At 39.4% G+C, this 67,414-nt stretch overlaps 2 protein-coding genes across 3 annotated transcripts in view; one reads left to right on the plus strand and one right to left on the minus strand.

Annotated features, from left to right (window-relative positions):
• The window catches only part of PPP1R3C (protein phosphatase 1 regulatory subunit 3C), a 3,987-nt gene extending 1,655 nt beyond the window's left edge, over positions 1-2,332 (minus strand). The window contains exons 1-2 of one of the 2 annotated variants that reach the window (XM_082286613.1): positions 2,256-2,332; positions 1-869 (exon numbers count right to left, since the gene is read on the minus strand). The exon at positions 1-869 is cut by the window's left edge and continues 1,655 nt beyond it. In XM_082286613.1, the coding sequence (XP_082142739.1) occupies positions 1-868 (868 nt within the window). In that variant the 5' untranslated portion in view covers position 869; positions 2,256-2,332. Of the gene's footprint in view, positions 870-976; positions 1,108-2,255 lie in introns of those variants that run through there. The other variant, XM_082286614.1, reaches the window with a different exon arrangement.
• Positions 2,333-24,054: 21,722 nt separating this feature from the next.
• On the plus strand, positions 24,055-58,016 carry TNKS2 (tankyrase 2). The gene is made up of 27 exons (XM_082286124.1): positions 24,055-24,336; positions 29,458-29,682; positions 30,656-30,751; positions 31,396-31,432; positions 31,740-31,815; positions 33,088-33,182; positions 33,707-33,773; positions 35,428-35,614; positions 36,528-36,649; positions 37,144-37,235; positions 37,320-37,398; positions 38,352-38,523; positions 39,174-39,253; positions 40,246-40,391; positions 40,820-40,985; positions 41,273-41,492; positions 41,890-41,999; positions 42,691-42,879; positions 43,638-43,890; positions 44,511-44,587; positions 45,165-45,285; positions 46,338-46,435; positions 47,063-47,137; positions 48,153-48,258; positions 48,834-49,020; positions 50,374-50,530; positions 51,180-58,016. Exons 1-27 carry the CDS (start codon positions 24,132-24,134, stop codon positions 51,240-51,242), a joined length of 3,501 nt encoding a protein of 1,166 aa, XP_082142250.1. The 5' UTR covers positions 24,055-24,131; the 3' UTR covers positions 51,243-58,016.
• The last annotated feature ends 9,398 nt before the right edge of the window (positions 58,017-67,414 follow it).

Consider the following 67,414-nt stretch of genomic DNA (forward strand, 5'->3'; position numbering starts at 1 on the left):
TGCCTAGCAGATCAGGTTCTCTCTCTCGTGCTCTCCTTGTAGTCTGAAGATCTACAGAGTCTTCTGTGGCAGATGGTATCTGAACACCATCAGGCTTCCACTCTGCGTGTACAATCTTGTAATTCTGGCCCTGGTTATTGTCCCAGAAGGTACGTTCTCCACTTTGGTAAGAAATGCAAAACTCTATCTTCTCTTCTGAGGGAATGGCAGGAGGAAAATCAATGGTAAATGAGAAGGTATCATTTTCAAAATCACTGTAAACATTGTTCATGTACACACACTCAACATCTTTGTAGGTCTTCCATGTATCGAAAGTAATACGAACCTGAACCTTTTTTTCGAAGCTGACATTTTTTACTTTCACAGTGCCTGACAGCACCTTCTCTTGCAGGGTGCAGCTCTCCAGGCAAACCAGGTTCTTCTGCAGAAGGTTCCTGAAGTCCAGGTAGTCAGCTGAGGGCTGAGTGAAACCCAGAATCAAGTTTTTCTCCTCATGCAGTTTTAAGTCGGATGTTATGTCCTCAATGCCTAAGAGGTCAAACTGCAGATCCCACTCAGGGTGCTCTTGGAACTCAGAGAAGGTGTGGATCACTGTCAGGGACAGCCCCTTGGAGTCTGCAAACACAACGCGCTTCTTGGCTCGGGCTGGCGAGTGGTTCCAGTCGCTCTTCTGAGCTTCAGAGTCACGTTTCACATGAAGGCACGGCCGGAGAGGTTTGAGTCTGTTCACAAAGTTGTTTCTTTGGCAGTCCTCGAGGGGGCTGAGAAAGCTCTTCAGCGGTGGAGAATGGGCTATGCAAATTCGCATGGCCATATCCGCAGGCATGATGGAGCTGGGTAAGGGTCTCGGGTCCAAGATCTGTATCATTCTGAAACAAGAGGAAACACAGGATGTTACCATTTATTACATCAGATAAGAAGCTTCTCAAGAATGCATATTTGCTTCGTCTATTGTCTTAATTATTCATGGCCTCACCTCTGCACAGCTTTAAACAATGCAGCCTAAATCAAAATTGACAGTTCTACCTAAGGAACCAGGGTGAGACTAGTCAGTCATTTCTTGCGAATCCTAAACTACTTCAAATCTACTCTTCTGTCTTTATCCAAACCTCTGAAAAATAGATTTTAGTGACAGCTAATTGAACATATTTTCTTGAAAATACAAAAAATAACATTCTAGTACCAAGTAAAACAGATCCAGTTAAAGTGGAAGTGCTCATCCACTTGAACTTCCCTCTTAGAGGCCCTGAGTCAGGTCTTAAAATTCCAACAAGCTGTATCAGCTACTTCATCTCTCAGCATAGACAGCACTATATTAAGCAAGTTGCCTACCCCGTCAGAGCATCAAATGGGATTCTATGTATCTCAATGCAGAACCATCATTCTGTGGCTCTGAACAACCATTAGATGATCTTTTTAGGCGCTTGTTTGGTTGAATAAAAATACTAAAGCACCTTTAGAAGTATTTTTTACGAGCTATGAACCCAGATCTAAGTAATAGGGCTCTTTGCACTGTTAATGTCAACTGCTAAGTGAAGCAGGGGAAAAAAGTTGGAGAAGAGAGGGATATACTATCTTTTCACCTCATTAGGCTTCAAGAATTGGCTTAAAAACAACCTTTTATAATCCCCAAAGACCAGGCTGAAAGTCTACTACAAGTATTCAATAAGAATGCTACAGCTTTATTTGTGAAGTTACTCATAACCCTCCCTCTCAGATGATGGGTATCACAGATACTATGCAACGACACGGCCCACTCAAGGCCAGATAGCTTGAATATTTGTAAAAAGGGGCTTCAACTGTAGCACATCCCTGCTGACACGGACGCAGTCCTTGCTGGAAATGCAGAGTTTTGTTGAGTCACTGAAAGGCATTTGCTTTGTCACTTAAATAAATGGCTTTCTGCGTCCCAGGGTTCTCACTGGTATTCCAGAGCCCTGCCAAAAATAAAGCAGAAGCTGTGCTGGCCTCATCTTGCTTTTTTTTATTGTGGAGATATTTACCATAATAAGCAGTAGGAGGGGAGTACTCGAATCAAATTAATCAACTTTTCCTTTGCTTTATTAGGAAAAGAACTAAGGTCTCTCTGCAACTTTGGTGACCCGAGCTTTTACAGTGAAAGAAAAAAAAAAAAAAAAAAAAAGGAAAAAAAACCCACCCAACACCGACATGGCAAAGAACAGCCAAACATGCAAACCCCACGCCACAGCCGGAGCAGCCGCGGGCAGGGCGCAGCGGGGCCGGCCGGCGCTTACCTGGTGCGGTGCAGTGCAGGGGCCGCCGCTGCCGCTCCCGGGCCGCGCCCGCCGCGCCGCCGCCTTTATGGGGCCGGGCCGCGGCCCGCGGCCAAGGGGCGGCCCCGGCCGGGCGGCTCGGGGGGGCTGCGGCCGCCGACCGGGCGGACACACCCCGGGCGCCCTTTCCTTGCCCGGGCCCGGAGGTGGCCCTGCTCTGTCGTCCTTCGGGAAGGGCAGCAGCAGCTGGCGGCACGCACGGGTACGAGGAGGGCTCGCTGTAGCACGCGCCTCTTGCAGCAGCCAGGGCGCAAACGGGGATTCGCTCCACGGGCTTTCCGTGTGCGGTAGATGTTTCACATGCCGAAGTGGGGCTGCTTCAGGGCGCTGCTAAATGACCTTGCGCAGTGGAAAGAAAGTATGGAACAAAAGTGGAACAAAACCCATGTTAAATTATAGGCTTCTCAGCTTCGATGGAAAGGAGCTGGGCCCCTAGGTTGTAAGGTAAGGCTCCCAGGGCCAGAATTCCTGGAATATAACTGCCTTTGTCCTCAGTGAAAAGGTATTTTTGAACTTTTAATGTGAATGGTGTTGATAGCTTTTCACCTCCCACACCTGGTGATCTGTGCACTGTCTGAGGATGACAGGCCCTGCTATAGGTCCTACATTTTATCTACTGCCTTTTACTAGAAGAAAGGGACAAAAACTGGTGGAAGGCAGCCCCCGCAGCATCAGCCGCAGCAACACTGTGGCACTGCTGGTGTCCCGCCTCCCAGAGGCCCTGTGCTAGACGAGCCCTTGCAGAGGCTGGGGACAGCCCACAGGTGCCAGTGTGCTCTCTTCTGCGGGCTGTGAGTAATCCTACTAGAGAAGGTCCATCCCTGAGTTACTGCTCTTCAAAGATCGTGTCCTGGTTGCTAACTGACTCTCTGGGTCTTCTGTGGATCAACAGTTCCACTGTCACCTTCTTGCTGCCCAGCTGCTCTTTCCCAAGAGCAGTAGATGACTTGCAGTCAACCTGCAAGATGTGATAGGGGGTCTGTGAACTGTGATTTTCTGAGTTCACAGCTTTTACCAGTAGAAGTGACCACATACAAATGAACAGCAGGAATTCCTGTGCTCTACATGTATCAACAGTGATGAACAGACAGTATAGAATTTTTCTGTTCCTGATTTGTGAGCAAAATAAATTACAAGCTCTGCTGCTTATGTGTGAGAAGATAGGGTGTGAGCATAGCAGATGATGACAAGAACACTTCCATCTTGGATTCAAGCTACATACAAGCAGAGGGAACAAACAGTCATGAAAGGCTAGAGGCCCCTGCTGACAGATGCATGGCATAATGCATAATGAGAGTATTCACAGGACAGTAACACTTCAATTTCTTAGTTCTGCCCCTTGGTGACTGAAGTTCCTGCCTTTTGTGACAGTACATGACATTAAGTGTCACCCAGATGAAGCCTGAAGCAGTAACTGGCAATGCAGACAATGCTTTGGAAGGTCCTGCTCTGTTCCCTGGAGCCAGTTACTCAGGATGACCTTCCCTGGTCCTCCACTTCTCAAGTTGCACCCCTGCTTCTCACATTGCACCTTTCCCTTCTCTTATCTTTTGGTGACTGCTGGCTCCCTCTCAAAGGTAGATGATATTTTCTCATTGTTTGTCTAAGGAAAGTGATAGAAAACAGCATCTCTGTGTTGGAAGCTTTGCTACTAGCCTTACTAGTTGCAAGGGGTTTCTTTTTCTTTTGGAGAAGCTACAAATACTTTCAGCCCCAGCCATCTACCTGCAGTAAGCCAGGCCAGACATCCTCCATGGGTATAATGGAGGACTGGACACGTGGCTGGCACTTACCAAATGTCTTCTACTTACCCATCATAAAAAAATCAGTGAATAACTCTGCAGTTTTATGACCCTGTGCTACTTGAATCTTTGTCCACGCAGCTTCCCACACATACTGCTGTGTTATCAGGGGTCATGTGCAGCAGCTGGGGCTGCTCTATCACACTATCTGCAGGCACTAAATAAGAGCTGCTTGAAACCTGTAAAAAATAAGTCACCTCAAGGCTTTGCTACACATATTTCTATGTTGCTATGTAGTAGCTCATTGCACTGTTGGTGCTATAAAATATTTTGCTCCTGCTGTGTAAAATACCTGTTTTGCCCAGCTTGGGAAACATCATGAAAGATTGTTCAAAGTGATACCTTTGGCAAAAAAACCAGTAGTGAGATCCAGAGATGTCACAGGCAGATCATTGCCCAAGTCAGTAAATATAGACTGGATACAGTAACTTTGTGCCTAATTGGTAATCTGGAGCACATTCGTGGCCATGGACTGGTGTCCCAGTTCCTAGTTGCCAATACAAGCAGAGAGCATTGTGCAGAGCCAGCGTAACTCTTTCCTCATCCAAGGAGGCAAACTGACAGGGTTATCTGAGCTAGCACAGCAGTTTGTCCTGTCAGTGATGGTTCCCTAGCTGTGCTTTTTATAGAGGACTCAGGTTTCCAGATACTTTGGTTTGGCAGCTTAAAATGTAGATCTGTCAGTCTGTCTTACCTTTCAAATGGGGCTGCTAAAATGGGAACACCAGAGGAAAAAAATTACTGTCTTACTGTGCATTTGACAGCACTTTGTGGCATATCAGCTTTTCTGACACTTGCAGGTGCACAATGGCAGAAATATATTACTGGAAGAAGCACAGCTGATTATAAAATCAAGCCCCATCATAGGGGGCCGTACCTCCAACTGCTTCTGTAACAAGGAAACCCAAATCAATCACCCAGACTAGATCTTTGTCTTTTCCTGAAAAAGTGGCAAATTAAATGTAGTAAGTTAATTGCAACAAATTATCTATAGAAAACACAGTTTTATTATATCTACCATAGTTTCACTAAACCTTAAATGTATGTTTTTAAACACAGTTTGCAGCCTAGATGGTCCAGATGTAATGTAAGGCACAAGCTCGCTTCGCAAGGCATTTACTGAGGTTGCTCGGTGACAAACAGGCAATGGGGTTCACACTGTTCCATTCAAAGACAAATATATAGTATTAGCTCCACAATGAATGCTTTTATATGCAGATGGTCCTCTGGGTCTTGACATTCTTCATCTCACCTGAACTAACCAAGGCCTTTCAATCAGCAGTTCTGAGAACAGATAATGAGTGATTGTGCCTTCCTGTCACCTATCACACCGCAATGGGCTGCTCTGGTCATCTGTTTGCTGGCCCTTGTCATTTTATGAGAATGAAGAACTGCTTTTTTTCAGCCTCTGTTCTGAAACTGAGTAATTAAGCAAGGGTTTTGTGGTTTATTCTGACTTTATTACTTTCAGGTTCCTCTGCTTCTTTGCTATCCTCCCCCACAGCTTCAGAAGTGAAGAAAGGAAATATATTGCAGTGGAGGATATAGAAAGAGGAGCCTTTACCATTTAATTAAAACCTTTTGAAGCAAAGATAAGCAAATATTTCCTCAGAGCAAAGTTAAGTCATGACCACATTTATAGGTTAAAAAGCCCAGAGAGAAAAAAAAAAAAATCTCAATTTCACTAGCATAATAATGCATCTCTTGAGAAATTCTTGCTGTTTGCTGGGTGGGAGAGCAATGCTAGCTCAATGCAGTAACAGTATGCAATTGAGCAGGGAAGCTTTTGATTTGGTTTTGGGCTTGAAACTAAAATGAATTACTAGATCAGAGGCACTATACTGGGGTTATTAGAAAACAGAAAATGTCCACCTTATTTTGGCTGGTACATATTTTGTTCCTGCAGCATCACACAACACCTGTGAATGAGACAGATCTTTAAATAATTAAATTTAAAGAACAACTGTGTAATAGATAGGGACAATTCTCTCACACAAGGTTTACAGCAGCCTTTTTTTTCCTTGCATCAAGCTCTTTTGTTCAGTATTTGCTCTCTGCTACTAAGACTAATCTTTGTAAATGTGAATTATCTATGAAGTTGGGTTGCTTTCTTGTGACCATGAGGCAAATAGTAATTTTTCAGGTACATAGAAAGTCAGTTGAGCCTGTAAGCCTTTGAAAATTAAAAATTACTTTTAATGATTTACCTGATGAAATACACTGAGCAGAAGTCTTACTAAGTCTTACTAGAAGGTTATATTCCTTACTTGCTTCTCAAAACCGTTTGGTGAACTTTGAAAATTACTAATGGTTGGGAATATATACCAAGGAAACTAGTCCTGGGAAACTCTGTTACTGTTTTAGGGATTTCTTCAGCACCAGCACAGTCCATACAGGAAGAAATAAATTTTTGATATTTTTAGAATTTTTATTAGCCCGTTTCTCATGGCTGGGGGGGTGTTCAATCAGATCTAACATGCTACAGCCTTTGGGAACCCTTCACTGAGATACCTGTAAATTGTGGTCACTTGTTAATAGACAAATCAGAGAAAGTCTGGGAAAAAATATTGCACTGCCCCCACTGCAATACTGCCACAACCATCCCCTAGAGAGGGGCAAGCAACATGCAGCCAAATGCACACACAAAGATGGATGGGGTTTATGTTTTCTTACAGCAACAGGACATGGGTCTAACTCTTTGGGCATTGGTAGAGGGTCTAGGTCTCACTCTATTTCAGTCAGTAGTTCAAGTTCCTGCCACTCTTGGAACTTTGTAAGGTTAAATTCAAAGACATTTAAATTTAAGGCATTTCAGTTCCTTGAAACTGAAACCTTTGGACTGAATTAGAAGCTAGAAATTGATTTAAAATGTCTAATCTTGTTAAGGCTGATTAATGATAAATTAGTCAATTGTAGATGAGTCATCACTTTGAAAATGTATAGTGGAAGAGTAGTGCATTGCTTTCTGAAACAAGGGACATAGAAAAAGCAAGAAAATGTATCTCAGGCTGCTCAAATGTTTTGATATTTTGAGCAAAATTCCTTATACTGATTTTATGCAAAATGCAGCCTTTTAGAAGTATAATTGCTTAGCTAGTATGTAGTAAGATGAAATAAAGACAGTGCCACATTACTTATAAATTGCTGCAACACAGAGTAAAAAGGGAAAGAAAACTGAAAGAAGGAAGAGCATAAATGTAGGTATTCATTCTTGGAATAACCTGAACTTTCCATTGAGTTTTTTACAAGAGTGCAGAAAACAAAATACATACATATATTTTGTACATGAGTGTAAATTTGGCTTATAAATACAGACCAGTTTCGCTTTTGAGAGTGCAAAGGCTCTCCTAGATGTCTGAAATAAATGCAGTATTTCAATATTACAACATTCTTTTTCTCCATTTTTTGTGGACTTTATTTTTAACCACACACCCAAGATCGTTGAACCTTGATAATCTGTGGCCAAACATTTTATAAATATAAATCATGTTGCTGTGTGTAGATTATCAGTGTTTATTCTCTTTTTTTTTTTCCTTGGCCCAGGTGAAGGAACTACCTCTGCTGAATAGTCTTTTCCAAAGAAAACAGTAAGTGAAATGCTGCTTTGTGCAATTTGCTTAATGCTGTGTGAATAGGCAAATGTTGGTTGAGCAGACACTTCCATCAGCTATGTGGGAAGTATTCTTGTTCTTTGCAATCTCTCAAGGAAAAGTGGGATTTTTTTATCCACATGTGCACAGTTCCCTACAGACTTGCAGGAGCCACATGATTATTCAATATGATTTCCATTCCCATAACATTTATGTTGAATAAAACCTTCATTCTGAATAGGCATTGCTATATCTGACAGTGGCCCAACTAACAGCTGCAAGATGTTCACACAGTGTTTAGAAGCCCTCGAAGGGTCTGAGTAACACTGTTTTTCTTGTTCTGCCACCCAAGAGACATGATCCATTTCTGTATTTTAAGTTCTCTTACAAGGTCCTTTTTGTCTTGTGTATCACAAGGGAAGAATGGGGCTTGGAAATCAGTAGAGTGAAATTCTGTGCCAAGTTTTTCTTGGATTTTCTATGGGGGGAAAAAGCTCCCCTATGTCATAGGTCTAAGAGATGAATGAATGAATCTTTTCTATTTCAGATTTAGTTTGATTTCTAACCACTTCAGACAAAAAATTTGAGTTTCCCAGGATCTGACCTAGTTATCCCTTTTTGGGTGCAGCATACATATGTATATGATGTATATTTCCCCACTTTCACAGGGGTCAGATTTCATGCAGACATTCACTTCATTTTTAGATTTGCTGGAAAGAATGAAGCTCTTCAATCCAAGTGCTGTAACATCATCAGTTGTCTTTCATCCTGCAGTGGAAGGGGGAATAGTTATGATGCTGAGTGTAGAAAGATTTGTGGCCTAAATAACATATTTGCAATAAATTGGTTTCTTTGTGTTATTCTTAGATGCTGCTTCCCAGAACACAGATGGTTTACTGTCAAAATGTGCTTGCTCCATATATGCAATAATGCTTACAGTAAGTTTTGCAAGCTTTAAAATGGTTTTAATTGGTGAGAATAAGCTTGCATGCTTCTCTGGAGAATTGCAGTCACAGAATAATGGAGGTTGCAACGGGCCTTTTGAGGTCACATAATCCAGTCTCCTCCTCAAAGCAGGACTAGCTTCAAACTTAGATCTGGCTGCTCAGGTTGCTTGTCCAGCTGAGCTTTTAATACCTTCAAGGACAGAGAGACCACAGCTTCTCTAGAGAACTTGTGGCAGTGCTAACCACTCTTGTAATTTTTTTCTGTTTATCTGTCTAGAATTCCTTTTCTGCAACATGTGACCACTGCTTCTTTTCCTTTTGCTGTACATCTCAAGGAAAAGTCTGGCTCCATCTTCTTTCTGTTCCCTCTTAGGTAGTGGGAGGCTGCACTCTGACCCACTCTAACTTTTTTTCTGCAAGTTCAGCAAAGTCATCTCCCTCAGTCTCACTTTCTGCAGCACATTCCAGGCCACTAACCATCTTGGTGACCTTCCCCTGCACTTAAGGTGCTCAAATGCAAACCTAACCCCTACACATCCTTCCTGGCTAGTTCTTTTTAACCAAATTGTGTTAACCAGACGACTGAATGCACTTCGTTCATTGAGAAAAACACAGCTCATGCACTAACTTCATCTACTCTTCACTCTGCTGCAAAGGCAGGGATCTCACCTTGGTGACAGACCTGCATTTCCTAGTCATAATGTACACTTTAAGGGTATGAGGAGTTGACGGCTTTCATCTGAAGAGAAATCACTGAATGTGTTGGGGAGGAAAAGCAAGTCTCTTTTTATTCCAACTAGGAGAAAGGAAAAAGCTTCTCTTAACCCAGAGGTAGTTAGAAATTTTTCTTTTTAACAAAGTTCTAATGTTTAAAGGAATAAATGTTCAACAGAATGTTTCTTGGAAACATAACATTTAAAAAACATGTTAAAACCAAAGCCAACCTTTCTCTTTGCCTTCATCAAGTAGTTCTATCAAGGATCCCTTTGCAGAGAGTGAGATGGGACACAAAATAACACGTGGCATCAGTGGCATGGCATTCATGTCCTTCTCCAAGGTTAGGGAAAACCCATCCTGAAGTTCCTGATCCTTTTTTACACACCCTTATATTTCTCTGCAGTATATTTATGTATGCAAAGATGCATAGCTCTAACAGGAGAGGCTCAGAGAGACAGAGTCTAGTCAAGGCAGTTTTCAGTCTATTCATAGGACAGGAGCTGGCTGTCACCAACCCACGGCCTGGCCATATCAAATGGCTATGATGGGAGAGGAAGCTGTGGTTCTGTCCTTTGGGAGCAAGTGAGGGAATGGAGGGAAGTAAAATACACAATAAATCTTTTTCCATCCCATTTAAATTACTAACTTTTAAAATCTCTCTGTACCCCAAGGGAAAGAAAAGTTGCTCCATTGGCAGCTTTTTTCCTCAGGGCAGTGAGCATGAAAGAAAATAAACTCTAGTTCTGTATAAAACAGGTAGCACAGAAATGATGCATTCATTTTATTACTGCCATCATATAGTACACATTTGGCTTCTCCAGATAATAGCCATATTCATAATTTATACAGTCTGCGTTTGAATATCCCATGAAGAAGGTATTTAACGAGAAACTTCTCTGCTACTCATAGCACAACAATGTTGAAAGCAGGATGGGGTGTTGGTCAATGGAATGTCTCTCTTTTAGAAGTTACACCCTATTATCAGGGTTGCTAGCTTCAAAATCAGGTTATGAATGCCCTGCAGGTGTAATACCAGAAAATAAAATAGTATACCTGGCCCTTTTATGTAACACAGTGTAAGTGCAGATAGAGGAAAAGAAGTGATGATTCATTATCTGTTCATCCAAATACCAAGAATGCTGATTCACATACTACATCCTAAAGCTTCACAAGTCTAAACATATTCTACACTATTGTCAAATCATCTGTCTAGATGCTGTGCACAAGAGCTTGGCTATGCTTTCTGTAATTGATCTTGTTCTAAATCAAAAGATCTAGATCACCTTTAGAGTCATTATCATTTAATGTCTCTTCCAGTGTGTCCTACTTCTACCATCCCTTGTTATAAGTCTTGCAAGTGATATAGTATTTGTTTTGTCCTCTGTGTTTTCAAACAGCACATGGAACTTTAAAAATACGTGATGTAGTCGATAGCATACTACAGCTTTTTATTCCAGGCTTATGCTTGTGCCCTGTTTTTTATGATAGCCATATACAAAAATGAAGGCAAATTAATCCTTCTGTCGGGAAAAAGTCATTCTGTCCAAGACAGGAAGCTTCCTAGCCTCAGACATTTATGGTTTTTATTTTTACATCAGTTTACTGAAGTTAGCAAAATGTTCTTTCTACCATTTTCAGCAAAATAAGACATTAATCTCTATTTTGTTTAAACTGTATAAACCTATTAGAGTTGGATGAAAAGTTGATAAAAAACCAGCTGTTCCTAATGAAACTGCATGAGACCTACTCCAGTGTAAGCACATCAAACTGGTGTGAAGCATGAATAACATCTACCATGTAAATATAAAAAGTCCCTGCCATGATTCTCTGGCTGACATTTCTAATGATACGTTCTCAGCTAAGTCAGTAGAGATATATTCTCTTGCTTTCGTGGTTCTTTGAGGTCCTCTGTTCTTAGGATCATTTCCTTTCTTTATCCATATGAATTTGAAAGAGTAATTATGCTCCTGAAGATCTTTCCCTGAACAATGTTACCACACTCAGTGAGTAACCCTTACAATGCTAACTAATAACAAAGGTGGGAACTCCCACTTGAAACTCCTACCAGTCTTTTCGTGATGGGGCAAGATGATGCTTAGAAACACATTCAGTGGGATGTGTTCCAAGTTTAGGGACAATTATACTTTCACTGTGCATCATCCCCAGAGCCACAATAGTTTGCAGAGATTTAACAGAGCATGGGGTTCCTTTGAATCTGTGGGTTTCTGTACTTCAGTACCAGCATAATTTAATCAGATCCAGTGGCAAAAACCAACTCAAATCTGTTGTAATGCTGAAAAGAAATGCCACAAAAAACTTACCGTTTCATGAAGTGTTGCCTAACATTTACTTCATCTGTCTGTATTGTTTATGGAAGAAGGAGTGGCTCAGCAGACCAGCTGAGCAAACGTACTTTCCCTGCAGATTCGTATCGGTGTAATTTTAACAGTGGAATGATGATATTTCCATGCCTTACCAAAAGAGTTAGGTGGTCAAAGATCTGAATTACAGCAAGACTTTACAGCAGGAAGGAAACATGACTTACAGATAAACCAGACTGTATACATGCCAACAACTTGGAGCCAAACTACTGTAGAACTCTTCGAGGTGCTGCTATGTCACACAGTATTTTAATTACTACCAAAATGTATTGTGTCTCCATTGTTGATATACAGTATCAAATCTAAACCCAGTTTTCTTCCTAATTCTTCTGAGTAGATGAATTCAATAACTCACTGAGACTTCACTCTTGCAGATAATTGCCTACTCAACCACCTTAAATTTGCCTTTGCTAGCCTGGCTCAGAGGGCCAATGATAGGATGGCTGATGAAAAAAGCATGTGCATGGATTTAGACAGGGTGAGAGAGATACAACCATACATCCTGAGAAAATGCTTAGTTTGCTTGCTCTTTTTTAATCTGAAAAACAGGGCACTGATACCCTGCCAGGCAACACTTTTGAATAGGAATGTCTGGAATTACCTACTAAATTTGGTTTAACTTGGAGTAGGAGGCAGAGAGCGGGAGGAAATCATGATGGAAAAAAATGGATGTCAAGCTAGGAAAAAGTTGGGCTAGAGGCTCTGTATCTCAGAGGCTTTCTTCTGTCTCTGGGCAGAGTCCTGGAATGGCTATGACAGAGCCTTATTTTTATGGGGTCATACACTTTCTTCAAAGGGGACCCAGAAAGCAGCACTGCCAGTCCATATTGGTCCTTTTCTCCCATCATATATGTCATAGTTTAAATGTAACATGTGCCAAGAAAGAACCAAGAAAAAATAATTTAGATACATTGTCTAAATATGAAGGGAAATTTTAAGTCTTCATAAATTCTGTATTTTCACTGCAGGCAAGTGTTTTGTAGGCACATTTGAGTTTATCTAAACATCATTACTCTGATAGAAATTCAATCTTGGGTGTTATTAGAAAAAAAACCAAAAACTTTTAGTGTCCTTTAGAGTGCTAAGCACAAGGTCTCTAATTCAAAGGTGATGTTGGCCACTGCCCTTCCTTTACTGTTTCCTTCAACTTGTGCCTCAAGTGATGCAGCACAAAATTTAGGTAAAGGTGACAGCTAAAATGACACATGACATTTTAAGAGGCACGTTTTCCTGACATCCTGTTCCTCCTTCCACCTCTTTTTTTTTGTCCCTGCAGTTAGAGGAGCTGTGCTAATCATGGGTGTCTAACAGCTCCGTGTGCTAGTCTTGGGGCTGGGCTCACATATCTGCACAACAAACTCTCACACTGGAAAACTCATCCCTGGACTGAGGCAAGGCAGGTCACTTGAGGGAATATAACAGGGGACTCAATGTGCCATCCTTGCCCAGAGGACACAAGGGGAAGAGATCAGATTCATCCTTGCCTCCTCTCACTTGTAGCTAACAGAGGACAGGCAAGAATTGATTCAGTAAGTCTTCGTAAGTAATTTAGGGTCATGTTAGGGGTTTGCTGAAGACAGAGCAGGACTTAAGATGAACTCCTTTGTCCTGCAAAATTACTAAGAGCACTCTTGTTCTCAGTTGCAGCTGAGAGGTAGCTTACAAGGTGAGCAGCCTGTGAGCTCCAAAGAGGTGCCTCACACAATCAGTGATTTAGTCTTACCATATACTAACACACCAGGTGCAAAAACAAGGTTCCTATGTCACTTGGTCTGCTGCAAACACGTGCCAATTTGGCAGCACAAATGCACAACTATTAACGTGCAATTTAAAGGAAAGTGTCTACACCATATTCAGAAGAAACTTAAAAATAGGAGACTGTTAGTTTCATATAGATAAACTTGGAAGACTGACATAAGATAATAAAAAGCACATAGCAAATGAAAAGAACATTCCAATAAATCCCTGCAGGTCGCTGTGGCCCTGAACTCCTTCTGAATTTAGCCGGGAATGTCCATGCCCATGTCAAGTTGTCGTTGGTACACAACACAACCAGTTCAAGCTAAGCTTCAAACAGAAAAACAAATTCCATTATGTCTTTCATATTTTTCCTTGTTAATCACTTGATAACTTAAAGCCTTCCAATAGCTGACAGAAAATTTGCTAGTTAAGAAGTTGTTTAGAGATCCCTGAATTGAAAGATAGAATGTGAAATGAACACTAGTCAAGGTACCAAGAAATTATGGAAGGTCTTTCTCTGTGACCAGTCCCTGGAAAGGTTATTATTCTTTGGGGCTTTTTTTTTTTTTTTTGCAAACATACTTTTTCCTAAAAGAGAAGGAATATAATTTTTCCTATTAAGTAGCCACAAGGTGCAGATAATTGTCAGACACTGGTGAAAATATTTCCGCATCACCTCCCAAAATTCAAAAAATTCTTAGACTTTTTTTATATGGAGTTTTTTATTGTTTGGGATTCTTGGTTAACATTTATGTAAATAGTTTCATTTAGTAATTTTAAGTGCTGTGGTGTTTTGCAAAAGAAAAGGGTACAAAAATAGCCTGTGTGCAGAATTATAATTTAATTTGTTAGCCATATTTCTATTGCAGTTTTTAGCATTAAAAAAGCACCATATTGGCCTGAAAAATCAAGGTCTTTCACTGATTTTAAATTTCTGGTTTTAAACTTCTTGACACATAATTCACATATGTTTATGGTGGTTTCTCTTCATTGAACTTCTTTTTCCCTAAACAATGGACAGAAGGCAGGGTTTCCAAATGGTACCATGTTCTAAGATTTATCAGGGTGCTTGGCATCAGAATTAAAAAGAACAGCAGACTTTGCCATTACTCGCAATAACCACATATCCAGCTGCTTTACACAGTTCCTCCCAATATAGACACAGAGGGGCTCTATCAAGCTTTGTGACATTTTGAATTTGGAATGCCTGTCCAAAGAGTATAAAGTCACCTAAGCTTTCCCATTTGTGCTGGGAACAGCTAGAGCAGAAGCAGGGGTTTAAAAGCGGACACTGGCAGTTTGCCTGATTAAAAAAAAACAAAACAAAACAAAAACCACAAAAAAAACCCCTGCCAATGAATCTGTCTAAAGTATTTGGACAAAGTGTAACTTAGAAATTAGAAGAATCAGTAACCAGGCAATTTCAAAATACAAACACACAAATCTTGGATTCCTTGTTTCTTTGTCAAGATAAAGTATATTTCCAAAGTAAGTCAGTAACTAAAGGTTAAATCTGGTTCTTCAGGCTGCTGTCCTAAAAGAGGAGCTTCAGTGCTGTGCCAAGCTGACTTCTGTCCATACATACGGATCTCTATCTTGAGTAACAGTGTGAGCTTGGCCTGTGTGGGAACATAGCTTAGAGTTCACACATTTCTGATCAGACTAATATTAATAGCAAGGCTAGGACTACTCCATTCTGCCAATAGAGCTATTCGTGTGGTTCTAATATCACTTCACAGAACATCTGCTTCCACTTCACTCCTCTTTCATCCTTGAATCAGCTCTTACCACACCTACAGTGAACTCTTCTACCATCCCAACTGGGTAATTACCTCGATAAAAAAGACAAGATAGCTGTTTTGCAAGAGTCCACACAGCAGTGTCGTACTCCATGCCCCTCTTCCATCCATCCTGCTGCCTCACAAGTTCCTTACAGCCTGCAGCATTAGTGGCCCTGTGCACTGTGAGACACCAGCTCACACCATGTCTTAACCCAAGCTTCCAAGTCAGCATCTGCTGGACAAGGATGTTGCTTTAGAGAGCGGTCTCAGGGTGGCCATTAATGCATAATTTAGATTTAACCAGTATGGTTTCCCATAGCTTTTTTGAGCAATGTAAGTTGCATGAATCATTTCTTATTATTCTGAAGCATAATGTCTTCTGATTTCTGGTTCTTCTCTTCAGGGACTTATTAAATATTCCTTTAAAGAATTTTATGAGCTCAGCATCAAAGTACATTATAAATCTGTCCAGAAATAAATAATACAGTGCCAAGGAATGTTAGATAAGGGAATCTATAGTAGATTTATTTCTTTCTCTCCCTCTCTTCTGCCAGCGCAGAAGCAAAGCCTTCAGATTCTTCTCCTATCCTAAAGGGACTGGCAGCTGACTGGCTTAATTAGCAAAGCATTTAGGTATGTTACTGAACTTCCCATAAGCAGGTCTCTCTATGTAAGTCAAAATGGCTACTCCAAATATTCCAATACATTGCTAGACAGAACTAGGCCACATGGGGGAAAAATTACTACTTCAGCTCTTAGCCAAGGTGGGCTACATCTATAGGACTCTATGACATCTCTGCTAAAAGCAGACCAATTCTCCCCTAGAAGATGATGTTACTGTGCTGTTAGATGCAAGGGACAGTTTCTACTTCACACTCTTGATAAGGTAAATCCAACCTTCCACAGCTGCCCTCTCTGTATAACCTGAGTAGATGCCCAGTGAGAATTGCTTAGAAAAAGTACAATTTTATATTATTCCAAGTTTGTTTTGCTAAAAGCTCTTTTGGCTAAATTGGAGGATTCCTAATACCTCCTGATTTTTTCTCACTTGTAATTGCTCTGTCTTGGATAAAATGAAGACAGGCATGTATCAGTTGTTCTGGTAAATTTGCACTGTGGCCTCTCAGATCTTTGCTGCAGCACAGACTGTTTTTGGATCACTCGATGTAGCTATAAAAATGGAAACTGATATTCCTAATAGCATTATTAACTATAAAGTTATAAAGTGCCTGAGCAGAGAAGAAAACCCCTGAGCCATTTGTGCATGTGCTGTCATCAGTTCTACAGTGCTCTGCACCCTTCTGAATGCATGGCTGACTTTGCTGGTTGTGTCAAACTGACTCAAATGATAATATGTTTGCCTACAATTTAAGATCCCTAGTAACTAGCATGCATTCCATATTTTTTTTTCCAAGGAATACCATTTATCTTGGATCAAATACAAATTAGGCCAAGTTGTGTCATGTTTATCTGTTGCAGAGGACTTTTGTTTACAAGCTAAGGGGGCCACAAGAACATCTGGGTCTTATGTCATCCAAATTGCAAGGGCTGTTCTGGTCCACACTGAATAGTTTCCATGCAAGGACAGTATTGAGGAAGACAGCAGTAGCTTTGCCCCATGAGCTGTCCAGACAGCAGAAAAAGGACCATCAGTGAAATTATTTCTGAAGAAAACCGGTTAGTAACCTAATGTGAGAAAGCCATTTCACTGTTAGATGCCTATGGGACCTTCATTTGTGGGCACACATATTGTGTGCAGTGATAGCATTTCAAATGTCTTCAGGGTTTTAAGATCTTAATCATGCCTGCTTCTCCACACCAGTCGAATCTTCCATTCATCTGTTCTGTTTCCAGTCTTGAAGTTGTTCAAATCATGAGGTAGATCTGGAAGTAAAATAGGCTCCCACTGGGAGTTTTCTGGAGAAGTGAGGTAGGAGACTCAGTTAAATATTTCTCATCTTGAAGACCAAAGGGCCTGGCCAGATGAGGCAAAGAATTGAAAAGGAAAGAGAGAAGGATGACCACTCACACTCGTGGAACAATTCCAGAGAGACAGAAGCTGAGATATATTTAGTTCTAACCCCAAGTAACCTTGATGTTGAAATGACATCTTGCATAACTTCACCTTAGCAGTAATAGTTAGCATTTATATAATTATGTAAAGTAAAAAGGACCTACTTTTTAATTATAAAGAAATGTATTCAGTAACCTCTAAAATACAAAAAGGAAAACTTTTAAATCTATTTCCCAGATAGCTCCTAAAATCCTTATGACACAGAATTACCCTATACACTTTAAAAAGTTGCCATTTAATGAGGAATTTATCAGGTATTAGGCATTGGCTGTACTGGCCAAGTACACAGTGCCATGCTAAATAATCACATTCCCAAGTGAAATACAAACACCATTTACTATTTTTAGGCAGTCTCTTTACATCATTGTGTACCCATGATCTTGACAGTGACCATAAAACAACATTTCAACAATCAAGGCATCTTTGATACAAGAATAAAATCAGTAATTTTCTGGAATGAATGGGAAAATTATCTTCCATGGACAAATAAAGATATAAATTATTCCTATAAGGCTTCCTATAAACTATATAGAAAAAACATCTCAGTTGCTTATAATAATTCCAGAAAAAAAAAGTGGATCACAGAAATAATCCTAGAATAAACTACCTGAATAAAGTGCTTAAAATTTTCTTTCTCTTGCTAAAAAACACAAAATCCAGAGAAAGGCTGTGTATATACCTAAATGAATGGTATGTTCCCATGCATTTATGTCACTCGGCTACGATGGAAACCAACAATACTTAATTCGCTAATATTTTCCCATCCTTTAAATGTATAATATTGACAATAAACAAAGCCAACCAATTTACTATTCTATTTAAAAATTGCTTTACTCATGGGTTCTGTGTGTGTGTGGCAATGATGCCCAAGACATTTTACTTTTAACATGTTTGAATAAACTCCAGTGTAAAATTCAATAAGCCTTTTGTAAAGCACCAGTGAAACTGGTGCAAGATTCTTCTTCTTGCACATATTTAGTCAGGTAATACATACAAAAATAGAGATCTATGTCACAGAGTCTCAAAATGTTGCCAGATTAAGGGCTTTTAATTTACTTTTGCAATTTAGTTTGCTTTCAAGACTGTTCAAGTGTACAATTGTTTCAGAACTTTCTGACTACTCGGTGTTTTTAAACTTTTTTTAGACCCAATTCTTCATTAAATTTAAGGTATAACCAGCAGTTCTGTTGGTTTTTTTTTTTAATCTCAGGTCTGATAAAGAGATTCTGTATTCAATTGACTCATGGAACAAATTAATGAAATAGATGTCCCCTAAGTGAGGATTAGCCACTTATATGCAGTGTGGCTGTCTACTCTGGATTCAGGTAGGAAGGCAAATATCTTTACCTGGTAAATGTTTGAGTAGTATGGGATTTTTCTGTTAAAAATATCTTTAGGTGGAGATTTTAAACCTTGCTTGCAGGAACATAAGAATTGTCCTAATGGAGCACTTTTTTCATAAAAGAATATCCCTCACAAAATGTACTCTACTCTTTTTGAGACATTACTGGTTATAATGAATTTTAAGGTGTGGGAAAAATTCTCCCAAAGGAGAAATTTCTAGCTTTAATGTTGGTTTAGCTCCTGATAACTTATGCTTAGTAGGACATATACATAACTGTGTTCACTTCTCGTAATCCTCTTTTTTTTTATTTATTTATTTTTATAGGTTTTTACTGAAAATTTGTGACCATTAGAGTCTGACTCCAACAACCATTTGAACATGTTTCCTACTTTCTGTAACTCAGTTAAAGATCTGCATAAATATATTCTTCTGAGGAAGTCTTATGATTTTAATGGTTTTAGATCTGATTTTAATACCACTGTAATGACATTCCTTCTTCTCATCACAATTCCTCTTCTGAATCACTGCCATGGACTACTTTTCAGCAGGAGCCCTCCATCAGAAATACTGAATATTAACTGGATTTGACAATTATTACTTCATGGTGAAACCATAAGAACTTCTTAAATGAAGTAACTGTTTTTCTTAGGCTTAAGTAAAGAATAGCCTGTTCATTTCCCTATTTTTTGCCTGGACTGTGGAACTAGCTGTTCCAAGAAGCCATCATTTGAATTGTTGAGAAATTGCCTCTCAAAGATCTGTCCTGAAATAACAACTTGACAATCTATGTGCAACTATTTGGAGTAGCACACTACCGCTTTCTTAAAAAAATATTACATTTAGTTTCTTCTTTGCTTTCCTTCACACTGCCTGCTCTGTATGGTATTTACATACTACAGGCAACCAATTTAGGTATCCAAATTAAAAGTAGAGACTTCTTATGCTATCAGTGGAAAGAGGTACAGTGCTTCAAAGGGCAATTAGGAGTACAACACTGAGAAACCTGCCTGCTTTGTCAATTACTTGGAAGACCTGGACACTTCTGTTAAATGCCCAGGATAGATTGTGAAGATGTCTGAACCTCCACAGAACCTTTTTATTTTTTTGCTTTTAATTGGGACAGAAAAAAAAAAGTGAAATTTGATAATAAAATGTCACTTAAACAGCAATTTAAATACACAGAGAGTCTCTTGCTAGTTGTTGGTTGCTCCTCTGAAATATTCTCCCTTAAGATGATTTTTCAAGAGAATTGCTCTTTCCCTATTACTATCTCAGTCAGTTCTACACAGATTATAACCTAATTAGCCCACAATTTTTTTTTCTTTTGATTGGCTTCAGAAAAAATTAATTTCATGATTGGACAGATACTCTAGTTTGCCTTTAATTGCTTTTAGCATTTTCATATTATTATACCTATTTGAGACACAGAGTAATCTGTTTTGCTGGCATCCCCAGTCAATCCTGATCTTTGGCCCTACTGCTCCTCTGCTGCTTGTGTTTTCCTCCTAATAAAAAATAGCAACTTCCCAGGCCTCTGCCACGTTCCCATGCTGGCACCCCATGTAATTCTGCTTTGCATGCAAGGAGTCCATGCTTTTAAAAAAGCTCTCTGTCATCCCAGAATGTTCCAGGCACTAGAGAAAAACAAACAAGAGCTCCCTTTAAGCCCTCTAGACATGTTTCTGCCTAGCAGTTTTTGACAGAAAACTGGAATAACTTTAAACAAACCACAGGCATCCTGGACCAAAGGCTTTTTTTTCTGTGTAATCTAGTTTCCATGAACTCTCATACACTTATCTGTGCTGCGGGTGTCTGGATCACAAGCTTCTCCCTATCACTAAAAAGAATCTTCTCTAACTGCTGTTGCCACAGCTGGTCATGAAGCTGCTGAACAATTATCTTGGTTGCTGCATATGCAGATACAGTATTTTGATAACTAAATGGCCTACCATAACAGCTTGCTTACAACTCACACTGTGTCCCCATCTCCTAGAGGGGGGCCGCTTGGCTTTGTGTTTGCTATTCTCTGAAAAGCTCAGACTCTCAACATTTCACCCTCTCCATGTCTCCTTTCCTTTTTTTGGTTTTTTTAAATCCTTTCTTATTCCAGAACAACATTTTATAATTATTCTACTTTACCTCCATCTGCTGGTAAAACAAAGGTGGCACATATAAAACACCACTAACTACAGATGAGTGACAGGCAGAGAAAAAGAACTAGTTCCTACTCGTTTAAGACACATAGCTAAAGTACTTGATGGATGAAATAAGAAGAGGAAGGGAGAAAGTTTTTTTAAAGACCCAGTATTACAAATATTCGCTGATGTACAGCCTGTACTGCTTTGATTTTGCAGTGAGCTTGTATTTCTTAAATTGATCGGCCTCTCTTTTCAATTAGAAAAAGTAGCTTGCACTGAGAAAGTTTCTATTTATAGTTAAAAAATTTAGTAATAAACAACAGATCGCTTCTGTTTCTCTCCAAAACATACTCTTTTTTAAATAGGAATGTTTTATTGTTTCCTGATGTACACATTAATTATCCCTGGTTCGGGCTTTTTTTCCAAGTCTCATCTGGAAACACTTCAAATGGAATAAATTTAAAATCATTCTCCTTTTGGAACAAGCTAAATTTCTGAACTCTTGATATGTTCTATTTATTCTAGCATTTTTCTTTGCTTCCAAGAGCAAGGCAAAGCAAGGCAGGGACCAATTAGAAAGAACTGGAAAATCCTCATAACATGAAGGGCTGACAGCCAAAAATCCTAAATCTGTTGGACTGCCTTGTAGAGTGGCATGAACATCTCTCCCCATAAGTAAACCTTAATCTCCCAAGGAAAAGGATTTATTTTTAAGGCTGCCTTAGTGTTTCCATACCCAACAGTTCCTCTTTTACTTTCTTTTTCTATTTATTTTTATTTTTCTTCTTTTTACTTTTTTCCCCTCATTTTTTTCTTTTTTTTTCTTTCCTTCTTGTTTCCTTTCCTTTCCTGCCCTCTAGTGACCAATCAAGCATGTTTCTAAACAAACTGAGCACACTTCCAAAAATACTTCATGTTTCTGTTTCGTCAGGTTGTGCCACCAGCATAAATGCACTGCAAAGGTAGAGGCCACTGGTATACCATAAATTACTCTAAAAGGAATAACAGTGAAACGTTTCTGAGCTGTTAATGGATGAGCCTCTCAGGCTGGGTTAATAACAGGTGGGTTACAAACCCCCTGCTGCCTCTAGAAAAGTCCCTATAATTGGGTGGGATTTGGCATATATTTCAGCTATGGTTTTCTAACCATGCTATTGTACAGAAGACAGAAGAAAAATATGGGATTTAACAGATTATTTTCTCATAAAATAAATATATAAACAAGATAAAAAGTGGGAGGGGTTTATGTGTGGTGAATCTCAAAATTCACTGTGAAAGCTATTAATACACCAGTCCTAAAATATGCTGAGACTCCTTTAATTCAAGGCTAATTGAATCCTGCTCTTACAGTATATTTTTTTAATTGTTGCATTCATAAAGACCTGCCATAGTTTCACACTCAATCTATCACGGAGACATGCTGGAAAAGGAAATCAGGCTATAGCTAATTTAGAATAATAGTATCTTTTGGGTATAGTGATGTGGAGAGAATTCAGAGTTTATTTCTCTAATGCTCTTTATAATTGTGCTCCAGCATGAGCAGTGAAATATTGTTCTGGATTTAAAACCACTTAGAAGCCCTGAGGAGCAGGATGTGTTTGTATTTACATTTCCACAGACTTCTAGATACACAATCCCTTCTTCAGTTTTGAAGTGAAAGCAGTCAAGTTCATGCATTTGCTACTTCTGCTGTAGGCCTGGAGAAAGGTTTATGAACTCAAAAGCTTGTATAGTTTTTCCAGCTATGCTAGTGGTGATAATAAGAGATACAAATGGCAGCATTGCAAGTCTTTTTTTCAGCCTGTGGAGCCCACAGGTAGGGAGGGAAGTTCTCATCATGCATACTTTGGAGAAGTTGGGAAGGTCTGAGAGAGCTGCAGGCCCATGAGCCACATTTGGTGACAGCTTATGCGGGAACATTACAGCTCCATGCAAAGCAGTGGATGAATTATGTATGGGTGGGACTCTGGCCATAGCCTGGCTATTCCCTGCCTGCTGAGCACACCTTGAAATTTAAATGGAGACACAGAGAAAACAGTGGGATTACAGAAAACACACATGACCGAGGCATCACATGTTTGTCAAAGCATGTGGTTTCTGCCCCGGTGCTGGCTGCATTCTTCTGTCACACTGCTGCTGTGGCCATGTGTAAATTACTAAACTGAACAGGACGCAGACACGAGCATCAGACATTGATCTGTCACTACTGTATGGTGACGGCTTGGCACAGCTTATATCTCCCACCAAAAAATCCTGGGCACAGTTTAGGCATTAGCATGGACCACAGAGAGAAAATTTGGATGTAACTGCCGTGTTTCAGGGACAGGGATGTTTGACAGAATGGAAGCGACTAGACTGTACAAATGTGCTAGATCTCTTTCCTTGTACTTAAGTCATTTAATTTCCTAATGTAACAGTAGTCTGCAAATTCAATTGAATTTGGAGGTACTCATTTCTGCCTCTGCAACAGGAAGCTACTGACCCTATTCAATTACCTTTTCCAAAGTAAGTGTTTTAATATGGTGTGAGTGGAAAACAACACATTTCAGAATTATCAGCTGAATCCTCTTCTAGTCGGTCCTATCTGGGCTCAGGCTTCCCCATCAAGCCAATTAGGCTTACTAGAGGGAGGGGGACACTTTCCGTTCTCTTCCAAAACCCTGAATTGGCAAAGTCAACTAACAGCATTTTTTGATCTCTATTTTTCGAGATTAATAAAGACAACTATGTCATTTATGTTGTATAATTTCCATTCCATAGTTATTATGCAAGCACTCAGCTTCCTTGGAGTCACGTTATTTTGCTGTGTAACTGTTTAAGGATCATGAATCCATTTAACACCAAGATGCAGTCTTACACGTTTTGCAGGGGGAAAAAAAAGTCCCTGAACAGTCTTCACCTCCTAATCTACATTTAATTACTGAAAGCAGCAAAGGCACATTTGTTCTTCTGGGAGGAATCGCTGTATTTTTTGTGCTCCTCATCATCCCTTACAACGGAGCAGAGGGCAGATTAAAGACAGGCTGTGTGATGTGAGCTATGTCGCTTCCCCCGCGACTCCGCAGGCGCCCATGCTGAGGGGCTGCTGGGAGCTAGCAGCGCCGGCCCCGGGCCGGGATAGCTCCAGGATGGCCCCGGGATGGCTCCGGGATGGCGGAGCAGCACCGAGGCCCGGCGCTGGGAGGCTCCCGCGGCGCGCGCCTGCGCACGAGGCCGGCGGTGCCCGGATCCCTCCGCCGGGCGCAGCGCCCGCCCGGCAGCGCGTGCGGAGCCCCGCGGGCCGTGAGGAGCGGCGGGGGCTGCGCGGGGGCCCGGCCCGGGCATGGCGGGGCGAAGGTGTGCGGGCGGCGCGGCCGCTCTGGCTGAAGCGCCGGGCTGCGGCGCGGCGGCTGCCGAGCCGGCCCGGGAGCTGTTCGAGGCCTGCAGGAACGGGGACGTGGAGCGGGTCAAGCGGCTGGTGCGGCCCGAGAACGTGAACAGCCGGGACACGGCGGGCAGGAAGTCCAGCCCGCTGCACTTCGCCGCAGGTACCGGGGCTGGGGGAGCCGGGGGGCAGCGCCGCCTCCCCGGCGCGCCGGGCCGCGCCGCGCCGCGGGGAGTGCCGGGCCGCTCGGGCCTCGCCGCTCGGGCCGGGCGCAGCGCGGGGGTCCGAGCGCTCCGCCGGCCCCTGAGCATCGCCCCCGCCCCGCGGCCCTGCCCGGCCCCGGGGCCGAGTCGGTGTCACTCACGCGGTGGGGGTCGCCGAGCGGTACAGCCGCGTCTGCTCTCCTATTCCCTTTTTTTTTTTTTTTTTTTGTCCTTTTTTAAAAAACAAATCTCAGCTGGCTTTGAGGACACATCTGGAGTGGGGTTTATACTGTTCGTGTTGTGACACGTGAGCTCTGACAGGGGCACGTGTCCCAGGTACAGTTCTCATGCATTTCAGCAGGCCTGTGCAATTTTAGAATTGAGTTCATGAAGGTGCTTGTCAGATAACGCCGTTTCTAAGCTTTTTGCATTCTTACTTTTAACAAATGGACTTTGTTAATTCAGGACGTAAGTAAGCAAACAACTGACGTCACAGGACAACTGCTTTCACTGGCAACAGGCCAGAAGATTGTATCCACCTTTTCAGACAAAGACCTGACTGTGACTGTTGTTTTCATGTTGGTTGTTTTGGTTTGGTTACAGCCTTAGATGCAGGACCCCAAGGCTGACAGGCTGCAGAAGGCAGAAGCTTCTTTTCAGCTAAACAATATGGACAGTAACAAAGATGTTTGTTTCTTTATTAGTCTTGGAAAAGGTTTCTGCTTAAGGTGTCCTTTCCTCATGCTAAGAGATCTTGACTCAGACTTAAGAGGTCTAAGTTCTTGAAGCTTCCTTAGGACAGCAGTATTTCATAAATTCAAGAAGCTTGACCGACAAGAGAGCCCAGGAGACAACTTGAAGTATCCTGTCAGAGGAAAAAATTTCTGTACCTGTTTTTTTATATGCAGTAATCCTGCCTGTCCACTAAAAAACTCTGAACTTCTAAACAACTGTATATGTTTTAGAGCATTTTGGAGAAGTGAGGGGCTGGTTTTATTTATTTGCTTTTTGTTAGTTTGGGGGGTTTTTTTGCCTAAGATGTTTCTCATTCAATACAGTGATCTAGTTTATCTCTCTGGAGTGATGTGTCTTGACTTTAAAGAACTCCTGATCTGTAGAAAGATTTTTCTTTTAAAAATGTATAGCCATAAATAAGATCATGTAGCTGTGAGATTTCTAATGTTAAGCAGGTTGGTGTGTAAGTGGGAGACACTGCCCGAGTCTTCTTGGGATACAGAGAAATTAATTGCTCCTCTCACCGGCCTGTAGGAGTTGCTGAGTTTCTGGTTAACATGTGATAGAAAACACTTGTGTGATTTCTCTTTACCACCTCAGGTCGAACTCTGCTGTTGTCAGACCACCTGCAATAGACTCTGTGTGAAAGGTGGACATAAGGAGTCCTTGGACTTGGGGCTTACTCGTTTTGTTTGATTTTGCCTTTCCCCTATTATTCACAGTTGGACTAATACTAACTTCTTTTGTCTTCTGCCTCTAAAGGAGTCCCATTCCAGGAAGTAAAACAAAAAATCTGTTGTATTCCTGCATTGTTTATCCTAGTTGTCTGGGTGTTCTTAGAAAATACATTACAAAACTTCTCTGACTAGTTTCGTTCACTTTTGAGACTTCTTTTATGGAGGACTTGGAGCTGAAATACATCATGTTTTGTATTGTCCTTTTTTTCCTTTTTTAGTGGCATTCTGGGTCTGAACTTGGGTTCTATTTTTTTGAGTCTTTTCCCAGATCTTACCTAACAATTTTTTAGAAAACATAAACCAAATTCCTCTTTTTCCATGTATCAGTTTGTAAAGGTAGATTTTGAAGTAAAAGATACTAAAATTAAACTTCAAGCTCTCCCCTAGGAATGTGTCATTATCAGAAGTAATACATATTGGAGTTTTGCTGGAGGTTGTTCTTTGGATTTGCTAGTACACAACAACTGTGTGTGTGATAGTTAAGGTATCCTGAAGCTTCAGTCAAGAGCCCACCACCCTTCACAATAAAAGAGACTCCATCCTCTCCCATCATAAGCTGCATATACTTCCTCAAATCAGTCTTTTCCATCACAGCGTGTGTCAAACTTCAAAGTATCACAAGGTTTTAAGGACTTGGCAGGTACCAAAATGCCTTTCCTGCAATTCCAAATTCATCAAAAATATGAACACCCAGGGTAGGGGAGAAGAATTTGAGCTCAATTTTTTCTGTTAGCTTTTTATCCCTTCAGAAGTAGCTGAATGGCAATTGTGACACACAGTGACTGTAAATAAATACTTTTTTAAAATTATATACGGTTGCACATTTCTACTATAATTAATAATTGGGAATTGTCAGCTACAGATTGTAACTTTTCAGGGAACAAGTGCAGTGAGCTGCTCAGCTGTTTGCAGATGGTAGAAGAGTATCAGCTCGAGGTTCTGAGTAGCCAGCCCTTCTTTGCAATAAAAAACAAAGTGTTCATGATGATAAGACCATTACCTTGCACAGCTTTAAGCTGTGCACCTATTTAGGTGGTCTTTTGATAAAAACTCAAGAGCCAAAGAAAACCCCCACCCCTTAAAAATGACAACGTTGGGGTTTTTTAAAGTGTTGAAATAGTTTTTACTGCAGCCAACTAATGGTAAAGAGGAACTGTTGGAGTAGGTAGTGGCTGCCTTCCCTGTGTCGGCAAAGGCTGTCCCCGCTTTCCACTGTCAGGGAAAACAGCAGAGGCAGAGACCATTGTGCCGTTTGGTCACTTCCTCTGTACTCATGCATCCTGTAGAAAGTAATGGGAAAATAATTCCCCTTCCATATATGGTGCCCTGTTGTACAGATGCTTCCCCAAGGAAGTAAGGAGTCCCTGCTGTGCACTCAGTGCTGGAGAGAAGTTACAAAAATTGCTGTAATACAAATGAGTTAATTTTATCAATATTAAATTAGCTACAGGTAGTTGAGGGCGTGTTGCTGTACTTCAGGGACTTTCAGAATGGATGCAGGCTTTGCTCAGAGACAAGCTATGGATTGGTCATGAATTGTATCTGATTGAAGCTCTGTACTAAATAGAGGGATCTGAGGGAATTCTCTATGCCTATAATAAGGTTTACTGCAGCTGATTTTCAGTTATGATGTTGATTCCTGTTAAGGAATTTTACCTGCAAAAATATGGCTATGCATCAGTACTGTGAGGGATAGGAATGCCTTCTGTACAAGAATGAGTGGTTTACCTACAAGATAAGTAACTTCTGGATGAAGAATTTGATCAGAGACTTTTCTAACATAATTGCAGGAGTCCTGGAAAACATTTTTTGGTACTCAAAGAAGAAAATACCAAGCAGACTGTCATCAAATCACAGTTTTGATTATGTGTTTGCAAGACTGGTACTTGTGAAAGTCTCTTCTGAATAGACTCTCAAAATAATTAAGTTTTGAGTATACATTCAAACCTGAAACATAATTTTTTGAAAGCTTGAAGAAGCAAGACAAATGGCAGGAAACATTTAAGAAAATAACAGTACTTAGAATAGCTGAATGTATTTAAGAATGAGAAACATGATGTGTGTAATGTAATATAGACAATAAGGCTGCATGAATATAGCTACTAATATTTTTTTTTGGCAGCAGAAATATGCATGCATGGTCAGTGAATATGACTTACCGTGCCTGTGCAGGTAAGTTGGTTTTGCATGGACCATGTGTCTGATCCAGTTCTCATCCCAAGGTGTGCTGAGCTCCTGTTCTCTGTTAGGACAGGCAAGATGGGTAAGTGTCATGCTGAGACTCAAAAGTGAGTTTGCTGTAGGGTCTGTGGTTCTATCGTAGGCAAAGTGCTAGTAAGCTAAAATTTGTATTGTTAGTATTGGATTTTGAAGAAATCCATCACCAGTATTGCCTTGTGACTGTTACGGGAAAACACCTTGAAGTTCATTCTGTGATTCAAAAGTTTGATATAAAATGATTGTTACAATAATGATGAATCTGGGGTGAACGTGGTTCCTTACCAGACTTTTGAAGGAAGAAGAGTAAAGTTAGAATTTAACTAAGGTTTTTCTGAATACTTGTCCTGGCCTCTCTCTCTGACATATAAAGCTTGTCTACAAGATTTTCTCTTAGCAAGTGGGATCCAGAAATTGCTTAATAATGGCAGTGGGGGTTTTTGGAGCTTCAGATGGAGAAAGCGAAAGTGCTTCTTGCTCTAGATGAGGGATTTACTGAAGTCAGGTTTAATGAAGAACATGCTATGAAAAGGTTCAGTCACAGCTAAGCTAAAACTGAAAATTCTGTTATAACTGAAATGCTGACACTTGTATGCTTTGGTGACTTTGTCACTGAAATGCTGTGTGGTTATCAAGAATATACATAATTTCTTGGTTATGGACTTACGGCAAGGACTTAAACCTACCATGGGCATGCGTAGGTGATCTGTAGTAGAGTTTAAATTTGATGCAATGTAGATATCAGTGGTGTTGGCAACTGTATGGTTATTCCATCTGAGGGGCAAGCTCAAACTTCATCCACATCTTGATCTGTTCAGGGAAAGAGTTTGTAACTCAGATATTTAAAGCAAGGAAGGGCAAGTCCTGCACACATGAGTTATTTCCCAGAACGTACTTGGCAGAAGACTGATACGTACTAAAATATGGCTCTTACCTGTCCTAAGAATTGCTGAGACCCAGAGAGACATTCCTGGAACCTTTGAGTTGGCCTTTGGCACATAAGCAGATGGGTACAATGGCTACAAGCAGAAATCCTAAAGCATTCTGGCCTCATGTGGAGATAGTAGAGCAAATATAGATACAGTTTGATGACCTAGTTCAGTTGCCATTACATAAGTATGAAAGATACAACTGAAACTTGAGGGAGCCCTATCAAGATGTTAATTGTTTCAGTAATCTTGAATATAGTATTTTTCTACTGAGTTTAATCTAATTTTTAAGAGTTTCAGAAACATCCTTAGTGTGTAAATGCTTCTTTAGTAAAGCATGCCAGTTGTGATTGTCCTTAGGAGTGGTTACTGTTATTTAAGTTCGTTGATTTAATCTGCATATGTGGGGCAGGGATTTCTCTTACCCCCACCCTGATGTCTTTTCTCCCTTTTCGTCTTCCAGGTTTTGGTCGGAAGGACGTAGTTGAATATTTACTTCAAAGTGGTGCCAATGTCCACGCACGAGATGATGGAGGCCTTATTCCTCTTCACAACGCTTGCTCTTTTGGCCATGCTGAAGTTGTCAATCTGCTCTTGCGGCACGGTGCAGATCCTAATGCTCGAGATAATTGGAATTACACTCCCCTTCATGAAGCTGCCATTAAGGGGAAGACAGATGTCTGCATTGGTAATTTTCTCCCACTCTTCCTGTGACTGACTCATTCGTTTTCACTGTGAAAAATCAAGAACCTTTTAAAAACCATTTTCACTCTATGGAGCTATGGCTGATACAAGGGTTAAAAGTAAACATCTTTCATAAACTTCAATTCATATGTCACTCTTACAAGATACAAGTTTTTGGATCTATTTTTTTATAGTTGCCTACCTCTAAAGGTTCACATTGGCATCATGGGAAAAGTGCTTTAGAGTGACATGATGGAGCTAAATTCTCTTCTATTTCAGCCTAGACTCTTATGCTGCCTTCTGCTGCTGATCACAGTGCAGTGGAAAGAACAGACGTGATCTTAATGATGGATTTATTCTCTCTTATCTGTAGCAGCTGTGTTAAATTAGTTAACGATGGGAAAACTTCAATTATATTGACTACCTGCCTTACTTACACATTTCTTATGAGGAACTGCTGAAGGAAGAGTTAGAAAATTAGATACATGGTCAAGAAACATTTCTTGATGGTACGGTTTGCTGTTGTTTTCTTCAAGGAACACATCTAGAGAGCTGTACATATAACATTGCCTGTTTGGCCTGAATACGAGTTCAACATGCACAGCCTGCCACTGCTGTCTACAGGTTAGGACATAGTCACTTGAGGATTTGGGGCAGCATGCTCTGGAGCTGATGGAAAATAGCTGCAGAGTTTTTGTGGTGGGCAGTCACAAGATTTCAACTGAGGTTGCCTCTTGTCAGTTTGTGATTGTTCCCTTTCTGCTCTGCTTTTTTCTCTGAAATATGTCTAGACATGTTTCACCAGATACACTGGTCACATACTGACATTGCAGAACTCTGACATTAAAAACTTGAGAAAGGAAGTTAGGATGAGTAAACAGAGGGTTTTTTTGTTGGTTGCAGATTACAGTAGTGATATGTCTCATAAGGCTTGTCTTGTAGAATTGCTTTCTCATGGAAAACTTTGGCATTTTTAGTACTGTTGCAGCATGGTGCTGAACCAACCATCCGGAACACAGATGGAAGAACAGCTTTGGATCTAGCAGACACATCTGCAAAAGCAGTGCTGACTGGTAATTGATAATCTTGAAATTACTTTGTGACTGGTAACAGTTGAACTGATGTAATACAGTAGTTTAGGGTTTGTCTTTTTGATACTAATTTAACTTGTCTCTGGTTTATAATTCTAAATAGAAATTCCCTTATGGCTTTCATCATCTCAGTCATGACATGTGTTCTGGATAGTTTATTGTGCTAGTTCAGTAATGACCTATCAAATTTTTAGAATTGTAGAATGGCTTAGGTTGGAAGGGACCTCAAAGATCATGTAGTTACAACCCCCTGTCATGGGCAGGAGCATTCACTTGACCGGGTTGCCCAGACCCCATCTACACATAGCCTTAAACACATCCAGGGCCAGGGCATCCACAACTTCTCTGGGCAGCCTGTTCCAGTGCCTCACTACCCTCTGAGTAAAGAATTTCCTCCTAACATTTAATCTAAATCTCCTCTTTTAGTTTAAACATATTTCCCCTTGTCCTATCAATACCTGCCTGTGTAAAAACTCACTCTTCCTCTTTTTTAAAAGCTCCCTTTAACAACTGAAAAGAGTATAAGTACTTCTAGCACTTACATTCTCTAAAACTTGAGAAGAGGATAAGTGGTGAACTTCACATACAGACATTTGACAGCTAAAGAAAGCCCTTTTGCCTTCTAGGTGAATACAAGAAGGATGAACTCTTAGAAAGTGCCAGGTATGTATGTTTGGAAAATAACTGGCATTAGTTATGTTTGCAGAATTGTATGTCATTAATATATAGGTATATAGTCTTTGGAGCTTGCATTCCATCTAGATGCTACGCTTTGGCTGTTTTCTGTGAATGAAGCTATGAAAGTAGTTGCATAAATGCATTTTTGTTTTCCCTTTGATGCTGACAATACAGAGGGGAATGTGTTGCTTCAGGTCTGTTCAACATTATAGCAGTGAAAAATACAAAACCAGAATAAGGTACTAAAGATTGGGATAAGAATATTTCTGCTCTTTCATATCTTGTTTTTCAGGAGTGGAAATGAGGAAAAGATGATGTCTCTTCTGACACCATTAAATGTTAACTGTCATGCGAGTGATGGCAGAAAGGTATTTTTGTTTAAAACCTGATTTAAAATTAGTTATCTCTTACATGATCCACAGTTATTGTTTGACCAGATTTTAAAAATGTTAAACATAAAGTCTGTTTTCTTCACTGATGCAGGAAAATAAGAGTCCACCTCTCTAGCAGCCAGCTGATTTTGTTTGTTTGTCTTTTAATCTTAAAAGGACTATGCGAGTAATTCTATATAGGAGCAATAAACAAACCCTTTTCAATTGAAACTTCTGCTTGACCATCATATCTGCAGTGCTAAAGAAGCGAGGCCTTTTCACAGATTTTTTCCCTATCAGGGAGAAACAGGCGCATTGTTTGACATGCACCCTTAGGCACGTTACTGCTCCTGTTTCAGGAGTAAGCTGTTCACTGCTGTAAGTAACGGTAAAGAAATACATAAAAAATGTTCCAAATCTCCATTTTGAAAAATTTTGAGTCTTCTGGGTTCAGCCCCCTAGCCTACAGAAGGTTCAGGTTACTGAGTATCACTTTTTGGCATCCTTTTTCTTGTTAAGCATTTGTACTAATTCACCCAAGTTTTGATCTAGTTACTTCCCTTTTTGAGGCTTTGTGGTAAGATACTGGGATCTCCAAAACACTGATGCATCTCTATTTTCTCATCTGGTTATGAGGCTCATCCTCTAGTAACTGTAGAAATCTGGTTCAGTGGGTGGGTTTGTAAATGCAGAGGATAAGAATTCTCCTCACTAATTCATAGCTCTGCCCTTAGTGCTGCTGATGCTTGAATGCGTTTGCTAGAAAAGATCATAGATCATCTGTCTGCTTTGTGGAGGGGTGAGAGTTCAGAAGAGATGAAATTTTCCTCACATCCCACTCACTTACCCCACTCACAAATGTGGATAACAATCCCTCTTGATAATTTCTAAACTTACTTCACTGATTGGCAGAGAGACTTCTTCATAGTTTAACAGTCATTGTTGCTGATGGCCTTCTTACTTCCCCTTTCACAAGGACATAGTTTGTGCCTGCAAAGTATTTATAGCTATGGTAGGCTAAAAACCAAAAATGGCCTTTGTATTAGTGATGGAGTAAATTTGGATTTGTGTTTATATTGACTTCAAGAGTAGTTCGTGAACAATGAACATAGTCATCAAATGTCTGATTCAAGTATTCTGGGGTTTTTTTTAATCTTGTAAGTCTTGAAGGACTTCAGAATTTAGTACTGTTAACAAGTTGTGAAAAAATAAATATAAAATCAATCTTGATTTTGTGTTACTGATTTATTCTACATTCTGTCATTTCAGTCTACTCCATTGCATTTAGCAGCTGGGTATAACCGTGTAAAAATAGTACAGCTCTTACTGCAGCATGGAGCTGATGTACATGCTAAGGATAAAGGGTAGGTTCCTTTTTCCCTTTGTTCAGAATAAACAGAATTTGTTAAAAATTGAGATGAAGTAAAGAGCAGTAATACTGTTTTAACCATTAAGAATTTCCATCTTGAGACTGTCACCTTTAACCTTTGTGTTATGACAAAAATGCAACTTGATTAGTTTTCAGAGGGGAAGATACTACAGCATTGTTCTTGTGAAAAAGGGTATCATTAGGGTCACTCGTGAACATCTTCTGCAGATAATTCTTCCTGCTTAGGGTTCCAAGTCTGAGTGGAACCATTCCATCTGCAGTGAGACAATGCAATTCACTTCTCATCTTCTGATTATTTTAGATGTTTGCTGTTCTGATAAATGCTGATGGGATTTTCTGGTTTCTTCTTCAGCTTCTTATTTCTCCATAGTTTCATTTGTCATGTTGTTTTTGTAAAATGTTCAAGGTACTAATTGCAATGTGTTAGACGCATTTCAAATTAATATATTTAAAATTAATATATACTGAAGTAATAATCCTCCTTTTTCTTCTGTGTAGAGATCTGGTGCCACTTCACAATGCCTGTTCCTATGGTCATTACGAAGTAACAGAGCTTCTAGTAAAGGTTGGTCTTTGAAGAGATGAAATTGCATATTATTAAATAAGAACAGTTTATAATAGACTAATACAAGTTGCATATTTTTTTATTTTGTGCTTAGATTTACAAAACTCAGTGATAAATTGCTTTTGCTCTACACGTTAGTGATTATTAAGCTGGAGCTACAGAATCTTCTGCTTGCAAGGAAGCTTTTTCTTTATAAATGTGCTTTGTTTTTTAACTGTCTCTGCTCCAAAGTCCAGTGTTTTCGTACCACCAAGTAAGTACAGTGTATGTCAGTCTTTCTACACTCACCTGAAAAAAAAGGCACTGAAAAAACCCCTACAAGCTGAGTGATATTTTGAGTTTGGCAGAATAATATTTTAGAAGACAAAGCAATAAGAGGTGTTTAAAAAGAATACTGGTAAAGATAGTAAATATTTTTAAATTAATGAGCAATCAGTCTTTTGAGGAAATGAACTTTACAACATCAGTTCTGGTCCTGAATTCTAGCCTTTACCCAAAAGAAAGAGAAACCTGTCGATTTTCCTAACATAAGTGAACTCTTGGAAAGCAGAGTGGTTTATCTGGTTTATGTTAATCTTGAAGATAAGTATGATGCACATTAAACTAGTGGCTTGAAGATGTGGCCTGCAAAATAATATGTGTTTTCCACCAAAGGAGTTTTGAGCAGTGCCTGTTCTCAGCTACCACAGCAAATCAAGATTATAACAACTGAGGGTGTTCTGTTATCTAACTCCAGACATTTGGCTGCTCAGGGAATAGCTCTTGTTCCATTCTGTATGTTTCAGCCCCCCATTCATTCCATGTATCTTTCTATTTGTTTAGCAAAAAATTAAGTAAAAAAAACCCTATTGAAATAAGCTTTTATTGTAGTAAGTATAAATAGTCATGTTTTTTTTTACTTCAGGGGCCAGTTGTAAAATAAATTTTTACAATGGTGGTACTGGACACAACCCCACAAATGAACTTTTGCCTACACACTACTGTGTGTCTTAACTGTTAAGCTAGAGTTGTATTCCATATTGGGGTTTGGCTCCAGAGAACTCTGAATTACTTTTTGCAAAGCAATACAGCTTTAAGAGGAGCAATGGGAAAGAGCATGTACTTGCTTACAGACTGAACTTGAAGTGCAATCAAAGTGTTACACATACATTACTCATCCAGGAGTGTTACTTGTAGAATCTTGTACTTGAATGTTTTGAGTTGAAGTTGAGTGGCCATCTCCTTTTAGATACTGTGGCACTCATATCTTGGGGGTTATTCACAGAACATGTATTTTTCTTAGTACAGCTGTTCACTCTAGACATTTTCTAGAGCTGCAGAGAACCAGAGCTTGTTCACAGGTGATTTGGAGAATGTGAATATTTCTCTTTCTCTGATTTGACCTGTAGCAGAGCTCCTTTCCTTTCTGAAAAAAGCCTGAAAAGACTGGCCAGCCAGCCTTTGGCTTCTTTGAATGTACCTGTGGGACACCAGAGGATTAAAAACCACAGTGTGCTGAAATGTTGTGTTAGATTGAAAATGAATGTCTTGGAAACAGTTTGCATATAAGCATTGATTTTTATTTTAACAGTCTACTGTATTAAAACTAATAACATAGTCTTTTTCTAATGTTCTGGTTTTGATTGCATCTTTTTTTACCCCTTTCCCTTTCAAGCATGGAGCATGTGTGAATGCAATGGATCTGTGGCAATTCACCCCTCTGCATGAAGCAGCTTCTAAGAACAGGGTGGAAGTATGTTCTCTTTTGTTAAGTTACGGTGCTGACCCAACACTGTTGAACTGTCACAACAAAAGCACCATTGATTTGGCTCCAACACCCCAATTAAAAGAACGATTAGCATGTGAGTATAAAATGGGATCAGTTCTACAGTTACAGCTTGTAATGTGTAATTAGGTTCCCTAGACAGTGATCTGGCAAAAACCAGATTAGGAAAATGCTTACACTTTAAAAGTAACTGTGCAATATTGTGCAGTACATGTCACTGTTTATAATTTGAAATTGCTAGATTTTCTGAATGTAGGCATTTGAAATTATTTTACTGTCAGGTTTATAGTTAAGTGGTTGTGATGGGTTTTGTAGCTTTTCCCCAAATACATGTTTTCCCTCATGACCTTGCCAATACATTTTCATTTCCTATATTTGTTCCTGTCATTGCATCAAGATTTTTGAAATAATAATTTGTATTCCACAGTTGTTTGAAGAAAAGAAAAAATAACTGTTTAGAATGCTGAATATATTTGAGAGTGTTCCACAATCACTGAGAGTTCAAAGAAATTGATGAAGGGCATCGATTTGTGTCCAGCAAACTTGGAGTTGAAGAGAGTGACCTCAGATTCTGTCCTTGAGTGGTCAAACAGTAACTTTCTGGGATATTTACAAAAATTGGCAGTAAATACTACACTAGGCTTCATGCTAGCATCTAGAAATGGTTTTCCAAAAATAGAGATTTGTACTTGAGTTGGTACATATGTGAACAGTAGAACCTACAAAGTGGTGAGTGAAATAGGTCTTGTGCAGTCAGTTTGGATGTCTCTGGCTTTGGTTTAGAAACAAAGCAAAACTTGTGTAGTGTTTTGACTTGACTTAACAAGTTCTGTCAAGTGATGTAAAAGTTTGAGTCAGACTTGGAAATGTGTGCTCCATGGTCTGCTGAATAAAATGGATATTTTTTTCTAACTGAAAGAAGCAATTCTCTTGATCCTTCTCAAGCCAAAGAGTGTAACCCTCTGCTATGTGTTTCTTTGTTTTCAAAGATGAATTCAAAGGTCACTCACTGCTACAGGCTGCAAGAGAATCAGATGTAGCTCGTATAAAGAAACATCTTTCTTTGGAAACAGTGAACTTCAAGCATCCTCAGACACATGAGACAGCATTGGTAATATCTCAGGATTTATAATGATTTTGCATATATTGTGGCTAACCTAAGCATACTAGGTAATAGTTTAGCAATAAAAACTGCAGTGTCAAATGGTGTAATTCAGACCAACCTAGAATATCCAGTGTCTAGTTAAGCAAATAACACTGATAATATTTTGTTCTTAATGTTAAGACTAACATAAATGGCCTGTTTAGGTTATCTAAATGACTAGGTTTTGTAGAATAGTCTCATTTTAAGCAACAGCGAGCTATGTATGTTAGCTTTGTTTTGATGGTTTCCAGTAGTTATTAGAAAGGGGAGTTCTTGAAAATACCAGAGTAAATCCAAAAGCCCATGTGGAATCTTCCAAATTAATAAGCTTCTACATGTTTTGGTGGTTTTTTTCCGTTGTCTTTGTGTGCCACCAGCTGTTAACTGCCAGCTGATCAGCATCTAGTAAAACCTGGATATTGCTAGCTAGTTGTTAATTGTAAACTTTTTAATGTTCACAGCACTGTGCTGCTGCATCTCCATATCCTAAGAGGAAACAAGTATGTGAATTGCTGCTGAGGAAAGGAGCCAATATCAATGAAAAAACAAAAGAGTGAGTGGTTACAAATGAATACTCCTAAGTGTTTGTTTAGAAGATTTTGCAAAATACATTTTGAATTACTCCTCTTTTTTTTAGCTTCTTGACTCCTCTGCATGTGGCATCAGAAAAGGCTCATAATGATGTTGTTGAAGTAGTTGTGAAACATGAAGCTAAGGTATGAGTATAATACTTTTGTTAACATTCATGTACAGGTTTTCATACCATAAGAATGGACAGCTGAGTAGACAGGCTTTTCTAAAAGAATTAGTTTTGGAAGGTTCTAGATTTATAGATGCAGCTGTGGGCCATCAGTACAGCTCTATACATTATAGAATCATCATTGTTTTGGTCCTATTTTTAAGAAATGCAGATGTAGGTGTCTCTGTGAACAGAGGACTTTCAGAGTGTCTTGTTTAGTGCTTCATTGTCCAGCAGGAGTAATTAAATACATGAGGAAAAGAGCAGGGGGTATATATGAACAGCAAGAAGATAAACTGAACTGTGTGACAGGTAGACTACATGATGTTGCAGTAAAAAATTACAGTGAAGACAAAATGTAAAGTCATAATACCGTGATTAGTTCAAACTTCCACAAAAAGAAAACGTGGAAAGGAGAGACTCTGTAGTGCTTGAATCCTCCAAGACTGGGAGTTGAATTTTTCTCGTGGAAATGTGATTATAGCCTGACTGCTGTGAAGTTTCCAAAACCCAGAGGAAGAGTAGAGAATAAAAGTAAGGTTTGTGTGCAGAGTTTTAAGTTGTTGAATACACTTTGACTGACCCAACACATAGGAAGTCCTCAGTCTGAAAAACCACAATAAGCCAATGCAGGTAAAAACTGTTCTCCATGTTGGCACTGAAGATTTGTACTGCCAGGAGCAAAATAATAGATTACTCGTGTTTGTGGTAAAAAAACACTGGATTATATGTATGCCTCTAAAAGGGGGCTGCTTTATGAACTGTTTTTGTTTTAATTTTACTGTTTGAAATGTCATCACCTTTGGAAATACACTAAATATATTCTTTCTATTGAAGTAAGAATACTATTTGTGAAATATTCCCAGTCAGCAATGAAAACATCTTTAATACTAACTTGATGGTGATATTTCTTGTCTGTGTTATTTTCAGGTTAATGCATTAGATAATCTTGGCCAGACCTCTCTTCATAGAGCAGCACATTGTGGTCATCTTCAGACATGCAGGTTGCTGCTGAGTTCTGGATGTGATCCTTCCATCGTGTCTCTGCAGGGCTTTACAGCCTTACAAATGGGGACTGAAAGTGTGCAACAGCTACTACAAGGTATGCTGTTATTCAAGATCCACTGTGGTGCTTCATTTTGCTTGCCGTTTCAAGTGCTGTCAATAGTGAAGACTAGTCAACCAAAAAAAAAGTTCTACAAAAGACAGTAGTACTAGGTGGTGTTTTACTCCCTAGTTAATAATACCATTTACTGTCTAGATCATCAGCAATGAAGATTTTGGGCTATGGCCGCCTGGGACAACTTTATAAAAATCCTGACATAGGGTGAGGGGAATATTGAAAGTAGAAAATGAGTTTCTAAAACAAAAAATGTCTGCTTTGCATTTATGAGTTGAAAGGCCATTGTACCATTGAAGGCAACAATATACATGGATTTTCAAGAGTAAGCTTTGGATATTATATACATACATAAACTTGATATAGTCCAGTTCTTAAACTGAAATAAGAAAGCTTAGTTGGTTCCACAATATTCCAAAACATACAGGAAGCACATTGCTGAAGTCAACTTCACAAACAACTACTAGCTCTGGCAGCTATAGTTGTAGATAGTAAACAGAGACAAAACTTGTTGGTAATTGGTTAACTTTATTTCAATGATTTCCCTTAAATAAATTCAAGTTATTTCCTGTCTTAACAAATTTCTTCAACTGCCTACACTTACCTGTCATGCAATCTCATTTATTTTGCAGAAGGTATCCCATTAGGTAATTCGGATGCAGATCGACAGTTGCTGGAGGCTGCAAAGGCTGGAGATGTGGATACTGTCAAAGTAAGGTTAAACCTCTCCTTAAAAATAAGAGGGAATTTGTCATGGTTTAATCCCAGCCAGCAACCAAGCCCCACACAACTGCTTGCTCACCCCCCTGCAGGATCGGGAAAGAATCAGAAGAGTAAAAGCTGGAAAACTAAGGGGTTGAGATAAAAGCTGTTTAATAGAGAAAGCAAAAGTCACACCCGCAAGCAAATGAAACCAAGGAATGAACTCATGGCTTCCCATGGGCAGGCTGGTGTTCAGCCATCCCCAGGAGAACAGAGCCCCATCTCAGATAACAGTGTCTTGGGAAGACAAACTCCATCACTAGAAATGTTCCCCCCTTCCTCCTTGTTCCCCCACTTTATGTACTGAGCATGATGCCATCTGCTCTGGAATATCCCTTTGGTCAGTTGGGATCACCTGTCCTGGCTGTGTCTCCCCCCAGCCTCCCGTGCTCCCCCAGCCTCCTGACCAGTGTGGCAGCACTAAAAGGCCTTGGCTCTGTGTAAGCCCTGCTCAGCAATGACAACACATCTCTGTATTATCAGCCCTGTGTGCAACACAAGTCCAAAACACAACCCCATACCAGCCACTGTGAAGAAAATTAACTCCGCCGCAGCCAAACTAGCACAGAATTATATCTCAATGTATAATTTCTCAAAGCAAACAATTGAACAGCCCTTCACTGACTGCTTTAGAGTTGTGATCTGTCCTTAAACCTGTGTATTACACAATTATTACAGATTACAAAATACAATGTTCATCACCTCCAGATGTTTGCCTTATATAAAAAGCATAAATAAATTACAGGTGTGGATTTGGGAGCAGGTGGAATTACTTTCTTAGGACACAATCTGTGAAATCTGTAAAAATGAAATAATTTTTATTGAAAACAGTTACACAAAACTAAATGTGTTAATGTGTTGTTGTTAACAACATTCTATGACTAAATTAGAGGTGTCAACACTATATGTAGTGACATATGTTTTGTTTGGGGAAATTCACAGAAGCTGTGTACAGTTCAGAGTGTGAACTGCAGAGATATTGAAGGACGTCAGTCTACACCACTTCATTTTGCAGCTGGATATAACAGAGTATCTGTTGTGGAGTATCTTCTTCAGCATGGAGCTGATGTACATGCAAAAGATAAGGGGTAAACGCTCAAATTGTATTTTCTTGGCAATTGTGATTGGTCCTATCTATCAGCTTTTGAATATTGTTAGCTGATAAGCATCCTGTTTTTCTTCAGATATTTTTTTATTTTCACGGAAACTTCTGTTAGAGTGAAGATGTTAAGAATACCCAAAAGCATTTTGCAGTACTTAAGATTAGAGCATCAGGAATTTCTCTGGCCCTGTGCTTTTACTTCTCTTCAGTGCCTCACTGATTAAGTTTTTACTGCAATAGATATTGCAATATACAATAATATTCCTACTGTATTAGACTGGGGGGGGGAGGGGGGAAGGAAGGTTTTGTTATGGTTTGATTGTCAAAGGTGCATTGTGTTTTAAGGTTATATTGCTTGGTGAAAAAATACCCTATTTTTAAAGAGAGTTTTTCTCTTCTTTTAATTGTTTCCAGAGGACTTGTCCCTTTGCATAACGCCTGCTCATACGGTCACTATGAAGTTGCAGAACTGTTGGTTAAACATGGTGCAGTTGTCAATGTAGCTGACTTGTGGAAATTCACTCCCTTGCATGAAGCTGCAGCAAAAGGAAAATACGAGATTTGCAAACTCCTGTTACAGGTATTACATGTGGTGGAGGGAGGTTACCTTTTCTTTCTTGTTCACTCTGAAATGTAAATGGACTTCTTTGAGAAATTAGTGTGTGGTTTCTGAATTATTGTAGTTAAATATTTTCAGTAAAAGGGGTACTCTTAGCACCTGTGTTGTCCTTTCTCACACAGTAAATGGAAGGCTCTCTGCAGGATTCCAGTATGAGTCAGAATATTTGCTCAACAAGGCATTAGATGCCTAAGATGCAGCATGTTTATTTTGCTGACATACTTACCACCTGTCTTTGATGTTCACAGCATGGAGCTGACCCTACAAAGAAAAACAGGGATGGAAATACTCCTCTAGATCTTGTTAAAGATGGTGATACTGATATTCAAGACCTACTTAGAGGAGATGCAGCTCTCCTAGATGCTGCAAAGAAAGGTTGTTTGGCCCGAGTAAAAAAGCTCTGTTCACCTGACAATGTCAACTGTCGGGACACGCAAGGACGGCATTCAACACCACTACATTTAGCAGGTCAGTGTTCTAATTAACTAGTTTGATCAGTTACTAATTAATTACTGTGGCTGAACTTTCTATGTCTACACAAGTTTAGAGTGTAGCCTCAAGCTGGAGGATTCAGTACTTTCTCTTTTAAAAAATTAGTATCTTACACATATTAATCTTATGTTGCTTTTCTAACTGTTTAATTATTTTCCTGTTCTCTCTAGCCAGAAAGGATCTTTTATTGTTTATTGACAGGTTTTAAAACCAAATACTCTTAAATAGGGTAACGCTGTCCTCCCTAATAGGTATTACGCTGTGGATTGACATTTTAATTTACTTTCAAGTAATTTAAATGAATTACTACTTCTCTGCAGCCTGTTGGGGGTGGTGTTTTAATTCTGTTTATTCTGTCCTTCTGCAACTCCAGCTGGTTACAATAATTTGGAGGTTGCAGAGTACCTGTTACAGCATGGAGCAGATGTGAATGCACAGGATAAGGGAGGCTTGATTCCTCTGCATAATGCAGCATCTTATGGGGTAAATATCTCAAACTTTCTGAGACTTTATTAAAAAAAAAAGTGGTACATTTCATTGACAGCATTTTGAGCCAATACTCTGTAGAATGCTTTTACTATTGAGTTATAATCTAATCTTATTTTTAAGACAGAATGAATAATTAGATCACAGTTTATGTTATAGGTAAAGACTGTTATGAATTTGTAAAATCACAAATGGAGTTTTCTGACCATGAACACCTAGAAAGCCAGCAGGCTGAAAGGTGTTCTGTAAAATGCCTTTCCTTACCTGTGACAGTCAGATTTTATCGGGAAGATCTCACTTCCATTTATATGACTGCTGTTGAGACAGTAGTTGTTTTTGTGGTTTTCCTGAATCTTTGTCCTTGAATCAAGTCTTTAACCAAAACAGTTGGAGTACTTTCCAAACTGGAAGTTCAGAATCAGGCATTTTTTTCCTTCAGATCCCTCTGGATTTGGAATTATGTTTTACTCTGTACTTTTTTCACAAGGGAACAAATCTTACTCAACTTTTTGCTGGTATGTTTTAGGTGAGGAAGAAGACACCTTGCTTTAATACATTTTAAAATCATAATTAAATGCATTCTAAGAAAATTTAGAATTACTCTGATTACACAGAAATAGCAGTAATAGTTCTTAATTATTTTAATACACTGTGGTACTGGAATTAACAGGTGTTTTTATTTTTCCAGCATGTTGACGTAGCGGCTTTACTTATAAAGTATAATGCATGTGTGAATGCTACGGACAAATGGGCTTTCACACCTCTTCATGAAGCAGCCCAGAAAGGAAGGACTCAGCTTTGTGCCTTGTTACTGGCACATGGAGCTGATCCTACTCTGAAAAACCAAGAAGGACAAACACCATTGGACCTGGTCACTGTAAGTGATAGGGCTTCTCTTGGGAAATCTGTATTTATCTATTTGTGACAGCTCATCTAAAAGCTGTTCTTTAAAAAGCCAGTAATACAACCACTTCTGCAAAATTTAAATTACTGTTGTTTCTGTGGTATTTTTATGTGCCTGGCAAGGAAAGTCAATAGATCTTTATAAACCTGCTTTAAATAATTTCTTGCTTCAGGCATCTTATTTCAGTATGGAGTGGGGGGAAAAGACCTCGAAACGCTAACAAAATGAATTAATGATTATAATTTGATGCTTTTAATTCAGTGCTTATAGTTTGACTGATACAAAAATTGTGACAATAAAATATAAGCAGACCTTGTAGCAGCATCGTTTTAAGAAACTCTTAAGTTTTCAGCTGTGTTATTTCCAAGTATTATAATGTAATCCAAAACTACATTCAGAGTAACTGTTTTGTTTCATAAATTCTGATTTCCAGTAGAAGCTTCTGTTCATTTTTTGTAGCAAATTAATTCTGTTTAACTGTCCCTAAATTTTTTTAGAAATACTGAAGTCTTTATTTTTTACCTTCTTAGAGCTTCTATGTATAAACATTTTACAGTTTCACATACGCTGTTGCCAGAAAAGGCCATTTTTAAGATGCCCTGGAAAATGCATGTTTTCCCAATATTGTTCTTGAGTGTACTCAAGAAATCTAATATCATGATAGTGCATTCTAGGAAAAAACATTGTGCAAAAGTGTTCTCTGTTCTAATGAGTTGTTTTCTGCTCCTTAGGCAGATGATGTCAGTGCGTTACTGACAGCAGCAATGCCTCCTTCTGCCTTACCGACTTGCTACAAACCTCAGGTTATAAGTGTGTCTCAGGCTACGGGTTCTGCAGCTGATTCCCTGTCTTCTGTTCCATCCAGTCCATCCAGTCTGTCTGCTGCAAGTAGTCTTGACAACTTGTCTGGTAGTTTTTCTGAACTTCCGTCTGTTGTTGGTACAAACTGTGCAGAGGGAGCTACTGTTCTGGAGAAAAAAGAAGGTGAGGTTTTCTCAGGAGTGAGTGACGTTTCTTAACATACATAAAAAGAATACAAAAGTGTGAAGTTTCCCATACATTGATATAGTTATTCTGATATATGCAGTATTTCAGTTCCTTATGATGCCATTAATTAGGAACGAAAGTCTAAAAGTCTTATACTACAAGATTTTACTGTTTTCCCCTTACAGAACCTTTAAAATGTTTTTTGCTGAACAGAACTAATATGTGAATTGTGTTTTAAAACAGAAGTCAAATGAAATTTGGCTCCATACCAAGCAGTATTTTACTACAAACTTTAATTTCTAAGAGGTTGTTCTTAGATCAGGTATCTTAAAAGGGTTACTTCTGTGATATTTTAGTTGTCAATATATACTTCTGTTGGAACTTGCATTTCTGGTAGCTGGGTGGCTTGTTTTGTGGAAGCACAAAGACTGCTCTTAGGGAGATAGAAGAGCAGGTTAAATTATTACTGGGTAGTGATACAGATATTTAATACACATCTGCAAAAGACCAGGAATTTTTGTCTCTCATTTTTGCCACAGACAGGGGGAGATGTGTATGCTTTATTTTGTAATACAGGTATGAATTCATTGTGAGTTTTTCTTCTTACCCATTTTCAGGTGTAGATTTTAGCATTAATCAGTTTGTGCGGAACCTTGGCCTTGAACATCTAATTGACATATTTGAGAGAGAACAGGTAAGTGGTTATATTTATTTCCAGATACTCAGGGCTAGAAAGCAATGGAATAAATAGTGCCTGGTTAGTATAATGTAATAAGAGAGATTTTAAATGAGTGACTGTCAAAACAAGTAGAATAAAAGAAAGGACTGTAACTGGATTTTTTAATTGATATATAAAATAAATGTGTGTTAAAATATATGTATATATAAACAGATGGGGGCAGTAATGTTCATATCAGTTTAACAGTTGTAGCAGTGTTTCCTTTCAGCAGTATAAAAGGTAGAGTAAATAAGTAATCTGTGTTAATTAGTAATTTCAGTTCTTGTTTGTGTTCACTTGAATATATCTAGAAGAGTATTTCTCAATTAGAAACATGGTCCCTGCAAACAATGCAAGTTACAAATTGTAGTTTGTAGCATGTCAGTTTAGGACAAAAAGTTTGAAGCAAGCAGTTGAGTGAAAGTAAAATATGAAACCTCTAATGTTCCTGTTCTTTTCACACTTGCTTTTTCTCACAGCTGTTGTGAGGTATATTTTCACTGTCATTGGCAGTTGTTCTAGTACAAAAAACATGGTCTTGCTTTCATTATAGATAACATTGGACGTATTGGTTGAAATGGGACACAAAGAATTGAAGGAAATTGGCATTAATGCTTATGGCCATAGGCATAAAATCATCAAAGGAGTTGAAAGACTTATTTCTGGACAACAAGGTATATGCTCATTTTAAGTTATCACATAATACTGCCTTTACATAATCAATTTTTGTAAATTACTTATGTTATTCCAAATTGTATCTCATTAAAAAGAATTGGTAATAAAACCTGATCTAGAAAATGGCACTTCAAATGTTAAGAATGTCTTCTGACTTGAAACTTGAGTACTTTTATTTATGCTGTGAATTACTGTGAATCTTGCCTTTCAGTTCTCTGATTTATATTTTTTCTCTGTGGTCACTGTTTTGTGTTTACTTAGGTGAAGTGTCAATCTAGTGCAAAATGCTCATAAGCTCCTTGAGATAGGGAGTGTTTGTCTTCATCAAAGCACTCTGAAGAGCAGAGCACATCCTGTTGATGAGTTCAGGCCTGTTATGTACCATTGGGTTCTGCCACAGAATGCTGTCTTTGCTCACTCAGAAAGCCAGTTGAAATTCTTACACTTTCCTTTAAAAATAGAGTTGGTGTGCTTTCAGTGAACCAAAATTAACGTAACAGCTTTGTTCAACAGCTTTAGCTTACGTTAAAATTACTGCTAAAGCCTCTTTATTTGTGTAGGACTGTTGATACCAGCACAGTCCTGGGAGTCCTGAATTCATCATAATTCAGTATGCTTCATTTAAGAAGTTTCCTTTAAACATTCGGTATCTTTTAGGCTTTCAATACCAGGCTCAAGCCTTTTGGGTTGACAGACTTAGTTCTTTTGTCAGTTCTTTCTGCATGACCATGGAAAAAATACTCCTATTGAATTAGTGCTTCAAGTTGCTTTTCCTGTTTCATGATGCCCTTGCCATCAGTAGTTGCGGACTCTGTACAGGAACTGGTTGCTCGCTGTGTCACTGCCTAGAGTTGAAATGAACTCTGAAGTAAACAAGTGCTTACAAGTAGTTCCCCTGTTGTGTGCATTAGTGTACTGAGCTAAGCACAGACAAATGGGTTAGTGCATCTGAAATGATGATTCTTGCTGAGAGAAGGATTGATCAGTGTCCACAGATCAGAGAAATTATTGCAGTTTCTGATACTGTTGCTGTGTTTTATTACATTCACAGGACTTAACCCATACCTGACTCTAAATACTTCCGGTAGTGGAACTATTCTCATAGACCTTTCCACCGAAGACAAGGAATTTCAGTCAGTAGAAGAAGAGGTATATGCCATTCTTTGTAGTCTCTCAGTATTTTTGCTATTGCTACTAAAGAAGTAGGTAAAGAAGTATTGCTAGACAATTTAACAGTGCAGTAAACATCACTAAGCTTACAAAAGCTTGCATAAGGATACTTCAGATTCCCAACTTTGACTGCATTACTTATAATCTGTGTTCATGATGCTTGTAGCTGTTTTCTTACTTATATTATTATTGCTTGTACTATTTTTAAAACCTCTATATATATCAAATCTCTTCAATGTAATATAAATTCTGTGCTACCAATGGATTGCCTGTCTGTCATACGCAGTTTGAAAGGAGGTGATTTAAAAGAGTCGTAATCACACTAGGCAAAATTCTGAAGAAACACAATTGTAAAGAGATTAGTGACAGTCTTCTCCAGTTTGAAAACTAGACCATGGACCAGTCAAAATATATTAAACAAAAAATCATATGCATCCACAAAATCTGGCATTACTTAACATACAGTCATTGCCTAAAAGTTCCTCTTACAATTTTTAATTGTTTTAATACACAATTAGTTCTTTTCCTTATTTGACTGGTCTAAAGGAGATGTGTGTTGAATGTGTTCTGAAAGAATGTAATCCTCCTTAAATTCTCAATCTTCAGATGCAGAGTACTGTCCGAGAGCACAGAGATGGAGGGCATGCTGGTGGAGTCTTCAACAGATACAACATCTTAAAGGTGGCTGTTGTTTTTTTATGGCTAGTGGTTTTACACCTTTGGAGTTTTGTCTAAAAGTAAAATATCCATAAAATGTTCTACACTTGTTTGAGTTCTATATTGTGACAAGATGCACCATTCTGAGACGTTCACAGGATAAAGATCGTCTTCCAGGGAAATTCAAAGACTAATTTTTTATGGAAAAGCTACTTACAGGTTAATGGGAAGAAATTTTATGAGAAATTGGCATAGAGGGATCTCACAGAAAACTGCAGAATTTTTAAAGAAAAAGGCAGAAGGTTTTATAGGAAACAGAAGAGGATTTCTTTTGAGGGAGAATGGCAGGAAAAAACCACAAGAAGTGAAAGCAAAACTTTTGAACTCTTACTTTGGCTTGATTTAGTGACAGACAAGCATAAAAAAACAGCCAGTAGACAAGTTTAAATAATCTAATGGAATTTTGATTTGTATTTATGTATTTTTCCCTCTGAAGTAATGGTAATTTTTGTTAATATCATAAAGATTTTGATTTGCAAGTCAGTACCTACTGAGTTTTATTCTGAAGTTACAGTTTTCCCAGTGGAATTGCTGTGCTATTCCTACATAACCTACATGCACAAGACTTTGCAATGCCCAGCATACCTCTGCAGGGGCTTTGTAATTTACTTTCTTTTAGAAGTGTAAGTCTTCATGGAAGGCATTTCTTAATTAACTGATTGATCTCTTTACTAGTGATTTGTCATCAAGAAGAATTCTGACTAAGCCTGCTAAATTTAAATTAGAGAGTATTTCATTTAAGGATTATTAACAAGGAGCTGTGTAAAATTGACTGATTCTTAAGCATATAGTTATTATTTACTTGTCATACTACAACAATCAGCTTGTGCAGGATAAGCCAATTTGTGTTTCATTGAGTCCCAAGGAAAGTATTCTTGTTTAAGTGGCAGCGTAAATGTACTATAGTATAGTGCCTATAGGATATACATCTATCCGGTAAAGTGAGCAGAATTTTTCAGTTTCTTTTTGACCATTTCAGATTCAGAAAGTATGCAACAAAAAACTATGGGAAAGATACACTCACAGGAGGAAAGAGGTCTCTGAAGAGAATCATAACCATGCTAATGAAAGGATGCTGTTTCATGGTGAGATGTTGAAATGCACTTTATGAACTTATTTCGTCAGCAGCACTCTTTATGGAAGGGTTTCTACTGTCTCAGACAAAGTAAATTTCCTCAGTGGAAGTAGGTTTTAGGTTTTACATGAGTTTTTATGAACAAGTGTTTGTGTATTTCACAAGGAATGATACAATGTACTGTATCATTCTTCTGAAATTTGCATCTCTTTGTCTCTCCCCGAAGGAGACCAAGATGTAAGAGAAAACATTTAAGAAATTATTCCTTGAGTCTGTTTTATCAGCTGGATGACCAAAGTGATTAAAGATCAAACTTCATTCTGTTATAGGTTGTTTTGGGGTGGGATTTTTTTTGTTTGTTTTCTTGGGTTTATCCAGAAAAGATAACTTACCATTAGCAAGTTAAAGCCTGTTGGAGGCTCTTCCATGCACAAATACAGAGTTTATCCTGATGAGCAAAGTTCACGAAACATCTTCATAAGGAAGGCTACGTAGTTCCCAACACAGTGGGAACGAATTATTGGATTGTGACGCATACAAAAATCTCTGTACTGTATTGTCAATATTTTACTTCCTTTCTCTTAGGCTCCCCATTTGTGAATGCAATCATTCACAAAGGCTTTGATGAGAGACATGCCTATATAGGTGGCATGTTTGGAGCTGGGATTTACTTTGCTGAAAATTCTTCCAAAAGCAATCAATATGTGTATGGAATTGGAGGTGGCACTGGATGTCCAATTCACAAAGATAGATCTTGTTATGTTTGCCACAGGTAAGTACCTCAAAAGAATCTGATTCTGCTTTTGATAGTCCTAGATTATCAATGCAGCAGTCTCTCTGAAGAAAGATTTGCTTGGACCTTCTCTGTATTCAGGGCCTAACAGAAACTTTCAGGAAACTTTGACATTTAAGTCCTAAAGTATTTTCAACCATCTTCAGTGCATTGAACCATATATTTGCCCTTAATACAAAAATCAAACTTACGGAACCAGAGAGTGAAGAGGATCTGCTAGATGCTTATGTGAAAGATGAGCAATATGAGAGTTTAGTTCGTTGCCTGTTACAGAGAAAGGAGAAATTAAGAGATATTCAGATGCAGTATTTCTTTGAGACAGATGTATTTTATAACAGTCAGCCCCACATCACTGCTTTTTCAAACACTGAAATAGATATGGATTTGGGGATTCTGCCACTAATTAAGTTCTTGAATCCACTTTTCAACATAAACACCTGTTACGTCTTACCAACACCATCAGTTCAGAATAAACTCATAGGTCATGGAGTCAGTTTTGGTGGTGGCAGTCATTTCAACCAGAAGAATATCTTGTGTTTGTATGCATACTGTTTTGCATTGGTATACAAGGATAAGGTCATCCTTCCAGTATCCTTCTTTGAGTCTCTGCTGCTTTTCATGTTGCTTACTCTTTTCTGGAACTCTCAAATAATGAGAATCATCTTTGAGAGTTAACAGAGGATGTCAGAGCCTTTTCATGTTTTCTAAAGTTTTGAATAAGAAGGGGTTTTTAGTTTGTTTTCTGCAAAGAGAAAGAAAAGCAGAAGTTTTGGCAGAGTAAAAAGGTACATAACATTAGTCTATAAAAATGCCAGGATTCTATTGTCATTGCAGTAGGTACATATGTACAGAAATAAGAGCCCTTGTTGAGTCTTGTAATAGTGAAAACATAACAAACTGACAAATGCTGATCTGAGGTATTTTGCATTGACCTGGACTTTGCACTTGGCTTTGATGTTGACTTGGCTGTTGGATACAAATCAAGCATTAGAACACTTGTGAATTATGTTGTCAGGATGATTAATGGAAGGAGGGGATAGAAAACTTTTTCTAAAAAAACCAAACAAATGAAAATAAATAACAGATAAAGAAAAGGTGGTGGCAATCTCTGAGCCCATTGTTAAGTGTGCTGTTTTCAGTAACTAAGATAAACATTTTTCCATGTCTCTACCAACCCTTTCCTTGGGCTAAAGAGCTTTCCAAAGTGACTGTAACTTTTGTTCAGCAAAACAACTTGAGAATTTTATGAACCACAAAGATTGACTGAAGTGGCTTCAAGGTTCAAGGTCATAAGCATTGTGTGTTCATGGTCCTTTTTCCCTTTCAACACAGGCAGTTGCTCTTCTGTCGTGTAACATTGGGCAAGTCCTTCCTGCAGTTCAGTGCTATGAAAATGGCTCATTCTCCCCCAGGACATCACTCAGTGACTGGGCGGCCCAGTGTAAATGGATTGGCATTGGCAGAATATGTCATTTACAGAGGAGAGCAGGTAAAAGCTTTTGGGGTGGTTTTGCAGACTCTCTTTTGTCTTTTTCAAAGGCATGTAATGCACTGGGGGTTTTTTTTCCTAGGTTTGAGGTGCTAGGGCTTGCTTTTGTCTTAGAACAAACTCCTGCTACAGTTACAGGTGAAAGGATGCATGTTTCCTGAATGGTCCAAGATTTTGCCCTTTTTTCCTTTGGCATCAGTAATTATTACTGCAACCCTAGGGTATATCCCCGTGTCCCGCAGCTGTAGGGGGGAGGAGAGAAGATCCAGCAGGCAGGAATTGTGCAGCAAGATTGATCTATTTAATTATTTTACAAACTCTTTCATAGACTTTTTTCTTCACAGTCTAATTGGACAAAGGATCAGCCACCCCTTGGGGTGATTGGCTAAAATCCTAAAACATCCATTGTCAAAATATTTTTCTACTATACCATAAACAAGACTTTTCAAGGCTGCAGGTGTTTGGTTGTTTACATACTCTGCTACCTCTTCTGTGAGAGAGAAAAGTCTCACGGGTTTAGAAAATAGCAAGAAAATCCTTGCTAGCAGCATTTTTGTATCTACAAATAATTTATTCTCCTCTCTAACAAACATTCTGAACTTATCCAGAGAATGAAATCGTAATAAAAGTGTGTGTGTCACTCTTTCAGGCTTATCCAGAATACTTGATTACTTACCAGATTATGAAACCTGAAGCTACCACTGAAGCTTAAGACGAGTTACTTGCGGGAAACCATCAGGCTTTGGATGCGAAGATATCAGTGGCTGCCATCCCAATAATTTACAAGTTTTTGTTGAAAAATTTCCCATTCCCACGTGGTGTGGTAGCAAATGTGAACAAAATACATCAGTTTTGACTTGATAAAGCTTTAATAATGTACAGTATGTTTTTCTAAAATTGCAGAAATGTCCTCTTTTTCAGCACTTTAACAGATACCATTCCAGGCATAAACTGGGGTTTGGCTGTACTAAATTATAAACAAAAATTAACTTGAAACAATGGTTTTATACAATACTGCATTCAAATCTAGCAGAAATTGTAATGGTCTATACAGGAACTCATTTTACTAATATTGTGTTCTTTAAAACACTGCATTTACACTGAAAACGTTTTCATTTGTAAAACTGTAAATAAGAGCTTTTGTACTAGCCTGGTATTTATTTACATTGCTTTGTAATATAAGTGTTTTAGAACTGCAATCTTGTACAAAATGTTCTTCCCAGATACTGGTTTGTTCATCTGTGTTTTCTCATGCAAGTTAGATTTGAAAAGTCAAATTTTTTTCAAGTTTTATCACTTAATTGTGAGGGAGAAAGCAAATTTTGTCTGAAGAAGTGTAGAAGTATCCAACTTTAGATTGAATACATGAATTTTTGTTCTGTATTTTTATTTATGAAATACACATTCCTGAGAATGATGGGCTATGAAAATAGAATGTTCCATACAAATACTAAAGTGGTTTTCCACCTACTTCCTAGAGTTGCATATTTTATTTCTGTAAAATGTCTTTTGAAGTTTTTTATTTAACTATAGGTATAGTTAAAATCTGTATCCTCACTTCAAGGCTAGTAGACCTTGCAAGTTACAGTTTTAGTAAATTATTTTCTTTGAATGTAGATGGAAAATTAACCTCAAGAAGTTCTTTCTTGAGTTTCTCTTGCTTACATTTAAGCCAGGAAGTTAGATAGTTTATTCCTAATAGGAGGGCAAACAACTTGGCCTTTTTTGTATGCTTATTTTGGTCGATCAGTCTACCTGTTGGTGCCCTCAGAATATGAGCATTGCAAGGTGGAAATGTTAAAAGCCATCCTGTCATCTCCTGTGTCTCTTCCATGTTAACATGCAAGCTGTGGTTGAAGCAGGTGTGTAGGAGTGTGTTTTGTCTGCTTTCAGCTGAGTGGAACTGGTTGGGCTGCACGGTTCTGCTCCCAGCTCAGCCAGCTGGGACGGGAGGAGCAGCTCTGGCACAGCAGCAGCTGCCTTTGGTAGCCCTGGTGAGGCCCCTTGGACAGAGGAAGAGTGCAAAAGGTACAGCCCCTGTCCAGGTCTCACTCGGGGTTCCTGACTGCACCCATCCTTTCAGCCAGCGCTGTCATAGCTCTCGTGCGTATTCTGCTTTTCTTCCATCTGCAGTTTTTACCTACATATTTCAAAAATATGTAAATACAAATTATAATTTACTTGGGGTTAAAGTGGGTAGGAGTATATTTTAGTTGTTTAATATTTCTACATACAGAACACTGTCCCAGAAGACAATTTGTTTGCAGGGCATGTTATCTTACCATGATTTTAAATGTAGTAACTGGTCAAGATAATGAAATCCTCTTGCTGATGTGGTGGTTATGTGATTATGCTCTATGTAAAAATGTATTGAACCTTACCCAGTTATGTGAGGAAACTGAATAATAAGATTGCAGAATTTTTGCAGAAAGTAATATTGGCTATGAATAAAAAAGGCTTTGATTTTTAGGTACTTTCTCCCAGCATGTTGCCTGTTCCTTAGGTATAGTAATGCTGGAATTTGTGTTCATGCAAAATCTGTTAATTATGTTTAAAACTTTTTTGTTATTGCTAAAATGCTTCATTCTATATGAATGATCACCTAATGTCTTGTAAAATATTGTGGTATGATAGCATTTTAAGTGGTACCACAATGTTGGTTTTGTCTGTTTGGGGATTTTTGGAGCTGTTTTTTTGCATGACATACCTTGCACTCTGAAGATGGAAGCTGTAATGATTTGATAATACTGACTGTTGAGGTGAACCTTTAATTCCTTGTGCAATTAGTTCTGCTTTACCCATCTTGAAGTGTCTTTACATGTACTGTATGACATTCCATATCCATTTAACACTAAATAAATTTAATTCACTGGTTTTCTGGTAGCATGGGAGTAATTACAGATGTAGTGTGTTAACCCATTGTTTTAAATGTAAGCATGCACAATGCTGTAACTGCATCACTGGAGGCAAAATTAATTGCATTACACAGAAGAGCTTTAAATGTGGGTGAAAACCTGTAAATGCTGTGGAAACTTGTAGTGTGGTATACAGCTAACTAACAACTATAGGTAGGAGTGAAAATGTGTTAGTAATAAACCCAGAAGTAAGCTTCAATTTGTGCACTTAGAACTCCATTATATGGTCCAGAACTGAGACAGAAAACTTGCTTACATTGGTTCTGTAAAATGAAAAGTAACCTAAAGAGTCTGACCTTTCAGATAACTGCATTGGTGTGATACAGGACCAACAACAGAAGGAACTGTTTAGATCACTGGTAGTGTTGCAATAAGTAAGTAATTTTATTTCACTAGGACCATTTATATGGTGGTAGGTTTCCAAAACCAGGTTTGTATAGAAGACTTAGACATGAGCACTAGAGGGCAGGAAAGCAAATGTTTGGTAAGATCAGTGGTAGTGAAAATCTTTAAAGGGTCTTGGGAGCATAACTTCTGATAAAATTGCTCCTGAAAATTCCTCCTATCTAGGCTGTAAAAAATTTAACATTAACTTTCCATTCTGCATTAGATTGGTTTTTGCTTAGTTAAATAACTAGTATGGAAACAAGTGGTACAACTAAGCAAATTGAAAATATTAGGATCTTTGCTTAAAATATTCACTCATACGTTAGACTTTAGTTCTTAGAAATCAAAAAACAATTCATCCACACTCTTCTATCATATATAATTGAAAAAATTAGGATTATCCATACAGTGCATGTTCAAGAGGTATGTTGGCACTCCTTTTGAATGCAAATGACTGTGTATAAAGGAGTTGCCGCTGTCTTTTCTACCCTGGACTTGCTCATTAGCTGTGTGTGTGTATATCTATGAGTACACACACACTTGCTCACTCTCTGAGAAAAAAAGTTTTAAAAGTGTGTTTTCCAGCAGAACGTCATTGCCAGTGAGGGTGCTGCAGCCTAGGAGCCATTTCCCCTTCTTTGGCCCATCTCCTGAACTTAGTAAGTACAATGGATTTTCTCTTTCGCTGGAAACAGCTCCATGGGTGGCTTTCCTTCTGTATTCCAGTTTAAAAAAAATGGTACAGAGGCTCGATTGGTGTTGATTTGAAGCAGCCAAGACTGCTTTCTTGCCTTTGGTGACCTGGCAGTGAGACTGACTGAGGTCTGCCCCTCTGTGGTTCTTGGAGCTGTGCTTAAGTTGTAGTAGGAGGTCGAAGTGCTGCCAGCAAGGGAAGTGCTACAGTCAAGGGCCTAAGGGGAGGTGTGTCCCTCTTGCCCCTGTGCAGCAAGCATAAGCAATCGTGCTTCTGAGAGTATTAAGGGGTTTCTTCCCTCTCCTGTGGTTCGCTAGATCAGAAAAAGCTACAGGCAGCCAGAACAGTACACAAAAAGAAAAAGCATGTAGATGACTGGTTTGATGGTAGTAAGTTCTGCTCTAAAAAGGGCAAGGTTGGCAACTGAGAGAAGACAGACAGGAGGGAGAGAATAGAAGAAATAATAACCTGCAAAAAAAGGCAAATTCTACAAGCAGTGAAAAGGCATGGTAGGAATAACAAATGTAATTGTTAGGAATAGCCAAGATAATCACGGTACATCAGCTTCCCAATTTATTTTTGACTTAAAAAAGCAAACACTGATGTGTAGACATTACAGGGATTTCAAAAGGGCTCATCTTGAGAAAAACACACATTTTAGAAGGGGAAAGCTGCAGCCAAGTCAAAACATTAATGTTAGACCTGGGAAAAAGTGTGTGCAAGAAAAGAAATAGGATTTAAATACCAAAGGCAAATGCCTTGCACAGTAGTTCTTCAGACCTTTCGTTTTGAAGCGTTGATTATCAGAGACAAGCTGAAAACCCCCAGTAGACAGTGTAAGAACAAAGTATGCCACATTAAATTATCCACCTGGATTCTGTCTGGTGGTAGGATGTATATGGGAAGGTAGGGATTTTAATGCAGCCAGCACATTCGAAGGAAATGGAGGTCAGATCCATCTCTCCATCTGCAAACTTGATAAAACTGGTACATTTATGAGGGTTTCAGCTGGGGTCTTCCTGGGCGATAGCAAAGGTGATTGGAGTGGCTCCTGACAAGTGCAGCCAGGGGAACGCTTGCAGAATTTTTAATTTAGAACCATTAAGAGTTTTCAAAAGATCATAGTGGTAGTATTTGCAAACCTTAACATTTAAAATAACTGTAAATTGTTTAAGGAGCAAAAGAAGATGCACCAGTGCCTAAGAATGTGCAATAGCGGCCTTTTGTAGCTGGAAAAGCAGCTTCATGTCAGCTGCTAATACTTTGTACAGATGTGGGGTGGTAAGTGTGGGGAAGGAGTAATATTGAATAGAGTAGCTGGTACCCTGAGAAATGGACTTGGAAGTTAGTTGCCCTTTTCAGGGCTAGAGGTGTCTGCCTTTGTGTTGTCCAGTTGCTTTTCAAAAAGGTAGCATTTGCCAGCAATGCGTTTGCAAGCTTATTTCACAACAAGAAATTTGTTCCGTTTTTTGGTTCTGTGGGCATCATAGATCAATAGATGTGTACAGAAGCTGAATTTCTTTCTAGGCTGATAAAGAAGCTGGTAAGTAAATTAAGCAGGTAAATAAATTAAGCAAATAGGTTGGACTCAGTCTCGGAGGTCTTTTCCAATCTACTTGATTCTGTGATCCTGTGAAAGGAGGAAAGAGATTTTGTTGCTAAAACAAGTAACAGTAAATCAATTTATGTATATAATATTTATGACCCAACGGTCTGATGAGGATATTGTGTCTAATAGCTTTTAATTATTGAATTAGTCAAAGTAGAAGCTGACAGCAGTTACATTAAGTATTGTTTTAATTAATAATAGTGAGCTATTAAGCAGTCCAAAAGTGCCATCTTTGAATAAATAAACCTGTATATGATGACCAATGTCTGATAGTGGTTCCCTATTTGAAAGTATTTTACTGAAGCATTGCAAACGTGAAATTAACTAATTGGATTTGAAATTAAAGAGCTTTACTTTGAATAACAAGTATTCATTACAGCACTTGTTTTCATAAAATAAAGTGTAATTTAGTATTAAGGAAAAAAACCTGCTTAGCAGTTGGGTACTAAAAGATTTACAGATAATCAAAAAAATACATTAAAAAGTGCAACTTTACAGATAGTATAGTTCCAGTAATAATATGAAGCCATTGAAACACATTGTGTAGAAGGTGTTATTTGATGCAAAGATTCTAAAGCCAATAATCAAAAAGTGAAATAAATCTGACTTCAAACTAAATGGACTAATGGTAAAGCTTATTTCAAAAGATTAGGAATGTGAAAGCATACTAGAAACTGCAAAAACACAGGTCATAAGAAAAGAAAATGTTCTGTTGGGAGTAAATCTCTGCATGGAGAACCGTTTAGCACACAAGGTGGATTTCTTTTTTAAAGGTGCAGAACGGATCTTGAAAACAAAGGAGGTTTAAAAAAAAGGAGGGAGCAGGGGTGTGGGTGTGTGTGTAATTGACTGAGCATCTCAGAATGGTGGCAACTGCATTAACAGAGAAAATCTGGCCAGCAGTACACCACAAGGTCTGAAAAATTCCAGGCTAAACTAGAGTGAAAGGCACCAAGAGTCTTGATAAGGAGGCAAAATTAGAGAAATGTGCTGCTCTTAAGTGTGTCAGATTGCTGAATTTCTGAAATAAACTTACAGTGAACCTTCTATCCAACATCCTACATATATATGCCATGTAAGCATTTTGAGTAACTTTAAAAGCCTCTTGCCATTTGTATAATCAGACTCAAAATGAGATGGAGAGGCAGAATGATGAGCTAGCTCATTTGAAGCAATCGTCAATGCTAGCACAGAACATGTAAGTCCCGGGGGGAATTCTAATGGGAATAACCCATTATGGATAGGATTCAACAAATATGGAAACCTGCTTTTTTATGTAATTGTGTATTAGACCATATTCCAAAGCACTTCTGAAATACCAACTGCTATTAATAGTGTTCTTAGTCAATTATAAATTTGAGAACACTAATAAAAAGAACAGATATTTATAAGATAAAGAAATAGTAGTAATTTCAGACTGGAGCAGTTAAGTGGAATATTTCAGTTAAAAGGAAAATTTCACACTTACTGTAAATAGTTTTATTCAGGGATATGCATTAAAGTTTTGGATAGTTTTATTTATTTTAAGTGCCACGTGTACTTAAAATTTCTGCTGTAGGGTCATAGTCCAGCAGAAATACTGAAATCACAACAATACTTGGCAAGAGATATGAGAACCTTGTACATGTGACAAATTTTAGGAGCCAAGGACTTCTACAAAATGATCCATAAATTCATGGATTTAGGTATGCCTGCTCTCTGTCTTCTGAGACTTCCCTCCTCTCTCTCAGAAATACTAGCTTTTCAGTAAAGCAGTTGAACAAAATGTATGAGTTAAATATTTCATATATCAAGTTTCAGTTGTGTTTAGTTTTTTGTAAAGAACGAATAATGGTGTGACTTTGTACAATTAATAGCTTAATTATTATTGCTTGTATGATAGGATGCATTGTTATGTATTACAGATGGTTTATTGCAATATCAATAAATAACATATTCTCCTTTTAAAAAAAAAAAAAAACCACTACAAAATAGTTCTTAATATGTCTCCTTCACTGGACTGAATTTACAGATTTTGTTACAGACTGAATACAGATTTTGTGGAGTTTGTGGTTCAGCATCTTTAACCTATTTAACGTACTGTTAAAATAGTGGGTTTGGACTCACTGACCTACTAGTTTTAGTATAATGAATTATATCTGTAAACACACATTTGCCTCATAATTCTGTTAGTCTCAGAAAAATTACTTAGCACTATATTTATACCATAATTTAGCAATACTGGTATTTTAAGATTATCAAGCAGAATAGTTATCTCATATTCACAATATATCATCCCCTGTCATATCTAACAGTAAAATGCAACCAGGATTTCCCAAGCAAATTCCTTATGTCCTTTAGTTTTAAAACTGACTTTATTCAGGTTTCTTCTTTTTTGTAGCATTTTGTCTCTTTAGAGCCATCAGAATTATTTATTTAACTGGCTGCCTTTTGCACCTTCTCCATTGTTGCAGAGAGCAGAGATTTGCCAGTACTAAGCACCTCAGCTTCTCAGTTCAGAGCCTGCCCCTCTCTACACCCTCTGTCTGATCTGAAGAAGCATGAGAAATCTGTTGTGTGGGGCTGCAGGTTCATGATCTAAAATGAAATTATGTGGGTGGCTTGTGACAGGAATGCACACATCTTAAATGAACAGCAGTTTCCATGGGGATGTCTGTACCTGTAATAGCAGTCAGTCACATGTAATTTTTATTGCTGGAAATTCCTGTTTCTCTGCATCATTCTTTATAATTTTGTTTCATTTCTTTTTTTAGCCCAACTCTGTCATGAAGTGAGTTGACATGGAGTTCTGTGATAGTCATGATATCCACTGAGAAGCTGAAAGGCATTTCAGTTCATAAAAATAAGGTTCACCCACCTTGCTCCCAGGTAACTTCACATAAAAATATCTGCTGTGGTGCTTTCAATATACACCTTTTAAAAGTAAATTATCATAGAATCCTGGAATGGTTTGGGTAGGAAGGGATCCTTAAAGCTCATCTAGTCCAAACCCCTGCAATGAGCAAGGACATCTTCAACTACATCAGGTTGCTTGAAGCCCTGTCCAACTTGAATGTTTCCAGGGATGGGGGATCTACCACCTCTCTGAGCAACCTGTTCCACTGTTTTACCACCCTCATTGTGAAAATTAGATTAATTCTGGCTGGCATTAAAGAAGCAAAATTGCAACTGGTAATTTTAAAGCTTGTATTTGAGAAGGGTAAAATGAGTATATAGTTCTAGAGGTATTTTATTTACAGACCTTTGCTTGCTTTGAAATAGAATGTTTCTATTCTCGATGTTAAATCTTAGGAGTAAGATCACATAATAATAAAGCTGCTTGCTCGTTTAAGTAGTTTGAAATAAATAAGGAGTATCTGCCTGAGAGAAAAGGAATGATGTCCAGCTTGTATTTATAGTTTAGGATTCAAAAAATTAAGTTGGGGAACATACACCACTAACTATTGAGAACAAGGTAGACTAATCTGCATGCTGATGAAAAATGCATGTGAAATCTACAGCTCCCTATGTGGAAGGCAGGACAAACCAAGACCACCAGTTCTGCCAATCAGTCATTCACATTTCCCACTGTTTTCCTCTATTGTAGCAAAATGTGAGAAGCTGCTCTCAGGCCACATGAACAATGCTCTTTATTGGTCTTTACTGAGGCATGATTGGGCATCTATGCGGAGACTGCCAGCCTCAAAGAAGTGCTAGTGGATGACATCTGGCAGCCTTGCTTTGCTACAGATAGATTTATGAGCTGTGAAAGATGGTCAAATTAACATCTTCTGCATTCTTGATAGGATTAGGGTTTCTGGGACATGCAGCCATTTGCATATTGCCCTGACTTACCACATTAGTATTGTGTTGGTGGTTCATTTTAATAGATTGGGAGGCAGTGGGGGCTTTCTCCCTTTACATCCTACACTTTTCCAGTCTTGGCAGTGGCACAGCTGTGTTGGTTAAACAAACACAGCGGAAATCATACTTCTTGCTTTGACTTCTTCCAGCTACAACCTTAATGCAACTCAAGAGCAGCAGTAGTTGTAAAAGCCGTTTCACTCAAGAAAGGATGTTCTTCCTTGGGGTGAGCTCACACAGACACACACATGAAGTTGAGTGATCACGCTTTTCTATGGGAGTCCACAAAAGTTGTCCCTAGGAGTTAAAGAGAGAAGATCTGACAGAAGCTACCTTTCTACAGCCTCAAGCAATTATTGAAGGTCTTGGAAAGGTTAATTTAATTAATAGAAACTTACCTGAAAACTCTGTTGGCCTTAAATCCCTGTCCCTTCATCCCGTCGCCACACAAGACTTAGACAACGTGATTTTTTTTTTTCCAATGGTGATCATCCAGTGTTGCTAAAATATTGTTTGTGCTTGTCACTGGACTGGAGGTTTCAGTTTGTTTTGTGTGCTGAGTGACAATGGCCACACACTCCTCACAAGCTCCCAGTGGTCTGCCTGAGTGGTGGCACAGGACAAAGACTCTTCCTGGGGGGCAGGGAAGGGTCTTGGCTGGAGACATTGAGCCCCAGACAGCACCAGGCCAAGGCTGACAACAGGGGAGGAAGAGAGGGCTGGTGGGGCCCTGTGGGATGGCAGAGCTGGTGGGGCGAGAGCATGGCCAGCACTGGAAGATTCCATACAAGAGCACCGGCCACCAAGAGTGACCATCATCCCTTCAAGCCCCCAGTGTGGCTCTTAGCCATTGGGGTGGGTAGAAGTGATAATGAAGGATGTAAAATGCAGCTTAGGTGCACCATTATAGTCCTGTCACTGAAAGAGCCAGGTTTGGCTGTCTTTGGGCTCCCACTTCAGCTCCCCTGCCATCCTTCCCTCGGGGTCATGTGAGCACCTGGGGGCTCTGACCCAGCTGAAACCACTCCTGCCCCAGAACGCTTCAAACCAGCCTGGCTCCCTGATCTCATTTCTGATGTGGCTGCATAAACACTTGCACTGGTGTAGCAACATGTGGAGCAGCAAACAAGGAGAAGGACAAGGCTGCCTTTTCCAGCTGCAAGGACACCTTCTGCTGGCTGAAGGTGATGGCGTCAGCAATGTTCCCCAGCCTTGGGGTGCCTGTGTGGGATAACTGGGTTAGTGGCACAAGCCTGTGCTGAACAGGATTCCCAAAGTGCCTAGAAAAGAGAGGGCATCCAACAAATCACTGTTTCAAATTTACAAAGAGTATTTATATATACTTATTCCTTACTTAGACTGTAACAATAAAAAATAAATGAGCCATCCTTTTACAGGAAATTGACTTTTCCAGCCTAATTTTCCAAGTTACATATGCCAGTTTTTTACTCTCACTTCCACTGGTTTAAAATTAACTGGTGCTTCCTCTCAAGTGCAAATGACTTCTGCAACTGATGTGTGATGGAAATATTTTCATTAACCTCATTCAGGGGTTAGCTCCAAATTTCCCTCAAGAAGCCTACTCCATACTGGCACCTTAGTTTGAATAATTTGAAGGGAATTAGCATCTCTGAGAGTCCCACCACTCCATCAGGTTGTGGGCAGAGGAACTAGAGAGGTGGAAACATACATGAGCATCAGAGTCTGATCTCCTGAGGCAGCAAAGAGCATGAAGAAGGCAGTGAAACGTCTGCACCACCTTGGCAGGCGAGGAGGACCTATGTAACAAGCAGACCAAGATGTGACAGATCATATTGTGGTAGCATTAGACATATACTCCTAATTTTGTGATGTTACTTCATTACTAAGCCATGTTTACCACATGGCCACATTAAAAGGAGGAAGGCAACCAATGCCAGGAGATTTGGGCTCTCCCCACCAGCCTAGTGCTGGCAGAAAGGGCCAGATGGAGCCGCTTGGTGTCCCAGTCATGTGTTGTCCCCATAGGTGCCCCCTGCACATGGCCTCACCTCCCAGAAGTGAAAATAGAAGCTTTATCTCCCTTAGGTCTATAAAAACCTCCTTTTTAAACCAAACTACTTTTTGTTTTCTGCTGCTGTTGTCCTACATGACCACGGCACCACAAAGTTCCCAGCTCAGAGACGTGCAGTGAAAGAAGCCGTCCCGTTGCACCTGCCATTTGCCATGGCCCGATAAAGCTCCAAAGGGCCCCGAGGCCATTGAGATGCTGTCGGTGTGTCCATGTGTGGCAGGGCGGGGGCTGCAGGCGTTCATTGGCCCCGTGCTGGGTGGGATGACATCAGGCCCCGCTTGCCATAGGGCCTCCAGCTTGTCCCGACGTCTGCTGAGGGCTGCGAGAGAATAGAGCTGAGAGGAGAAAACCTTCACACTACACCCTCTCGGCTCCAATGAGAACACAGGCAGCTTCAGCCAGGGATAAAAGAACTCAGAAAAAAAAAAAAAAAAAAAAAAAAGAGACTAGTCTTGGAGCTGCTATTAACGGGAGATGAATTGCAAGAGACCATTTCATGCCGAGGGACTTCAGAGAGCAGCATCCCCAAGAGCCATTAGCTCTCAGCGAGAGTCGTGCTGAAGCCCTTTGCTGTCAGGACAGAAGCATGCATATAAATTTTATACCATTTGTCTTTGAGCAGAAACAAAAGATCAGCTCTAAATCCTCAACATCTTGTCTCGACTAACATGAAATAATACTCTCTTGTGTGGCTGTCTTGTTACTCTTTTCCCATCAAAAGAATACTAGTGATAAATTTATTCATAATTTTGGAAGGTTTTGCTCTTAAAAATAAAAAAGAAGCAGCAAACACTTGGAGTTAAGGCTATATTTATTCCTGTTAGTGTAAATCATGCTGCTGCTAAGGATGGTGACTTTGGGAAGTGCACAGTACTTTTTTAATGTGAAAAGAAGCACAGCTTTAAAAGGTTAGTCACTACACTTTCCTCTCCTGCTTTTCATGGATGTATCATCTGAGGATGATACATCTCATGTATTTTCTAGTTACAACTGCAGTCTGAAAAAAAGAAATTACTGTGGGATTTTTTTGTTCTTTTTCAATCAAGAATTCAAGCCCTATAGACATTTTGGGACCTAAGACTTTCGTTTACTCATGAGAGAATATCTGCTGAGTCCAGTAGTCAGACTAAATAGGGGTATATAATCTGGAGAATAAAATGCTTTAAGACATTTTTTATTAGCTTAAGAATGTGTACTGAAGTAGATATTACATAGAACTTTACGTTTTAGGATTTGGATCTCTATAATTGGACCAGACTTTGTCCTATGGATTTCCTCTGTTAAATAGGTATTTTAGTACTTTGTGAACATGTAATAAGATATTAGTTAGTTCTGTGTTTTGCCATGACACTTTCATCAAACATTTTCTCATTTTATGCCAAACAAAACAGAAAATAATGCCATGTTAGAGTCTAAAATTAACTATAACTTAGTTCTAAAAAGTCTTACATTATATGGAGCAATTATTCCTAGGTTTCCTCTAATAGATTAACACAAAAGCTTCTCAGGCTGATGCAACAGCTCTAGAGTGGGTGTAAAATGAGTGAGTGAACTGCACGCCCAGGTGCTGGTGTGGGATGGTGCTGTGTGTGCCCCAGCAGGCAGCAGAGCCCTTGTTAAATAAATGCATGTGCCTGTCCAGGGTGCAAGGGCCAGCAGCAAGGACAGAGCTCTGAAATACATCTATAAAGAGATATTTTGGGGTTTTTTTAATATATACACATTTATTTGTTTGTTTGTTTGTTTATTTATGTCAGTGAAGATGCTGTGTATTTCCCTGGGGTGCTGAGACCCTGGGGGCCAACCCTCAGTGTCCGTCCCTGCTGGCTGGGGCCGTGAGAGCCTGGGGGAGATGGGGCTGCCCAGGGAAGGCTGGAGCGGGTCCCATCAGAGCCCGGTGCTCGGGCTGTGCCGCTATTCAGCTGTCAGGGATGTGGGCTGAGCTCGGGCTGCACCTGCCTCCCCTCTCATGCCCTCCCCCCTCCAAGAAATGTACATCATTTACCTACTGAGGGCTTGAAATAAATGAGCAAAACCTCTGCCTTCTGAGAGGCAGTGCAGACTGTCCACACTTCACAAGGCACAGCCCAGACCGGATGAGGCTAAACCCTGAAATTATTTCTAAAGCTGTAGATATTTTATACATACTTGTACTTAACAGATCCCTTCCACATAAGGAAGGAGTGAGAGGTCTGGGAGAGTTAATCTAAACTCTGTAACTGTATGGTTAAAAGCCTCTTTCATGTAACTGTGTTCATGAACTGAGCTTGGAATTCTTAAAAATCCAGATTATTACAAAGGAGGGGATTTGTTGTTCGGCAAATTGACAAAGCCTGCCATTCACTCACCTTGTGTGCTGCTTGGCTTTACAGTAAATCTTAGGGCTCACAGCACAAGGGAGGCCTGAAATATGTCAGAGGCAGTTAAAGAGAAATTCCCAAAGATTTCAGGTTCGGTTATCCCACCAGCTCCGACTTGAATAGTTGCTTTTTTTTTCTTTTTCATTTTTTTCTTTTTTTTTTCTTTTTGTGCCTCCTCCTTATTCTTATTTGTTAATGGTCTGATGGCTTTTAAATTGCACCACAAATCTCCAAAAACACTGCATCCCTTTGCAGGCTGCCCCAGCACAGGTTGGTCATAAACTCCGGTAGGAAACATCAGTGTCAAATGATAATATGTGGAAATATTAAATATGCAAATACAGGCAAGTACAGCTGGTAGAGCTGAGGGCTGAACTATGACTGCCTGAGCAGTTTTCACTCGTTGAACCTCTGAATTCAGAGGAGTTGTGAAGACATGACTGAGAGGGAAAATCAGCATTTTCCAGAAGGAAGTGCCTAGTGCAGAACCCAGGAAAGAGTAATTCCTGTTGTGCGGACTGAGACTAAAGACTGAACCATTCAAAGTCTGGGGTCTGCAACTCCAGACCCATCCTGGGAAAAGCTCTGCTCAGACAGTGATGAAAGAGTTATTCCATTTATTAATTTCTGATGTCACTTTATAGAAAAGGATTGCTACACACAGCCAGACAGCTTACTGCCTTCCTTCACCTTGCAAATTAGAGTAACATCTTGTAATTCTTCCTTCAAAATCAGAACTTGATGAAAGAGATTAGTGCTATTCAACAGGATCAAGGGCTTTCTGTGTGTAAAGAGAGCTAGACACATTAATTGCATGCCCAGATTCAGAATCATTGATTTCTCTCCAAAGGAAAATCAATAAACGGAATTGCCAGCTTTTGAGATTCTGTTGGAACCTCTAGATACTGAGATGAGCTCAGCAGCCAGAGGAAAGAAAACAATGCTGTGTGCAACATGGCAAAAAAATGATTTTTTAATTTTTTTTTTTTTTGCCTCTGAAAACTTCCTGAGTTAGAGCTCCCAGAATTCAATTTCCCAAAGCTAAAATGTCAATAATTTGTTTTTGTTTTAAGGTAGCTTATGCTTTTCCTTAAAAAACAGACCTAGTGTCCCGATATATCAGCTGGCAGCACCCTTGTGATGACAACCACAGCAGCAGCTGCATGTGGGAAAGGTTAATCATGCCCAGAACCACCTTCTTCAGGGAGGAAGGAGTTTATCAGGCCTACAGGATTAATAGTGAGGGTTTGGGCTTGGTAGGTTGGCCACACTGCCTCTTCTTGCTGAGGACAGTCAGGAGGCACCGAGGAGGGAAGGATGGGATGACAGGAACCAGAAGAGTGGTGAAGGGCTGCTAGAGCTGCAGTGGGAGAGCACAGGTAAAGGGTGGGTGCAGGGGCAGATTTGGGGGTCTGAAATAAATCTGGGGGTGGGTGTGGGCAGCATAACATGTACATCCTGTGGAGCTGCCACAGGACTAGAAAGGAACAGTATCTGTTGGAAGTGAAGATCTTGACTGCAAAGCATTTCTGGCTTTGGGTGCCTTATCTTGTGGTGGCAGCTGTTATCCAATTGTGGGAGAGGATGAAAATGCTGAGATAGGAAGCAAAAAGCTATGATCGTCCCTCTTAAAAACAGATTGGAGGGTCTCACAATGGTTTTCCAGCCCTTGGGATGTGCAGATCAGCTTTTCAGTAGAAAAACTGAGTATATGTTTGCTATTCAGCACTAGGCATTGGTGTTATTAGCCACAGTAAATGTAATTAATACAGTCTCTTGGGTTGTTGTATTTCATTAGTTAGTGGTGCTAAAAGGAAGACTTTGAGCTATTTTGGAGACTCAGGGGAATATTGTGGTTAAACATAGAGCAAGGGATCCTCTTCTTTCTTCTCCCTCTTGGGTAAACAATCCATTTGTTCAGAGCTCCTGGTTGGGTTTTTAAATGCAGAGTGATGTGGGTAATCAGCTTGGTTGCCATGGTGTTCCACCTTTGCATCTGATGGTGAGAAATGCAAGCTCTAGCAGCACTACACAAAGCTGCCATGCCAGGGCCATGGAAATAAAACAAAGCTGAGCATTATTGCAAGGTACTGTGCAATGCTCTGGCCAGCAGCCCACTTTGTGGCTGCTTGGGTGACAGACACATGAAGGAAAAGCAAGCAGTTGTTAAAAAAAAAATATAGTCATCCAAATCACACTCAGTGATGATGGAGCTTTTTGCATAGTGCTGCTGAGGATTATCCAGCTATTTGCTGTAAATGAAACTGCCTTGGCACCTAGAGCTGCATGCAACAGTTCAGATCCTCGTGAGAGCCACTGGGCAGATCCTTATTACTTCTTGGTGGCTTTCTCACAGCCCTCTTTAAAACTGTACAGAAAGAGTCTGCAACTGTTCCTGGTCATGGGTAGGTGTCTGGGGCTGGGTAGGACCCCAGGCAGCTGAGGAAAACTTCAGCTTTCCTTACCAAAATGTACCCCATTTTGTGTGGATAAAGTATTTAACATCTCAAACCCCTCTTTCCCCTTGGTAAAACAACTTGCCTACTTCAACACTACGCCATTGAAATATCATTCATCTCCTAAATCCAGTTCGTGTACCTAGATGCTTATTAGTTTCTTAATCTTCCTTTTCGCAGCTGGCTTCTCACCCAGCTCTGTTCAAGCTCCTGTTTGGAGACAGTTGACCAACTGTTCTGTGGGAAATAGGACAGGGCTGGTTCATATAGCTTCTGAAATCTCTGTCAGCAAGAAAATTTTATCTAGGACTTGTTGTTTAGTGAGGTTTCAGTTGTCTCTTATTCTGGTATAAATGTGTGATTTTCTACTTGGGTGATTCCAGCGTAACTTTAAACTTTAAGCTCATAGAAACAGATCGGGAGGGGGGGGGGGGGGGGGGGGGAAACGACCGTCTTCGTATTTATGTCCTCTGAAAAACGACAGTGTACTTGAATGCACGAGCTGTGCCTAGGTGCTCTCACCCGGGTCAGTCACGCACTGTTACAGAGCTGCAGGTGTTACCGGGC

This window comes from Coloeus monedula (assembly GCF_965178545.1).
Source record: "Coloeus monedula genome assembly, chromosome: 8".
NCBI lineage: Eukaryota > Metazoa > Chordata > Aves > Passeriformes > Corvidae > Coloeus > Coloeus monedula.

Bases quoted from the DNA above. Each gene is read 5' to 3' on its own strand.
- TNKS2 (XM_082286124.1), top strand. From the start codon at position 24,132: ATGGCGGGGCGAAGGTGTGCGGGCGGCGCGGCCGCTCTGGCTGAAGCG. The intron at 33,183-33,706 runs GTAGGTTCCTTT...TCTTCTGTGTAG, and splicing joins GTACATGCTAAGGATAAAGG to AGATCTGGTGCCACTTCACA. The intron at 47,138-48,152 runs GTGGCTGTTGTT...TGACCATTTCAG, and splicing joins ACAGATACAACATCTTAAAG to ATTCAGAAAGTATGCAACAA.